Here is a 72,089-nt window from a genome sequence, read left to right on the forward strand (position 1 = left end):
TATGCCGATTCCCTGAAGCTTGTGAGAAAAGCAAACAGCTGATTGATTGACATATTTAATCTGCTGCATTTGCACAATCTATTAGTTATATTAAAAATGCAAAACAGACATTTTGCCCCTTTTCCTCGTATTTTATATGCACTATAAGCTGGAAACTTTTAAAACCCTATTTCTGCAGAGATTCAGATGGCAGGAAGATGGTCTGATAACATGTGTAGGCCTATCATCTTTGGTTCTTTTGGTTCAAATTTGGCTAAAGTCTGCCTGTCATGATCAGTTTAAAGGTGACCTGTAAAAGAAAACAGATTGTTCACTTTTGCTGCTGTATGGTGTATACACATGAGGTGAACGAGCTTTGAATTTCATATTTTTATTTTACCTGAGAAATATCAAATTTGTTCTACCTTTTGAGCTGGAGAACTCCTTGAAGGAGTAGAGAACAAGAATGGAATTTATTAGGACTCATTTGAAGGTATGGGGACTCTATTCCTTTCACCAAGTGAGTGTTTCTCCCAAATGTTTCTTAGTTGTAGTTAAATATGCTTTTAATTTAAAAAGGAAAAACAGGGAGGTTGTAACACTGTGTCTACCACCCCAGCACTTGCTTTTGGCCAGAGGGGTGTCTGCAGTGCCCTCCCCTATTTTCCCCTTCTTCCAGGCTTCTTAAACAAAACTTCGTTAGAGTTTCATTCATCCACTCACAGCCCTTCTTGGGGTCTGCTTATTTTTATTAAAGCAAAATTCCAAAAAGCAACCACAAAAACAATTCTTCCACCCAGCCTTAGGCTGGGTACAGCCCTCCTCTCTGAGCTGCAGCCTGAGCAGCTAGAGGAGATGCAAGTCCTGGCCTGCCTTCTTCTGAAGGAAAAAAAAAAACACCTTTCAGCTGGGTTTTCTTACCCGGCCCCATCTCTCTTCTTCAGGGACCACTACAGTATATCCTTTCTCCCTACAGCTTCACTCTAAAGTTCCCCTTCTTCCTCTGCCTGCTCTGAACTCCCTCTGATCCTTTGTAGCCTAGGTACAGCCCAGCCCCTTTAATTGGCTCAGCTGGGAGCACCTGCTCTGTCACAGGGGCACTGGACCTATTTCAACCTTGGGGGCCAGTCAACCTGTGACATAGGGCTAAAAAAACCTCAGTTACAATCATTTTCTTTCTTCTTTGCTCAGATTTCAGTCACCTACTAGTTTAAGGACAGGTTTCAGAGTAACAGCCTTGTTAGTCTGTATTCGCAAAAAGAACAGGAGTACTTGTGGCACCTTAGAGACTAACCAGTTTATTTGAGCATAAGCTTTCGTGAGCTACAGCTCACTTTGAAGTGTAGCTCACGAAAGCTTAGGCTCAAATAAACTGGTTAGTCTCTAAGGTGCCACAAGTACTCCTTTTCTTTCTACTAGTTTAAGTTTTCCAAGAAGTCTTGAGACAAATACAGGTAAGTCAATAATGGATATTTGTAATGCAGAAGGCAAGCAGAAAAAAATTCTTCCTAAAAAAACATGAAATATAGTACCATCTTAAGTACAGAGAATATTATTCTTGTCACCTGATTATATAATATAATTATAATTAATTATAATTTATATAAGCAAGAAAGGACACTGATCTCTATTTTATGTTTTAATTTGCAGGTCACTTTGCAGAGATGGACCAAACAGATTTTCTAATATATAGATGCTAAATATTAGAGGAACGCTCTCCCTAAATGCTTGTCCTTGAATGACAATGCAGTGTTACAACAATGGTTAGCTGGCATGTTTTTCAGGGGAATTCTGCATTCAATTCTCAGAATTTCTGTGTGAAATTAATTGGCTGGTCACCATGTTTAGGTGAATTATTTATTAATTATTATTATTTTATTATAATATTTTGTTATTTTTATATTGGGGTAGTGCCTAAGAGCCCCAATCACGGACATGAATGCCCCAATCTGGTGGCACTAGGACCCCTGGTAGTGCCTCTCCTTCCCACCACCATGTGGCCTTGGGGAAATCTGCAGTGGGGGAGCCAATTAGAGACTCCAGCTGGTAGCAGCAGCAGCTGCTGAAGTAGGGACCATCGGTTCTCTGGATATTTGGAGAACTTTCTACTGTTTTGCCTGGATTTTCTCTGCCCTGTGCCGATTGGCTGTTTTCGCCAACCTTCCCCCTCCCTCATCCTTGCACTCTCTTCACCAGAGCTTCATGCCACACCTGCCCCTCTTACCCTCCTCTCCCCTGCTTTGTTGCCCCACCCCCTATGACCCCATTTTCTTTCCATTCAGCTTATCCCTTCTGAACTACTCCCCACCGCTCAGAAATTATGGAACTAACACAATGTGCTGCCATTACATGGTTCCCTCTGCTTGTGTGTTCAACCCCTCCACCACCCTGTCTGTCATGTCATTGTAAGCATATCAGGGCAGGGACCGTGTACTGTAGAGTGCACGGTGGGGCTGCATTCTTGGCTGGCCTTTAGGCAGTAGCATAATAAACATGATGAAGGACCCCATTGTGCTAGGCACTGTACAAACATACAACAGCAAGATAGTTCCTGCCCAAAGAGCTTACAATCTACTTGCTTTGTTTGATTTTTGGTACTTTTATGCATTAACTGTATTGTGGGGAACATTGTCGGACTCTTTATTCTTAAGAAAAATCTCCAGAAGGGCCACTTCCATACCTTGAAATGAAGAAACGCAGCTGAGGAGCACTGCATCAGCAATTTTTAATCCAGACTTGAGGAAATGAACTTGTTGAAGGTGTTCCCTGTTCAGAGGTAGGTGGAGGAATCTAATATGATACTCTAGGTGAGTTTTTGAGTATTTGTAGCAAGGATATATATTTGTAGCAGAACCAGTAGATGCAGCCAAACATCAGATGCACCACTCTGTAACAGATGAACAAGGAGCACTATGTCAGATTCTCAACCACACTGGCTATCTTTGCTGCTACACCCACCCAATCATGGAATGCTAGGCCAGATTCTAATATTACTCCCCCCAGAGTAGCTGCATTGACTTCTGTAGAATTACTCCAGAAAATCCTCCATGGGTAAAGGAGAATTTTTAAGATCCAGGACTGAAGGAGCAAAAGAGTGGGGGGAAAGAGATGGGAAGAAGAAAAGGATAGAAGAACTGGGATAGGAGGGGAGGAAGGAATAAGAAGCATGGTAGGCAGGGAATGAGCATGGGCAGCTGTGGAGCTGGGATGGTAGAAGAAAGGCAGAATAAAATTGAAGTGTGACATCCAACTGCAAACATGGAAAGTCAGGCATTCCAGTTTCAATTGTGAATCTGATGTCAAGAGGTGGCTGCACAACACTGCTGGGCAGTGACTAATGGTGAATCCATTGCTTTTCAATATGCTGGTGGTGCCCAACTAGGTATGTTATTGAGGGAATATATACGTTTTCTAAAGCACCAGCTCTAGCTATAGCATTGCCTCCTGGGAGTAGTAGTTAGGTACTTTATACCTCTGTTCAGTTCTGTGGATTGTGCTCCTTGGCTGAACTACCTTTCTCATGCTGCACAGTGGTCTCACCTCTTCTTGAATCCTATGAAGCACTGCAGGCATGGGTGATGTAGGCTGGCTGGGGAGATTAGTCAGTAGAGGAAAAGGGGGTTATCAGGCACTGAAGCTAGAACTTCCACAGGGCTTTGTGGTAGCATTTCCAAATCAAAATTTTCAGTTTTCGGCCAAAGAACAAAATACTTTTGCTTTGTGAGTATACAGCTCTTTGACTTTTTTTTTTAAAGTCAGAATTTTCCATGGACAGCAGATAGTTTCTACAGAAAAATTAGTTTGGTTATAAACACAGGTGTTCGTTGGAAAAACAGTTTTGACAGAAAAGTTTTGGTTAACCCTATTTATCATCATCATCTTGTCTCCCAATTGCTTTGCTCCTGTGTTCAGCTTGTCTTTACTCTCATCTTTGCTGTGGCTGACAGGGAAGTCAAGCTTCCTCAGATTGCATGCTTTCAACAAGCTAGGATATGAGTTAATTTTACTTTGTCACTGTAGGCTGGGCACTCCACTTTGCTTCTGTGCAGCTCTGCATAGGAATAGATGTTACTTGCATGCATATTCACAGTTAGAGCAGTGAAACAGGAGGTGACCTTTGAAAGTTTATTCTAAAGTGAAAAGAAAAGGAGTACTTGTGGCACCTTAGAGACTAACCAATTTATTTGAGCATGAGCTTTCGTGAGCTACAGCTCACTTCATCAGATGTATACCGTGGAAACTGCAGCAGACTTTATATACACACAGAGAATATGAAACAATACCTCCTCCCACCCCACTGTCCTGCTGGTAATAGCTTATCTAAAGTGATCAACAGGTGGGCCATTTCCAGCACAAAGCCAGGTTTTCTCACCCTCCACCCCCCCCACAAATTCACTCTCCTGCTGGTGCTAGCCCATCCAAAGTGACAACTCTTTACATAATCAAGTCGGGCTATTTCCTGCATAGATCCAGGTTTTCTCACATCTCCCCCACCCCCATACACACACAAACTCACTCTCCTGCTGGTAATAGCTCATCTAAACTGACCACTCTCCAAGTTTAAATCCAAGTTAAACCAGAACATCTGGGGGGGGGGGGGTAGGAAAAAACAAGAGGAAACAGGCTACCTTGCATAATGACTTAGCCACTCCCAGTCTCTATTTAAGCCTAAATTAATAGTATCCAATTTGCAAATGAATTCCAATTCAGCAGTTTCTCGCTGGAGTCTGGATTTGAAGTTTTTTTGTTTTAAGATAGCGACCTTCATGTCTGTGATTGCGTGACCAGAGAGATTGAAGTGTTCTCCGACTGGTTTATGAATGTTATAATTCTTGACATCTGATTTGTGTCCATTTATTCTTTTACGTAGAGACTGTCCAGTTTGACCAATGTACATGGCAGAGGGGCATTGCTGGCACATGATGGCATATATCACATTGGTGGATGTGCAGGTGAATGAGCCTCTGATAGTGTGGCTGATGTTATTAGGCCCTGTGATGGTGTCCCCTGAATAGATATGTGGGCACAATTGGCAACGGGCTTTGTTGCAAGGATAAGTTCCTGGGTTAGTGGTTCTGTTGTGTGGTATATGGTTGTTGGTGAATATTTGCTTCAGGTTGCGGGGCTGTCTGTAGGCAAGGACTGGCCTGTCTCCCAAGACTTGTGAGAGTGTTGGGTCATCCTTTAGGATAGGTTGTAGATCCTTAATAATGCGTTGGAGGGGTTTTAGTTGGGGGCTGAAGGTGACCGCTAGTGGCGTTCTGTTATTTTCTTTGTTAGGCCTGTCCTGTAGTAGGTAACTTCTGGGAACTCTTCTGGCTCTATCAATCTGTTTCTTTACTTCTGCAGGTGGGTATTGTAGTTGTAAGAAAGCTTGACAGAGATCTTGTAGGTGTTTGTCTCTGTCTGAGGGGTTGGAGCAAATGCGGTTGTATCGCAGAGCTTGGCTGTAGACGATGGATCGTGTGGTGTGGTCAGGGTGAAAGCTGGAGGCATGCAGGTAGGAATAGCGGTCAGTAGGTTTCCGGTATAGGGTGGTGTTTATGTGGCCATTGTTTATTAGCACTGTAGTGTCCAGGAAGTGGATCTCTTGTGTGGACTGGACCAGGCTGAGGTTGGTGGTGGGATGGAAATTGTTGAAATCATGGTGGAATTCCTCAAGGGCTTCTTTTCCATGGGTCCAGATGATGAAGATGTCATCAATATAGCGCAAGTAGAGTAGGGGCTTTAGGGGACGAGAGCTGAGGAAGCGTTGTTCTAAATCAGCCATAAAAATGTTGGCATACTGTGGGGCCATGCGGGTACCCATAGCAGTGCCGCTGATCTGAAGGTATACGTTGTCCCCAAATGTAAAATAGTTATGGGTAAGGACAAAGTCACAAAGTTCAGCCACCAGGTTAGCCGTGACCACACCACACGATCCATCGTCTACAGCCAAGCTCTGCGATACAACCGCATTTGCTCCAACCCCTCAGACAGAGACAAACACCTACAAGATCTCTGTCAAGCTTTCTTACAACTACAATACCCACCTGCAGAAGTAAAGAAACAGATTGATAGAGCCAGAAGAGTTCCCAGAAGTTACCTACTACAGGACAGGCCTAACAAAGAAAATAACAGAACGCCACTAGCGGTCACCTTCAGCCCCCAACTAAAACCCCTCCAACGCATTATTAAGGATCTACAACCTATCCTAAAGGATGACCCAACACTCTCACAAGTCTTGGGAGACAGGCCAGTCCTTGCCTACAGACAGCCCCGCAACCTGAAGCAAATACTCACCAACAACCACATACCACACAACAGAACCACTAACCCAGGAACTTATCCTTGCAACAAAGCCCGTTGCCAATTGTGCCCACATATCTATTCAGGGGACACCATCACAGGGCCTAATAACATCAGCCACACTATCAGAGGCTCGTTCACCTGCACATCCACCAATGTGATATATGCCATCATGTGCCAGCAATGCCCCTCTGCCATGTACATTGGTCAAACTGGACAGTCTCTACGTAAAAGAATAAATGGACACAAATCAGATGTCAAGAATTCTAACATTCATAAACCAGTCGGAGAACACTTCAATCTCTCTGGTCACGCAATCACAGACATGAAGGTCGCTATCTTAAAACAAAAAAACTTCAAATCCAGACTCCAGCGAGAAACTGCTGAATTGGAATTCATTTGCAAATTGGATACTATTAATTTAGGCTTAAATAGAGACTGGGAGTGGCTAAGTCATTATGCAAGGTAGCCTGTTTCCTCTTGTTTTTTCCTACCCCCCCCCCCCCAGATGTTCTGGTTTAACTTGGATTTAAACTTGGAGAGTGGTCAGTTTAGATGAGCTATTACCAGCAGGAGAGTGAGTTTGTGTGTGTATGGGGGTGGGGGAGATGTGAGAAAACCTGGATCTATGCAGGAAATAGCCCGACTTGATTATGTAAAGAGTTGTCACTTTGGATGGGCTAGCACCAGCAGGAGAGTGAATTTGTGGGGGGGGGGGGGTGGAGGGTGAGAAAACCTGGCTTTGTGCTGGAAATGGCCCACCTGTTGATCACTTTAGATAAGCTATTACCAGCAGGACAGTGGGGTGGGAGGAGGTATTGTTTCATATTCTCTGTGTGTATATAAAGTCTGCTGCAGTTTCCACGGTATACATCTGATGAAGTGAGCTGTAGCTCACGAAAGCTCATGCTCAAATAAATTGGTTAGTCTCTAAGGTGCCACAAGTACTCCTTTTCTTTTTGCGAATACAGACTAACACGGCTGTTCCTCTGAAACCTATTCTAAAGTGAGCACTGCTGTGATTAACATAGTGATATAATTTCATGTCCTTGGCTATATGTTCCAAACCAGTGTACAGTGTATTCTTTCTAATTTGCTAATTGGTTTGGTAGGTGTCTGAATAAAATATCTCCATTGTACTGCCTGGTGACTTTAATAGCAATTTTTTTTATTACCATGTAGGAGATGTGGAAGATATGGAACTGATTCTAAAAGACAGACTGATCTCTTGTACGCTGTTGTAAATTTGGAGTAGCTCCAATGAGTAATGCATCAGAATTTTGCCCTAAATAGCTATAGAGGCAAGGCTCTTAGCCATGTGTGGAAAACGAGTACCTTATATTACTTGTCAAGATCTCTTTAGACAGTTAGGGATTGATTCTAATCTCTTACTGTTTCTTTGTGGACGAAACTCCATTAACGTCAAGAGACCTGTGACTTCTTCACTGTTTCAGAGTAGCAGCCGTGTTAGTCTGTATTTGCAAAAAGAAAAGGAGTACTTGTGGCACCTTAGAGACTAACCAATTTATCTGAGCATAAGCTTTCGTGAGCTACAGCTCACTTCATCGGATGCATACTGTGGAAAGTATGCATCCGATGAAGTGAGCTGTAGCTCACGAAAGCTTATGCTCAGATAAATTGGTTAGTTTCTAACGTGCCACAAGTACTCCTTTTCTTTCTTCACTGTGTTACTCTTCAGATTTATGCTGGTGTGACTCCACTGAAACCAATTGGAGTAGTTTAGTGGAGAATCAGAGCCAGATGCAATTGCTTCCAATTAATGTGTGTAAGAGCAGAATTAGATCCTTAAAGAGAAGTATTATTGGGCTCCAAAGGGAGTGGTATTCTGCTTCATCACCCAGAGATGCAGAGGCAGGTACCTATTAGATTAACCAAGGATGCTGAATTTTCCCTAGAGAAAATACTATATAAGTAAAATTCATATTTGTCCTATCTCCCTAAAGATTACTTTCTGTTTTATCATGTTACTCTAAAATAAACTTTGTTTGTGTCAAAAATAGCCCATGTATGGTAATGCCTCCATTTCTAGTAAAAAAAATCCTGTAGTCTCTGTTACAGTCATAGAATCATCGAACCATGGGATTAGAAGGGACTGCAAGAGTCATCTAGTCTAACTCCCTGCCAAAATGCAGGATTTGTTTTGTCTAAACCATCCAAGACAGACGGCTACCCAGCGAATTCGTGAAAAGTTCCAGTGAAAGAGCTTCCATGACTTACCTAGGCACTTTGTTCCATTGTCCTACTGTTCTTTCAGTTAGGAAGTTTTTCCTGAGGTGTAATCTAAATCTGCTATGTTGTAGTTTGAACTCATTGCCTCTTGTCCTGCCCTCTATGGCAAGAGAGAACAATTTTACTCCATCTTTTTTATGTCAGCCTTTCAAGTATTTGAAAACCAATATCATGTCCGCCCTTAATCTCCTCTTTTCCAAACTAAACATACCCAGTTTCTTCAGCCTTTGCTCACATGGCTTGCATTCCATTCCTTTGATCATCTTTGTTGCTTGCCTCTGGATCCTTTCCAGTTTGTCTACATCCTCTCTATATAGCAGTGACCAAAACTGGACACGGTATTCCAGCTGAGGCCTAACCAGCACTGAGTAGAGTGGTACTAGCACTTCCTATGACTTGCATGCCATGCACCTGTTAATGCAACCCAAAACTTCATTTGCTTTTCTTGCTTCAGCATCACATTGTTGACTCATGTTGAGTTTGTAATCCACCACAGCTCACAAATCCTTCAACGGGTGTCTTTGGGCTTCTGCTGGAGGAAACAGTAGCCACAGATATCTGAACAATAGATACTGTTGCCTTGTTCCAAAATCTAGTGGCCAAGAGAACCCTTAGCAACAAGATGAAAAATTTCAACTGGAATTTCTGTTAGGATTTTTGCTCTCTTCCCATTTCCCCATCAAGGATTGAAATCTGAAGACTGGACAAATAGTTCTAACCATCATAAGAACAGTCTGTATTAATTGAGTCTACACACCACCGACCAAACCTCAAAAACAAGGAAATGAAAAGAAAAGGCAGCTTAAAGTATGTGCCTTCTCCTCGTCCATGTGGAGACAGATTTAACTAATAGCACAACCATCATAATGCACATACAAGATAATATAACCAGGGCTGGCCCTAGAATACAGACAGCTGCAGCGGCACAGGAGCCAGCAAACAGAGCTGTAAACAGGGGAGTTTGAGTGGGAGTTCTGTTGGAGGAGAAGTGGGTGGTGGTGTTTTGGTGTGGTTTGTGTTTCCCAGATTAACAGGGTTTAGGTGGCAAGGCTATGACAGATACAGAGGCAGCAGTGGGAGTGACCCATGTAGCGGAAGACACAATGAAGATGACTGGTTGTGGAAGCTGCGGTATGTACATGATCCTGGAGGGGGCACCTGGTAAGAGTTTTGTCTGTATGAAATGCTGTCTGATAGAGCTGATGGAGGAAAAGATCCGAGGTTTGGAGATGCAGGTGGAAAGTCTGGTTGAGGTTAGGAAGGGGTTTGAGCAGATTATGTAGGAAAGACATGAGATATCTGAAGGGAAAAGCTCAGACTTGCAGATGGAAGCAGGACTGGGGAATTCTGAGGGGAGACTGGGTGAGGAAAGTGGTCAGTGGAAGCATGTGATTAAAAGAACCAGGCAGAGGAAAAGACGGGCTAGTGAAGGAGAAATAGAGCTCAAGAATAGGTTTCCAGAGTTGGAAAATGAAGAAGGGGCTCAGCAGGTAGTCACTGAAGGCGGAAGGGCAAGGAAGAAGAGAAGAGCGGCTAGTCCTATAGGAAAAGGGGAAGAGTTAATGGAGATTACACCAAATATGAGCCCCAGGAGGATACAGGATGGGTTGAAGAGGATTACAAGGGAGAATAGGAATGGAAAGAACTTGCAGCCAGAAGGAACAGGGGATAGACTGGAGAATAGCACTGTCACTAGGAAAAGGCAGGTCTATGTGATCGGGGACTCTTTACTGAGAAGAATAGACAGGACTGTAACCAGAGGTGATCCAGAGAATAGAAGGGTATGCTGTCTTCCAGGTGCTAAGATACGAGATGTAGACCTGAGGTTGAAAAGGATTCTAAAGGGAGCAGGAAAGAATCCCCTAACTATCCTTCATGTGGGAACAAATGATACGGCTAGATTCTCGCTGGAAAGTATTAAGGGAGACTATGCTAGGCTGGGGAAGACGCTTAAGGAAATTGAGGCTCAGGTGATCTTTAGTGCGATTCTGCCTGTTCCTAGAGAAGGGCAACAAAGGTGTGACAAGATTATGACTATCAACAGATGGCTTAGGCAGTGGTGCTATAAGGAGGGCTTTGGGATGTATGGCCACTGGGAGGCATTCATGGATAGAGGACAGTTCTCTCGGGATGGACTTCATCTGAGTAGGGAAGGAAATAGACTTCTAGGATGGAGGCTGGCACAACTGATTAAGAGAGCTTTAAACTAGGAATTTGGGGGAGATGGTTGGGAGATGTCCAGGTAATCTCCACACCGGAATTTAGCATTGAGAGGAAAGAAAAATGAAGTAAGAGTGAATACAGCCATGGGTAGGAGGAAGGGCAGTGTAGATACAAGTCCAATAGGTTATACTGGCAGTAAAATGACCATGCCTAATAGGGTACAGAATGTGAGTGAGGCCAAACAGCAAAAATTAAGATGTTTGTACACTAATGTGAGGAGCCTAGGTAACAAAATGGAGGAACTAGAGCCACTGGTGCAGGAAGTGAAACCAGATATTATAGGGATAACAGAAACATGGTGGAATAGTAGTCATGACTGGACTACAGGTATTGAAGGGTATGTGCTGTTTAGGAAAGACTGAAATAAAGGTAAAGGTGGTGGAGTAGCATTGTATATCAATGATGAGATAGAATGTAAAGAAATAAGAAGCGATGAAATGGATATGACTGAGTCCGTCTGGGCAAAAATTAAATTGGGGAAGAAAACTATTAGAGCCACCCCTGGGATAGTGTTTGGGGTGTGCTATAGACCACCGGGATCCAATTTGGATATGGATTTTTAATGTTTTTAATAAAGTAAATACTAATGGAAACTGTGTGATCATGGGAGACTTTAACTTCCCAGATATAGACTGGAGGACGAGTGCTTGTAATAATAATAGGGCTCAGATTTTCCTAGATGCGATAGCTGATGGATTCCTTCATCAAGTAGTTGCTGAACTGACTAGAGGGGATGCCATTTTAGATTGGTTTTGGTGAGTAGTGAGGACCTCACAGAAGAAATGGTTGTAGGGGATAATCTTGGCTCAAGTGATCATGAGCTAATTCAGTTCAAACTGAATGGAAGGATTAATAAAAATAAATCTGCAACTAGGGTTTTTGATTTCAAAAGGGCTGACTTTCACAAATTAAGAAAATTAGTTCGGGAAGTGGATTGGACTGAAGAATTTATGGATCTAAAGGTAGAGGAGGCCTGGGATTATTTTAAATCAAAGCTGCAGAAGCTATTGGAAGCCTGCATCCCAAGAAAGGGGAAAAAATTCATAGGCAGGAGTTGTAGACCAAGCTGGATGAGCAAGCATCTCAGGGAGATGATTAAGAAAAAGCAGAAAGCATACAGGGAGTGGAAAAAGGGAGGGATCAGCAAGGAAAGCTACCTTATTGAGGTCAGAACATGTAGGGATAAAGTGAGACAGGCTAAAAGTCAAGTAGAGTTGGACCTTGAAAAGGGAATTAAAACCAATAGTAAAAGGTTCTATAGTCATATAAATAAGAAGAAAACAAAGAAAGAAGAAGCGGGACCGCTAAACACTGAGGATGGAGTGGAGGTCAAGGATAATCTAGGCATGGCCCAATATCTAAACAAATACTTTGCCTCAGTCTTTAATAAGACTAAAGAGGACCTTAGGGATAATGGTAGCATGACAAATGGGAATGAGGATATGGAGGCAGACATTACTATATCTGAGGTAGAAGCGAAACTCAAACAGCTTAATGGGACTAAATCGGAGGGCCCAGATAATCTTCATCCAAGAATATTAAAGGAATTGGCACATGAAATTGCAAGCCCATTAGCAAGAATTTTTAATGAATCTGTAAACTCAAGAGTTGTACCGTATGATTGGAGAATTGCTAACATAGTTCCTATTTTTAAGAAAGGGAAAAAAAGTAATCCGGGTAATTATAGGCCTGTTAGTTTGACATCTATGCAAGGTCTTGGAAAGTATGCAAGGTCTTGGAAAATATTTTGCAGGAGAAGGTAGTTAAGGACATTGAAGTCAATGGTAAATGGGACAAAATACAACATGATTTTACAAAAGGTAGATCGTGCCAAACCAACCTGATCTCCTTCTTTGAGAAAGTAACAGATTTTTTAGACAAAGGAAACACAGTGGATCTAATTTACCTAGATTTTAGTAAGGCGTTTGATACCGTGCAACATGGGGAATTATTAGTTAAATTGGATAAGATGGGGATCAATAGGAAAATTGAAAGGTGGATAAGGAATTGGTTAAAGGGGAGACTACAACGGGTCCTACTGAAAGGTGAACTGTCAGGCTGGAGGGAGGTTACCAGTGGAGTTCCTCAAGGATCTGTTTTGGGACCAATCTTATTTAATCTTTTTATTACTGACCTTGGCACAAAAAGTGGGAGTGTGCTAATTAAGTTTGCGGATGATACAAAGCTGGGAGGTATTGCCAATTTAGAGAAGGACAGGGATACGCTACAGGAGGATCTGGATGACCTTGTAAACTGGAGTAATAGTAATAGGATGAAATTTAATAGTGAGAAGTGTAAGGTCATGCATTTAGGGATTAATAACAAGAATTTTAGTTATAAGCTAGGGACGCATCAATTAGAAGTAACAGAGGAGGAAAAGGACCTTGGAGTATTGGTTGATCATAGGATGACTATGAGCCGCCAATGTGATATGGCCGTGAAAAAAGCCAATGTGGTCTTGGGATGCATCAGGAGAGGTATTTCCAGTAGAGATAAGGAGGTTTTAGTACCATTATACAAGGCACTGGTGAGACCTCACCTGGAATACTGTGTGCAGTTCTGGTCTCCCATGTTTAAGAGGGATGAATTCAAACTGGAACAGGTACAGAGAAGGGCTATTAGGATGATCCGAGTAATGGAAAACTTGTCTTATGAAAGGAGATTCAAGGAACTTGGCTTGTTTTGCCTAAACTAAAAGAAGGTTGAGGGGAGATATGATTGCTCTCTATAAATATATCAGAGGGATAAATACTGGAGAGGGAGAGGAATTATTTAAGCTCAGTACCAATGTGGACACAAGAACAAATGGATATAAACTGGCCACCAGGAAATTTAGACTAGAAATTAGACGAAGGTTTCTAACCATCAGAGGAGTGAAGTTTTGGAATAGCCTTCCAAGGGAAGCAGTGGGGGGCAAAAGATCTATCCGGCTTTAAGATTAAACTCGATAAGTTTATGGAGGAGATGGTATGATGGGATAACATGGTTTTGGTAATTAAATATTCATGGTAAATAGGCCCAATGGCCTGTGATGGGCTATTAGATGGGGTGGGATCCGAGTTACCCAGGAAAGAATTTTCTGTAATATCTGGCTGATTAATCTTGCCCATATGCTCAGGGTTTAGCTGATGACCATATTTGGAGTCGGGAAGGAATTTTCCTCCAGGGCAGATTGGAAGAGGCCCTGGAGGTTTTTCGCCTTCCTCTGTAGCATGGATCACGGGTCACTTGCTGGAGGATTCTCTGCTCCTTGAAGTCTTTAAACTATGATTTGAGGACTTCAATAGCACAGATATAGGTGTGAGGTTTTTTGCAGGAGTGGTGGGTGAAATTCTGTGGCCTGCGTTGTGCAGGAGGTCAGACTAGATGATCATGATGGTCCCTTCTGACCTAAATATCTATGAATCTATAAATAAATGGTGCCCCTCCTTCATTTGTTAAACTTTTGAATAGCTTATTATTTGCATTTGTAGCCCATTTCATGACTTTGGTACACGATTTGCATGCATGATTTATCCCTGTCAAGAAGACGAAAAATGTGCACGTTAGGATCTGTAAATCTGTATTTATTCATGCCATGTATAAGCAAATTTAAAAACAATGGTTTCTTTTAAGCTTATAGAAACTTTTTAATTTTAAGAATAACTGAAATGTAGTGACATCAAGAAACTGAAGTGTGCACCAACATTGGGCGGACCAGTATTAAATAGCGTTACAGTAGGTACAGCCTTTGAATGTTAACCCTAGTCCTTCAGTTCAAAAAGTCACTTTTCTCGCCATTGCCCTCATGAACTGAAGCACACTGTCAGAGAGATCCAAAGACTGGCCAATGACATTTTCAAGTGATAAAATAGCAAGTGATGTCAGTCTCTCATCGGCCATCATCGATCAAAAATATGTTTTAATAAGTCTGAGCTTCGAAAAGCTGTGCTCATCACTCGTGACTGTGACCAGCAGTATGAGCAATATCCTCAAAGCTATCCACACATTATGAAAAGTGTCTTTCAGATCTGCATCAAGGAGAACTTGGAGCGGAGAGTGCTTTCCATGTTGCAAAATGTGATGGATGTTGTTCAGTTCAGCATAGAGGTCTTTATCATTGACATCCAAACATTCCCTGTGTATCAGCGTCTGGTGAAGGTCCGTACAATTGTTAAAGGGTATTGTCCTGTCTGCCAGCAGCTTATTAAGATCATACAAAACCCTCCAGGTCTTTTTGTTGTGCTTCATTTGTCCAAACCTTTTTTTGATGGACACTCGAGCAGTGTCAATGAGTGAGCAAAAAACCCCTTCCTCTTGAATTTTTCTTCCAAGATTCCAATCACCACCTCTGCCCTTCTAACCAAAAAGAAAAGGAGGATTCGTGGCACCTTAGAGACTAACAAATTTATTTGAGCATAAGCTTTCGTGAGCTACAGCTCACTTCATCAAATGCATTCAGTGGAAACCAAACTGTCTCTTCTTCCCATAAATAAGGGTTTCCTTGAAGACAGGCTCAACTCATATGTTTCCTGCCATTTATTTGGCAGCAGTGATGGCATCTTCAAATCCGTTGTCTCTGTGGGCCACAATGAAATCAAGACAGCTTTGCATCAAAGTAGTAGCAATCATGATGTCCAGCAACTGAGTTTGTAATGCCTTACTTACAACATTTACTTGGAACAGGATATGCCAAACCACAACTAAAACCAGAAATTTGAAGTCAGTGATCTGGTTTGCCATGCTTTGCCATCCTTGTGTAGGATTCCGACCTTGGCTTTACTCGACTGCACAAGTTCCATCAGGGCTTCGTAAACATCAGTTACTTGGTACCTCATTAGCCTTACGCTGTCAGTGCAGCTCTCCCAGCAAGTGTCACTTAGCAGCTTCAGGTTAAGATTTGTAACACTATCCGTGAGAATCTTCTACCTGATAATTGACACTGAAAACAGGATTGGATTCAGTGCAAGGTTGCCTGGACATGACTGTTTCTTCCCTTCATGTTCGCACTGGGCCATGGCAGTCCTGAAGCTTTATTTTATTCTCATTCAAAACATTCATATACCTGAAACATTTTACTTCAAACATTCTATTTTCCCTTTTATCGCTAACAACAGAAACAGCACCCAAGGCAGTCACTTGGGTCCCCTGCCCCTAAATCCGGTCTTGACTACAACTTTAAACCCAAACTTTAAAGAGACAGTGTGGGTGAGTTAATATCTTTTATTGCATCAGCTTCTTCCGGTGAAAGAGGTGAGTTTTTGAGCTTACACAGAGCTTGTATCTTTCACCAACAGAAGTTGGTTTAATAAAGTTACCTCACCCAATTTGTCTCTCTAATAATATTTTGGGACCAACCCACCTTGTCTCTCTAATATCCTGGGATCAGCGACCATAACACTGCAAACAAACGTTCAACACACCTTTAAACTTCCGTTCTTCAGAGATAGAGAGCAGAGTTATCCTGGGTGATCTAAGGTATTTTAGGAATTTGCTTCAAGTGATCCCCATCCCCCTGTCCCCAGTCTTACTTTGCATAGGACACTGAGAAAGCTAGGGTTAGCCCTGAATCAACACCCACCACATGAGCTATATTGAGGGAAATCAGAAAAAGCTACCTGCAGTCTGAAGGGTCAGTCAAGGAATCTGTCATTCTACATTTGGTATTGAAAATAAGAAATATTTTGCGTTTTACATTCATGTAGTTGTTACAGAAATGCTCACTGCCAAATTACAAGCGACTTGTGAGAAGTGTTGGGAGCCAGCGCAGCAGCAGTGCTCCTGGGATCATGGCTTTTGTGGGAAACTGCAGACAGATGTCCACTTTGTCGTGAGCAGTGCTAGGGGAGTTCCAGGAGGAGGATGTTTTTAGTACTAAGATTTTATTGCTAACATGGGGATCAACCATGCTATACGGACTGAAGGCTGCAGCCCCCAGGTTTAGCTGTGCTGTCTTAAATGTTCATTGTCCTAATTGTTTTGCTGGGCTAAACAAGAGCACGCTCTTGATGTTCCATTAACATTTTGGTATTGCATTTGTAAGCCTTGTGGTCTGAAACTCTAGAGGGAAGGAGCTCTCTGCTACAGTCTGTTGGTGAACTGGAGGAAGAGACAATGAGTCAGACCTCATTTGCATGTTTGCTACCCACCATCCCAGTATGAACACCGTGGTCATCTTGTTTAAACTCAGATTAAGTTTTGACTGCGGGGGCAATGCAATATTGTTGTACTTACTGTGTGACAAAAGGTCAACAGAAATGTACTTAATATGCCCTAGTGAGGGGTCACCATAACCATAACCAAAGCTTTAGTCTTGTACCACTCCATAATTGAGCTTGAACACAAGCCAGACAGAGGGGCAGCGGGATTCTACCTTATGGCAAGGAGGATATCTATGATGGCAGAGACTCTGCTCAAGGGTCTTATATGCCATTTATACATCTTCTCCAATGCTGTGAAGTAGTAGCACCAGCTTTTCAGAGAAGCTGCATAGGATAGCAACAGAGCTGAGTGAACTCTACTGAGATTCTTCCATACCAGCATCAACAAAGCTGAAATCATTACAGCTAAGTTAGGTGATGGAGCATCAGGACTGGACACAGACAGGTGAAGAGGTGATGGCATGGCAAGAGATGTGGCTGTTCACTGAAGCCGTAGAGAACATCAACAGAACTTTGGTAAGGGCACTACCTGAGTGCACTCAACTGGACTCTGGGACTTCACTAACCATTGAAAACAAACATGAGTGGAGTGTGACAGAGGGAAGGGAGAAAGTAGAATATTAAAGGTACATTTGTTCATCAGACACTGACACTGGTAAGTGGGAAACTGAGGTGAAAGCCTACTGCCAGAGATACTGTGGAGATGGGTATTTGTTGTTTATGTAAATATATTGCTGATCTATTGTTGCTGTGTTTTGCCAAATCAGTGCTGTGTTGTCTTTCTCCATAATGCAGATTTCCTTATTTCATACACAGACTCCCTGCTTGTGAGAGGGGAAATGCTGCTTGTTAAGGGTCACAAGAAGGGTATTTTATTTTTTCTCAGGTTTCAGGATGGAGTCTTGTGATGGTAGTAGTGTATAAATCTTAAGAGGAATCCCAAGATATTGAAGCTGGCCGTTTTGTTTGCCAACACCCCCTGCTGAAGGCTTACACAATTAACACGAAGCTCCTTTTTTGGATCAAGGACAAAAATCCCCCACCCTCCTTTATTTCTTCCCAGCCTTTGATTCTCCAGTCCAGCTGCTAGCATTGTTTTGAGCTACACAGCATGACGCTAAAAAGGATAGCTAGGAATCCCCATCTCATAGGGAATATGCTAGTGGCATGATGGTGGTAGGATGGGGGTGTTTCTTGCTAGTGTAACGATTCCCAAGGGGGTATTACAAGCTGGTGGATGTTAAAACAGCTGGGATCCCAGAATTTGTGCAGAGGTATGGTTTGTCTCCCAGCTAGCCTTGGGATTGATGGGGAGGAGGACAGAAAAATGACGTAGGACAGGTCTACACTACAAACTAGAGCCCTGAGCAGGACTAGTGTAGAGCCCTGCAGCAGGACTGGGATCCTGCGAGTCCCGCAGGACCCACTGCCAGAAGAGTGGGAGTCAGGGATTTCCCTACGCCGCCCAGTGGTCAACTAGTTACATTACAGTGTTGCCAATTTAATCATTGGTTGGAAACTTGAATTGAAACTGAAACATTAATACACACTTTAAAAGCACATACGGTATATGATAAAATACTTATACCAGAAAAAGTATAATAGGTTTGAAAAGTATGAACAAAAGACTACCTTCCTCACACAGCTGTTGTTTTTTAATGACAATGTCGGTGCATTCTTTTCAGCAATGTTGGCCAACCTAATAATTTCAAATTAGGTGTTGTAAGCAAGATCTCAATGAGCTCTCCCGACAGCTAGCACTGAGCTGGGAGGTGAGGGAGAAAAAGGACCAGACTGTATTTACATGAACTCACCTATGTTAGGGGGCTTATTCCTTCAACCACTTACTTCCCTGGTCCTTCTTGCATGAACAGAGAGCAACAATACCCGAAGTCCAAAGGTGCAAACAATTCGATGTTTATTGGGGTGAACTTCCAGCAAGCATGATTCCAGTTTCCTTCCTTAGTATCCTCCTTCCCAGCTCTGACACCACAGAGCCTTACACCTGTGTCCCTGTTCCCATTCCTACCCTTAGCCAAACATGATTCCAACTTCCTTACTCCCATTCCCTGTTCCCATTTCCCCCTTTAGCAACACATGATTCCAATTTTCTTACCCCCATTCCCTGTTCCTATCTCCCTCCCCCCCACACACACCAACCCCCTCCCACCCACCCCCACCTCCTCATTGACTACAGATTATATAGTAAAACTTGAGTTCTGCTTAGCTATACCTTAACCAATCATTTTCCTGAAATTTAACTAACCAATCCTAACATGATTATGTAACCAATTATTAATATTGTAACATGATTATGTAACCAATTATAGCCCACCACCTTAATTAGTTTACACCCAGCAAAATTAATTATACAGCAGACAGGAACAATCACAGAACCAGAGAGATTATACAGACAAACAATAGCAAAGTGGGAACTATAATGACAAAACAATACAGAAGTGAGGATTTCACATCCCAGCTATTGATAAGTGAGTTCTTGCCAGACAGGATGCTATCAAACTAAGTTTCCTTTTACATTTTCTAGGCACTTCCCTTTCTCTGGAGGTGATAGGAATACAATCCTGTCCTGATAGTGCCTAACAGCCCAATAGCACCTTATTTCAATGTGACTAGTTTGGAATGTGATGATGTGACTGTTCGCTTCCCAGCTTATGGCTGCCTCTGCTGCTTAGCCAAAGACCTTAGCCTAAGAACGGGGCCTCAGACTGTCACAGTAAGAGAAGGCCCTTACACCAGCAGATAGTGATTTTGATTCTTTCTTTTATACCTCTATAATTAGCCAAGTGATAAGAATACACCTAAATTCTTAGAGTATAGGCCTTTACAGACAGGCCTGAATATCTGTATCCTAACACTCTACTCAGCCTAGGTGTCCAGCAGACAGAGCTATGTTGCCCAAGTGATCAATTTTGGCTGGTGTTGGGTTACAAATCACTGTAGTATTGAATGTGGGGAATCATAGAATCATAGAACTGGAAGGGACCTCGAGAGGTCATCTAGTCCAGTCCCTTGCACTCATGGCAGGACTAATTATCTAGACTATTCCTAACAGGTGTTTGTCTAGCCTGCTCTTAAAAATCTCCAATGATGGAGATTCCACATCCTCCCTAGGCAACTTATTGCAGTGCTTAACCACCCTGACAGGAAGTTTTTCCTAATGTCCAACCTAAACCACCCTTGCTGCAATTTAAGCCCATTGATTCTTGTCCTATCCTCAGAGGTTAAGAAAAATATTTTTTTCTTCCTCCTCCTTGTAATAAGCTTTTACATACTTGAAAACTATTATCATGTCGCCTCTCAGTCTTCTCTTCTCCAGACTAAACAAACCCAGTTTTTTCAATCTTCCTTCACAGGTCACGTTTTCTAGACCTTTAATCATTTTTGTTGCTCTTCTCTGGACTCTCTCCAATTTGTCCACATCCTTCCTGAAATGTGGCGCCCAGAACAGGACACAATACTCTAGTTGAGGCCTAATCAGAGCAGAGTAGAACGGAAGAACTACTTCTCGTGTCTTGCTTACAACACTCCTGCTAATACATCCCAGAATGATGTTCCCTTTTTTTGCAAAAGCGTTACACTGTTGACTCATATTTAGCTTGTGGTCCACTATGACCCCCAGATCCCTTTCTGCAGTACTCCTTCTGAGGCAGTCATTTCCCATTTTGTATGTGTGCAGCTGATCATTCCTTCTAAGTGTAGTACTTTGCATTTGTCCTTATGTGAATCCTATCCTCCAAAGCACTTGCAAGTCCTCCGAGCTTGGTATCGTCCGCAAAATTTATAAGTGTATTCTCTCTGCCATTATCTAAATCGTTGATGAAGATATTGAACAGAACTGGACCCAGAACTGATCCCTGCAGGATGCCACTCATTATGCCCTTCCAGCCTGACTGTGAACCACTGATGATTACTGTCTGGGAATGGTTTTCCAACAAGTTTTTCACCCACCTTATAGTAACTCCATCTATGTTGTATTTCCCTAGTTTATTTATGAGAAGGTCATGTGGGACAGTGTCAAAAGCTTTACTAAAATCAAGATATACCACATCCACTGCTTCCACCATATCCAAAAGGTTTGTTACCCTGTCAAAGAATTACCATAATAATTATAATATATATGTTTCCAACTCCAATATATCTTATTTTGAGATGGGGCAACCAGAACTGCATGCAGTATTTAAGATGTAAGCATACCATGGATTTATGTAGTAAAAGTGGAGGAGCTTGGTTTGCCAGACCAATCAGCAAAGTCAGTGCTGACAAACTATGTGAAAAGGCTGCAAAACATCAATCCTCTGGATTGCATTGACATGCAGAAATCCTTCTAAGCAGTCATTGTCAAAGCCAATTTTAGAAGTACTTAATGAGGCTGTTAAAAATGCTGAGACACAACACAGTTTATGCAAACAAACATGGCTGTCACATCATACTTTCTATTTAAGCAAGAGATACCACACACTATAAACTGGGGGCCAATGTTAAGTGCAGTGTCATTTGTTAATCCTGAAGTTGGACATTGGTTGTGACCAAAACCAGCAAATGCTCACTATCTTCCTGCAAAAAACTCAGCTGACTGGTTAGAAGCATGCAGTGCAACAGTGAAAGATTGAGCAGTTGAAAAAGTGAAGAACTCTCACAGCATTCAGAAAGTGTGCATACATAGCTGATGAATGCACCAATGCAAATGGGTGTCAAGTATTAAGTCATTGCATATATTATCTTGATGTCAGTGGTAGGCTAGTAGATGAATTTCTAGATATTCAGATTATAGAAGACACATTGGCTGCATCTCTGACAACCCACATCTTAGAGGAATTAAATGCTTGTAAATTGAACCCCAACATGATGGCTGCTTGTGCATTTGATGGAGCTGCAAATCTCTCTGGAAGACATAGTGAAGTACAAGCTTTGCTCAGAGAAAAGTGTAAACCTAGTCTCTGCCATACATACGGTAGAAGCCATCTACTCCAACTAGCACTAGTATGAGTTTCAGAATCTTCAAAGGATATTTAAAAAGCCATAAATGTAATGTCTTTGTTATACTCTATTTTTCTGCAAGAATCCAAAAGGACTGAACATCTTGGAAAACACAGAAGAAACTGGGACGGAAGTTAAAATTAGTTCAACCTGGGAAAACTTTTGCTACTAAGTTCAGAGAAGACAACCACCATTTTCTCATGTAAGTCTACTGATGAAACCACTTGGGTCATTGAACAATGCCATCCAGGCATCTGCTAAAACACCAGTAGATCTCTGTCCAGCAATAGAAGCTACACTTGGATCAATTAGAGAGAGATCCATTGAAAACATACTGGAAGATGCAAAGACTTCAGTTCTGAAGTTGACTAATTAAGGCACTTATATTGACTATGTAAGTGAAGAGGACAAGAAGTGTTTGTTAAGCCAGCTGAAAAAGTAAAGAACACAGACTTGAGTCTTACAATTCTAAAACAGCAACTTCTGGATTCTACTCAGTCTCCACATAGCTTTTACAGAGGCCTGTCTTATAAAACACCAACAGTTGAATGGAGTGATGGGATTGCCATGCGATCTGGACAGAATAGAGAATTTGAACATAGAGTGGACTATAGTACGACGAACAAAGATTTGACTTCAACTTATTTTTTATCATCATTAGTGGTTCGACCTAATCTTTGTGCTGTTTCCTTGGATGAAAAAAGTAGGAATTCATTTCTTTCTACTCCCAGTCATGACAGCTACAGTCAGCGTTCTTTTTCCTCCTTGAATAGAATGTTGTGTTCTGAAAGAAGTCGCCTTCTGCCTGATCATGAGCATATCATGATGGACTGGAAGTACTGGACACACGAAAAACCACCAAAGATGAATGCACTGCATTCGAGAACTTCATTAACAGAATTGTGCAAAATTACAACAAGAAGCCTAGAAGGATGGAGATATAATGCTTCATAGTAGGCTTGTGTAGCCAACTTTAATTTGTGTGGTGATTTTAAAACATGAATTAAATCTAATAAATGTTTTTCAGTTTACTATGGTACCACATAGCCCTCCTTCCCCCTCACGGTCTCACCCCTCATTCATCCTCCCCCCCATATAATTGAACACTCCCCCTAATTTCAATTCCTGGGGAAAATACTGGCAGGTGTGGGTGGGAGTAGGATTAAAAAAAGTCCTGTGCAGGGCTCTACTACAAACTTACATTGGTATAACTACATCACTCAGGGGTATGAAAAATCCACACCCCTGAGTGACGCAGTCATGTAGACCTAACCCCCGGTGTAGACAGTGCTCTGTTCATGGGAGGGGTTCGCCCATCACCATAGCTACTGCTTCTCATGGAGGTAGATTAACTACACTGAGGGGAGAAGCTCTCCTGTCACCGTTGTAGTGCTTCAGTGAAGATGCTACAGTGGCACAGATGCACCGGTGCATTTAAGTGTAGACCTGCCCTTAGTCTTTGCCTCTTTCCTGCTCTACCCTTCTCAGACTCAAGAATGATGCTATGTTGGTGGTGGTTGTATTAGGACTAATCCCTGAAGGCTGCACAAGGTCTAAATATCTTTTTTAGCAGACTCCTTTCTTCCTCCACTGCTACATCTCATTTGTTGCATGAGCTGACGATTGGTAAAGACACTTATAATTAGTTCAAACCTTAATTAATATGACACACAGAGAGACTTGATAACATGCTCCCCAGACCTGGAGCAAATCTTTGGCAGAGGTTATTAATGGGATTCAGTTGTGCCCCTCTCAGGTAGAACAGAATATTTATTTGTGACAGACTGTGATGATAAGTGACAGAAAATTGGATGTGTGTAAACTGAATAAATGCACTTGGTAGAGATATTATAAGAGGACTTGGTAGCCCTGCCTATAAAGTTGTTTTAAACTTCCCATTATAAGACCTGCTTCTCAGTTGTTTATAACTTTGCCAAACTAACCCCTCAGGCTGAAGATTTATCATGCTAGGTGTCTGCCTCAAGTTAAAGGGGTTTTTTAATGCTTCAGCTAAACTAGTTTAGCCATTTTCAAGAACAAGATTAGGGAAAATATATTGTTTTGCCCATGTTTAAAATGTTCTTAGTTATTTTGTTGAGCAGCACTGGCATGTCACTGCTTGTGAGTGACCCCCTGGTGATAGGGATGTGCCTCTTGTTCCCATGAAAATTCATCCTATTTATAAGCCTTAGAAAAATATTTGCAAATGCTCTGTAGGGACATGCTATAATTTGTCAGCTAAATCTGCAGAAGATTCATTTGGTACTAGGTGTGCTCCAGCCCAGGCTTCAGGGGCTCAACAGGATATCCTCCTGGCAGCAAGGGCAATTGTGCTGCTAGAAATAAGCAGGGAGGCTGTCCCTCCTGTACTCTCCATGCTGGTGCCCAGGTGCAGAATTGCTCACATCTTCAACTGAAGTTGATCGGAGCTGTGATTTAGACATATACAGTGCTATGAAATGCTAAGTACTCTGGAAAATCAGGACCTAAGGATCTTAAACTGGGCACCCAAAATTGGTGGACGCTTTTCACAGCTTTGGCCTTAATCTCTTGAGCCCAGGTTTTTGAAGATTTTGAGATGTTGCTGTGTTTAGTGTTGGAATGCCTAACTGACTTGAGTACAAATCTCATTTTCAAAAGGGATTTGGGCAGTCAGATGTCTAAATTGTACGGACTGTTAATGAGATTTAGGCTCCTAAGTGCCTAAACCCCTTTTGAAAATGAGATTTGTGCTCCTAAACCAGTTTGCCATTGCAGTGCTGATGCAGCAACCCCTCAGTAACTTCACAGTCGGGGCCTCTGGGCCTCAGTTCTTCATGTGTACAATGGGAATGATAATAGCCCCTGACTGCACATGGGTGTTGTGAAGATAAATTAATTTGTTGGTGAAGCACTTAGATAATGTGGTAAGAGTCTTATAGAAACCCCAGGAGGAAATGAATAGTTTTTGTGGTCAGTGCAGTGTTTGGATTTTTTGCATTACATAAGGCAGATGGGTCACACCTTGAATGAGGAAAATAAAAAGAAATTTTGAATAACTACCCTCTCAGTCCTGTGGAAAAGATAGTCAATTATCATATGCACAAGGCGGGTGAATTAAGGTTGCACAGGCAACCCTAAGTCTAGCATTTGCTAACTTTTGAGTGCATGACTTTGCTATGTTATTGTTATTTGAATGCAGTGTTTTGGATGTACTATGCATATGGGACTGGACACAGGACATGATACCAGCACTGCACAACAGGCCATGTGTTCCCCAAACCACAGGACAGAGTCCTTCCACAGTTAAATTAAATGAAACTGACATGGGTATGTAACAACACATTTCAATCATTGCTGTTCAAACTCCTTGCCACAGTCACAGACCATTAAACAGGACGGGTAAAGATCTGAGCACACCCTTTGGAGCTGACACATCACCTGAATATGCTGAACAAAAATACTGTGTGTGAATGATGTATTTATTATTTGTATTATAGTAACACCTAAAGCCCCAAGTAAGTACAACAGTCCTGAGCCTAAGTGCCATACATACATAGGCAGACACTTAGAGAAATTTAATTTTAAATCTTAGCCCAAATGATAATATTGGATTAGCCTTAATTTTCTGCAGTGATGGCTCAGACAGGACTTGACTCAAAGGTCTTGGAAAGGAAAAGCTTTTAAAATGTCCTTTGAAACATCAATGCCCTGGCACTTCGCTTGACAACCTTTTGCCATGCACTCCTTAACAACCAAAGGTCCAGTGACCAGATTATGCTTCTAATTCGTCAGCTACACACATAAAGTCAATGAACAGAAAGAACACCATATCACTAAAGTGACTAATCACGCAGTGGTTGTAATGCCGAATACATGTAGCAAGTGCAAGCAATCCTTAGACTGAAAATTGTTATGAAATGTTAATTCGACAATAACAAATAGTAAACGAATGTTGTGAAAGTGAGTCTGTCTGTGAACTTATTGTAGGTAGGAAAAAAAGCCAAAGGTCATCAAGGTTTTGGGTTTTTTTGTTTTTTGGCCAAGAATAGTTTGCCCAACTCTGTTGGAACCTTTTCAATAACCTTTTATTGCTTAAAAATTAAAATATAAAAAAGGGAGGGGTTTTGAGTATGTGGTGGGTAAGTTGCCTTCTTTCAGTTTCTCATGCAGACAATATTTTTATTCCTGCCATTCAGTGGCATTCATGATTTCACAATTTATTTATTTTTCTCTATAACAGGATACCAAATCTGCAAAAAGGCATGCAGCTAGGCTAAAGATTTTGGAAAGAACAATTATGGAGTCCAGGACAAAATAGCAATGAACATCTGGGATAAGAGACGGTAGACAAAAAGGGACTGAGGTACAGATCAGTACACTGCTGGGTGGGTGTTTTGGAACATAATTGATATTATGTAATGTCTGCAGCTAAGACGTTACAATTCCTGACTTTGAATAAGATGTTTTTGAGAGGTAACTAGATTACGATGGCTGAGGGACAGCACAGGGACGTGCCTGCTAATGTTTGATTTTTTTTCTTAAGTGATTCTGTTTCCTCTCAAAAAATCACCCCAAGAACCTTACTCCAGTTGAAAGATAGTACACAAGTAAAGTTTTTGCTAATGTGAAATAAGTTGTAGAAGATAAAGACCGGGACATATCTGCTGGCAGAAGATACCTTTAGCTGGCCAGTGGGCCAATCTCTCATCTACTGCCGTCTAGCTGGAACACTGTAAGATATACACTATGCAACCAGAGCAACACATCTTACTACTGCATTAAATGTGTCTAGAATGTCTATATACAGGAATAACGTCACGTACATTTACCAGAAGCAAGGCCATACAAGTTTACTGCAGAAACATAAATTATTACAGAGCAATTAGGATGGTTTGGGAGTTAGCCTGGGCCTTAGAAGACCCAGGTTCAACTCTCTGTTCTGCCACAGATCAGTAATGTTGGGCAAGTTCCTTAACTTCTGAATGTCTCAGTTCATCATCTGCAACTTATAAATAGGAGGAGTGCTTGAACAGCTCCTAAGGGATTTGACCTTCTCAGTCAGTTGAGAACATTTGAGAGGAGGAAGAGATTGTGTGTGGGAGTGGGGAGCTAATGAGCTGAGCTGATGAAGCTCTGCACCCACCCTAATGCAGCCCAGTGCCTAATAGGAATGACTGACCCTTTAATTCACAAGTAGGGATGTTCTTGAACCTCCTGTATTATGTCTCCCAATTCTACATACAGTAGTTCATACATTTATCAAGTGCAATGATTAAATTTACTGGTCTCCCATTTCTGCTAGCTATCTACCTCCATATGTCTCCCTCACTAGTTGTTACACACACACAAACTATGTTAAGAGAAAATTAATGTTGCATAGTTAAGCACTCAAAAGTTAGTATGTGATCATATATTTAAAAGACTACCATGTACACAAAAGGGCTGAATTAAGGGTGCATGGACAACCTTAATTCTGATGTTTACTAACTTTTGAGCTCTTGACTTTGCCTCTGTAATGTTCTTTTAATATAGTTTTGTGTGCATGTGTGTAATTTGTGTGTAGTTAAGGGTGGCCAGGCAAGGACCTCTGATGTGAATGTATGTAAATACACAATATGTAAATAGTATTACTCAAAATACTAAATTTTCTTCCCAAACCTCCATCCAAACAAATGTGATCACATGAATGTTTGTGGAAAAGCAAACAATGGCTCAGCCAGATCTAATCATAACATTTCAATATCTCAATTAGCTTCAAATGAATATAACTGATGTACCCTATTATTCATTGTCTTACATATTCAGTACATCTCTGCCCTGTACTTGAAATGGCTGGTTTACATTTTCATGTAACATGGTGTTTCTTTTTAGCATAATTGCATTCACATCAGAATGCAAAGGAGGGGTAGTAAGTCACTCAAATGTTCTGATACTGTTCCATTTCACATCAGTAAATGAAGACTTAGTAGTAGTGTTAACATTTTGTTACCCATCTCTTATTTTCAAATCTTACCCCATCAATCCTACAAGCATGGATACCATCCACAAGTACATTATTATAAGGCTGACAATATCCAATTTTCAGAAAATTGGCATTTTATTCAGCTATTAAGTATAGTTTTTTTTTCCATTGTCTTGTCATGTGAATATGTTATACAGCTAAAGCTAGCTAGTGAGAGAGATTATAACAAGGGTATGCTGCAAAAAAGTATGGTCTTGTGGTCAAAGCACTGAACTGGGATTCAGAAGCTCTACATTCTGTTCCCTGCTCCGCCACAGACTTGCTATGTGATCCTGGACAAGTCACTTAAGGTATATCTACACTTCAGCTGGAGTGTAATTTCCAGCTTGGGTAGACATACCTGTGCTAGCTCTGATTTGAGCTAGCAGGCTAAAACAAAGCAGTATAACCGTGGCAGTGTGAGCCACCTGAGTATGTATCTAGAGTGATATTATAGTCAGGGCAGTTAGCCCGTCCTGCTGCTTGCCCTGCCGTGGCAGAACTAGCTCAGATAGTATGCATCCGATGAAGTGAGCTGTAGCTCACGAAAGCTTATGCTCAAATAAATTGGTTAGTCTCTAAGGTGCCACAAGTACTCCTTTTCTTTTTGCGAATACAGACTAACACGGCTGCTACTCTGAAACCTAGTGCAGGTATGTCTATGCAAGCTGGAAGTTACTCCTCCAGCTCCAGTGTAGACAAACTCTTTGTCTCTCTATGCCTCAGTTACCCGGCTGTAAAAAGAGATTAATACTCCCTTTCCCCCACCCTTTGTGTCACTTGTCTATTTATGTTGTAAGCTCTTTGGGGCAGAGGCTATCTCTTGTTTATTTGTACAGTACATAGAACAAGGAGTCCCACTCTGGGCTGGAGTCTTTAGCTGCTACCACAATACAAATGTTACAGCAGATGACAGAACGAGGAGTAATGGTCTCAAGTTGCAGTGGGGGAGGTTTAGATTGGATATTAGGAAAAACTTTTTCACTAAGAGGGTGGTGAAACACTGGAATGCGTTACCTAGGGAGGTGGTAGAATCTCCTTCCTTAGAGGTTTTTAAGGTCAGGCTTGACAAAGCCCTGGCTGGGATGATTTAACTGGGAATTGGTCCTGCTTTGAGCAGGGGGTTGGACTAGATGACCTTCTGGGGTCCCTTCCAACCCTGATATTCTATGATTCTATGATTCTATGAAATAATAATATTGTGAGCTAGATTTACTGGTTTGCTCTGGTGATCCATTTGCATTACTGGAACAGCACAAAGCAGTGTGAATGTACCAGTGAATCTGGCCTTTTATTTCTACCTCTTTTCCTTAAAAATAATGTTAATTCAGTAACAATTAAAGTTCGATATTGCTATGTATCAGACTGATTTCTGTGTAGTAGGTTTCAGAGTAGTAGTATTTGTGATCATTCAAAATACTGACCCTGGAAATCTTTGTTTTTTGCCCCCGGATATCCATATAAGTCAGATAGAGACTTACATTTATCACTGCAGTTATATCGTGAAGTACAGAATTTACACGAATGCTAGACCCTTCCTATTTAATTGTCTGGCAATTTTTTTAGTTTTTTCTTTATGTCTAACTGATTATACTCGTGTGTCTAGTAGGATGAATTCTTTAATAAGCCACTTGAAGTGCTTGCTTTAGCAAATTTTTCTGGCATTTCTTCTGGGAAGAAAATTGCTGTAACAAAACTATTTTTTACTTAATTTCCTCTGCAGTCACTGTGGATGTAGGACAGTTCTAAAAACTCCTTAAGAAAGCCTAGAGATAAGTGATTTATTTCTCTAATATATAGTGATGGGGCAAGGCCAGATGGCTACAGTAAAGTTGTGGGAGACAGATATATTAGCCACAGGCTAAACAAATCCCTGTTACCAGGATAAGCAAGTGGCAGCTGCTCCAGGTCAATTAAGACACCTGGGGCCAATTAAGATCTTTCCAGAAGGCAGGGAAGACAGCTAGGTTGATTGGAACACCTGAAGCCAATCAGGGGCTGGCTGAAACTAGTTAAAAGCGTCCCAGTTAGGTGGGTGTGCGTGTCAGGAGCTGTAGGAGGAAGCTGTGTTGTTGGATAAAATGAGCAGTACAAACCAAAACAGACAGAAGAAAGGAGGCCCTGAGGTAAGGGTGAAGGAGATATTGAGGAAGTGGGGGGCTGCTGTGGGGAAGTGGCCCAGGGAATTCATAGAATCATAGAATATCAGGGTTGGAAGGGACCTCAGGAGATCATCTAGTCCAACCCCCTGCTCAAAGCAGGACCAATTCCTAACTAAATCATCCCAGCCAGGGCTTTGTCAAGCCTGACCTTAAAAACCTCAAAGGAAGGATAATTCCACCACCTCCCTAGGTAACCCATTCCAATGCTTCACCATCCTCCTAGTGAAAAAGTTTTTCCTAATATCCAACCTAAATCTCCCCTACTGCAACTTGAGACCATTACTCCTTGTTCTGTCATCTGCTACCACTAAGAACAGTCTAGTATGTGTCCTGTTTCCAAAAGGTCAGCTGATACTATTAGGGTCCCTGGGCTGGAGCCCGAAGTAGAAGGCGGGCCTGGGCTCCCCTCTTCCCCCACTGAATTAATCAGTGAGACTGGAAGACAACAGAGACTGTGCAAGGGAGAGTAGCCTCTCCTCACCTCCCTTGCTGGCTTATGATGAAAATGGCTCAGTAGGCTGTGACCCTTGCTCCTAGAGAGAGAAGGGCTACATGGAGGGTCACAGTGAGCCTCTGAGGCTAGCAAAATATGCCTTATGTTTATTACAGGCTGGCTTCTGTTAGGAGACCGTACACAATTGCTATAACCTTGAAGGAGTTGCAGAAATATGTGCAAGGTACTCCTTGTGCATGGATGGTGTACAGGGCAGGCAGAATCATGGTCCACCACCTACTCCTTTCTCTTTGGGGGTCAATTTTCAGCCCCAGCAGAACCCAGCAGAAACTTTCTGTGCTGCTTCAAGACCAAGCGTAATGATTATCCATGGTCCTTGGGTAGAGTAAGTTACAGGAGGCAGGTCCCTTACGTGCTCCTTTTCCCTGTGCATCCGTACAAGGGCCAGGGAGAATCTGACCTTATAATAGCTGTCCTTTTTTCTTCCCCCAAGAAGGACTGTATCATCTGAGAATCTGGGAAGATGCCTATGTAAAGCCTGCTTACACTCAAAAGAGTAAAATGCTGTTGTACTTTCACTGCCACAGAAATAGAAAGTGAAAACCCAAATGGTTTAAAAAAATGGAAAGTGGTCTCGCTACTCTGAGGGCTTATTTCAAAAGTCTGAAATGAAAACCACAACAAAATGGGAAATCCTGTGAGCATAGGGAGGAGTTGAACTCCTCCTGATTTAAGTGGGTGCATTTGGAAAGAACTGGTTTGGAAAACTGCACAGGTAATCTCTAACTAGAATTAGATGAAAAAGCCATATAATGGAAATAAATTTGGAAGTTATTTTATGAAAACTGAGGAAATTATGTAAAAAACTTGGAGAAGTATCAGCTATCATTGACCAATAAACAGCACTGTATATGAAAGAGACTAGGACTTAACCAGTTAGTGACTGGCACAGCTAGAAAATGAATCAGGAAATCAGACATTACACTGGACAATAAGTCTGAAAAAACTAGAACTGAAGTGAGAACTGAAGTGACTCTGATATTCCCAAAACATTTAGTGGAGAGACAAGAAGACCTAGGAAAGAGAATGCAGAAATATTGTGGAATTGCTGGAGTGTCAGAGACCATATAATCTGGGAGCATAAATCTGTCTTCAATGCAAAGATCTTACTGAATTGTTTAGCTGTATTACAGTAGTGCTGTGTATGAAAATTCCTACCAAGTCTTACCACCTGTGTCTCTGTCTGTCTTTGAAACTACATCTGTCACACCTGACAGAGAAGATAGTAGTGTTTTCTGTCCTCTAAAACCCTATTTGTACAGCATGAAGTGATTCCTTCTGCTTGACTGGAAAACTTTGAAGCAGTAAGTAGAAAATGAAACCCTTGAACTAAAGGCAATTAATATTTTAGTTTCATCATTTTTGTTCTGATTTTAATCAGTCTTGTATTTGTTAACCTCATTTCTGTTAACCTAGAGAACAGAATAAGTCAGTATTACTCCAGTGCTTTGACACAGTGCTCCTGTAAATAAGCAGACAGCTAGGGGAATTGAATATGCCTCTTGAAGGGCTCACCAGCTTGAAAAATCCTTAATGAGATTTAAAAAAAACCAACCCTGTAAGGAAGAAAAACCATCATTAGTCATGGAAACCTAGCCATTTAGGGGTAATTGTCATTTACTTAAGCAATAATACTGTTGCATAGTTATGAGACAATATCCCATTTCCTATATGGACAAACTATGAGACTGAAGTTCATGTAATTCATTCCAATGAATGAAATAGAATTTCCATCAGTAAAATAGTATCACTGTGATCACTCATATGCAGCAAGTCTTTAAACATACCTAAAGTAAATGAACCCCCAGACTGTAAGCTTCATCCAAGAAATGACTGACTGAATTAAGAAGAAAGTGAGACTATAGGTCGCTGTTGTAATATCACTTTTGTCCAATGATCAGTGCTGAACACTGTAGCTGGAGTCCTGGTGGGCATTTTGATTGGTCATAGAATCATAGAATCATAGAATATCAGGGTTGGAAGGGACCTCAGGAGGTCATCTAGTCCAACCCCCTGCTCAAAGCAGGACCATTCCCCAATTAAATCAACCCAGCCAGGGCTTTGTCAAGCCTGACCTTAAAAACTTCTAAGGAAGGAGATTCCACCACCTCCCTAGGCAACGCATTCCAGTGTTTCACCACCCCCCTAGTGAAAAAGTTTTTCCTAATATCCAACCTAAACCTCCCCCACTGCAACTTGAGACCATTACTCCTTGTCCTGTCCTCTTCCACCACTGAGAATAGTCTAGAACCATCCTCTCTGGAACCACCTCTCAGGTAGTTGAAAGCAGCTATCAAATCCCCCCTCATTCTTCTCTTCCGCAGACTAAACAATCCCAGTTCCCTCAGCCTCTCCTCATAAGTCATGTGTTCCAGACCCCTAATCATTTTTGTTGCCCTTCGCTGGACTCTTTCCAATTTATCCACATCCTTCTTGTAGTGTGGGGCCCAAAACTGGACACAGTACTCCAGATGAGGCCTCACCAATGTCGAATAGAGGGGGACGATCACGTCCCTCAATCTGCTCGCTATGCCCCTACTTATACATCCCAAAATGCCATTGGCCTTCTTGGCAACAAGGGCACACTCCTCCCACTTTAGTATCATCCGCAAATTTGCTGAGAGTGCAATCCACACCATCCTCCAGATCATTTATGAAGATATTGAACAAAACCGGCCACAGGACCGACCCCTGGGGCACTCCACTTGACACCGGCTGCCAACTAGACATGGAGCCATTGATCACTACCCGTTGAGCCCGACAATCTAGCCAACTTTCTACCCACCTTATAGTGCATTCATCCAGCCCATACTTCTTTAACTTGCTGACAAGAATACTGTGGGAGACCGTGTCAAAAGTATCCATTTAAATTCAGGGTAAGATTTACTGCTGTGTACTAGTAGGTATCCAACACAAAATGTATGCACCATTTAAGTCCTTGGATCTAGGTAGGTTTTTGTGCTAGCCCTCTGCATAATGGTAAATTTCACCCATAGTAAAAATGACGCTAACAATTTATTTATTGTTCTCTGTAAACCCCCCTGGAACTATTAACTGATGTCACTAAAAAAGGAACTAGACTCATGTTGACAGTCACCTCTGCCTCTTGTCTTGTACACACTGAAGTTGTAGCTCTGTTGGTCCATTAGAGAGACAAGGTAGGTGAGGTAATATCTTTTATTGGACCAACTTCTGTTGGGGAGAGAAAGAGTTTCGAGTCACACAGAGTTCTTCTTCAGGTCTGGGAAAGGTACTCCAAGCATCACAGATAAATGCAAGATACTTTGTGAAAAGAGTTGACCTCCGGGTGATAGGGTGTTTTTGTCTTTTATCATTTTCTTGTGAGAGTTCATTCAAAAGTGTGGTGATTGTCTGGTTTCACACACAGTTGTTACTGGGGCATTTAGTGCACTGGATGAAGTACCTCACATGTTGTGATAGGTATGTGGAGGACCCATGGATCTTGAAAGGTGTGTTGTGGGGGTTGTTGATCATTGTGGTAGTGGAGATATGTCTGCATGTTTTGCATCTGTTGTTTTGGCAGGGTCTGGTACTTCTGATGATGAACTTGGAGAGGTTGGGTGGGGGGTTGTTTGAAGGCCAAAAGTAGGGGTTCAGGAAAGATTTCTTTCAGGATGGTATCTCCACTGCATATGGGTTATAGTAATTTGCTGACACCCCATATGGGTTCCAGTGTGAGGTAGTAGGGGATAAGTGGGGTGTGCAATCAGAGGGGGGTTTATTTCTGTATTGAAGCAGGCTCTCTCAAGGTATTTGGGGGGCTGGGATAAACCATGGCACCAGTTCTCACCACATGGATGCTACAAGCACCCGAACATTATCAATTTGTCAAAACTACCACTCACTGGAGCTGAATTATCTGTACCCTCTAAGGGACTAAACTTCTGCCAAACCACAGAATATGATACCATACTAACATGTGGACAACTAAAAGAATTCTTCCACCATCTCTCCCTCAAATAATTCTTTCACAATAATGATGGCACCACTCATAATTACCATTTCTCCACTGACAATCATAATAAAAAAGAATCATCTGACTATACACCACAGAGCAGATGAAACCATGCTCTTGATCATTACCACATGTGGTATATCTCATCCAGTGCACTAAACGTCCCAATAACAACTATGTGAGTGAAACCAATCACTATGCTCTGGAATGAACTCTCAGAGGAAAATGATAAAAGACAAAAACACCATATCACCTGGGAGTGAACACTTTCCACAAAGTGATCACTCTATATCTGACCTATCAGTTCCTCTTCCTCAGAGAAAACCTTCACAACACCTTTAAAAGATGAGCCTGGGAGCTTAAATTCATAACTCTAATAGACACTAAAAATCGTGGCCTGAACGGACACACTGGATTTATAGCTTATTACAACAATTCATAACCCTCTAAGTCCCCGTTTTTTGTGTCATGACTGCAGAGGTGTTAACAGGCCAGTTTACTTTGAATGGTCCCTTAGCATAAGTAATTAGCACATATCCTAAACAGTCTGTACCATCTTGTATTTATCTGTGGTGCTCCAACTACTTTCTCAGAAGTAAGAGCTCTGTGTAGCTCGAAAGCTTCTCTGTCACTCTGGACCAGCAGTTGGTCCAGTAAAAGATATTACCACACCCACCTTGTTGTCTTGCTAACTTTCTCACTGTATACCAGGAAGCCCAAAGAAAGGCACGGTTTCCCAGGATGTCTAGAATAGTGTTTCCTGAAGTCATCAGGTGATGCCATTTTACCAGATTAAAACCTCTACAGAACTAACCAGTGAATGCCACCTCCATTCAACTGTGTGAACAATGAGAAAAGTGTTTGTCCCAGCTCAAGCTCCATGATAGGTTAGAGTAGGAGGTCCGCAGCAACACTGCCCCAGCACAGAGGTCCTTCAAGTCATATTCCATTAAAGGATTGAACACCTGCTACTCCTGTTGAAACCAATAAGAGCGGCAGATGCTTCCTTTTATGGATCAGCCATTATATTCTCGAACCTTGAGTACCAGTCACAAAAGCCTGAAATACAAGTACTATTACATTTACCACTGGCTGAGGACCACTGCTTTAGAAAATGGTCCCATTGGGATTGTCTCTGGATTTCACTTCTAGCTCCAGATTATCCCTCATCAGGAATCATTTGCGATGTACTCCTCTTAAATGGTTGCTCTGTCTTGTATTCAATACTGTTCCTTGTCTGAGGAACCCTTTTCCAAAGCAATACATTCCGACAGACACTTAAAAAAGCACCATGTATTCACTCTCAGCTCAGCTCTGTCATCTCTTCCCTCTTAACTTCTAAATTACTTCCTGTCATCTTAGTTGTTGAAAACTTTTACTTTGAGATACAGCTCATCTCATAATTCTCTCTTGTAAAATGAAGAAAAAAGTTCATGAATTCTTCATTAAACATGAATTACACACCATATGCATTATAAATAAAAGAAGGCTAAAGAAGTGAACAACAAACAATAACAAGAAGGGTGTTGCAAACAGAAAAACAGCAAGAAGAGAGCTCATGAAAAAAGGTGGAAAGCAGACTAATACAGGGAATTTAGATGTGAAAAGCCTAGGAAATAGGATTTGGAATGGTAAAAGCCTTAGTATTCATTTAGTTTTCATACACAACAAGGGCAAAAAGTTTCCTCATTGTGCAAAACAATTATATTAAAAAGCAATTATGTCAAATAACCCTCTGTATGCTGAAATTTAACAGATTAGGAAAAAACACATTGGTGTAAGGTCAGTGAAGATGCAGTAGAGACAGCAATTTGCAAGTATGCAAACTTTTAAAAGAAATTGCCTATAAATTTTTATTGCTATTTATCAAAGATTTAAAATCTCATGGACAATTTATTCACCTAATTTTATATGGTATAGTACTTGCAGTAGCCAGCTCCCTGCTGGGTTGACATGTCAGTGCTCCAAGTGACAGAAGTAAAATGAGCTTTTTTTGTGTTTGTTTTTAAATCGAAAATCCATCATCGAACTATGAACAATTAAATGGCATGCATGTTGTCATAGTCATTAGTCATGCTGATTGTATCTAGGATACTTAAAAAAACAAAGATAAAAACACTGTTCCACTGTAAAGAGTGTTTTAATAATTTTCAGCATATTTAGTATAAAAAACAAAAAACAAAAATAAAATAAAATAGAAAGATAGAAAATAGACTGTCCAGCAAAGCACTCTAAGAAGATAAGCAGTTCCACTGAGTCCAGTGAGACTGAACTACTCATGTGGTTAAAGTTAGGCTTGTGCATAAGATCTCCCTGTATAGAGGCATAACCTTCTAAAATGGATTGTGACAGGAAACTTGAGTTCTGTTAATTTATAATTCATGGCAAAAGAATATTGATGAGAGGTTTACCTCCAATCAAATACTCCTTTGTGGCAATACTGATGCAGCTCCCCCCCCCCCAATATGATAATGAACTCTAAAATATGGTATTTGACAAGCAGGTCAACTGTGGGTGGGTGGGGACTTTTCTGGCTACAGCATTGGGGAAGCTGTGTCAGGGAAGATCTCAAAATGCTCAGAAAAGACTAATTTCCAAATAAGTATGATTTTTATTTATTTGTTTGTAACTAAGCTGAGAATGCTTTTATAGCTTAGTCTGTGAAAAATGTAAATCTAGACGTGTAATGCAAACCATTTTTACTACTATCTTCTATTTTCAAACTTCCGTGGTAAGACAATTGTATGAAGGTGGCCCTACAACAGCAGACAGCCCCAAAGAGACAAGAATTTTTCAACCTCTATACAGAGGTGCCAGAGTGGAGACAGTTTCTGGATTCTAACCTTCCTCTCCACCCATTTCTGGTTTTCATCAGACAGGACAAAGACAACATTGTCCTCTCCCATTCAGATGTATTGCAAAGGGTTGTGGCTGGCTAATGTGGGACTAACATGGGGAAGAAACAAATGTGTAGTTGGTAGAGATATCCATTGGCTTGCCAGATCTTCAGTCACCATGATGCTCTGCCTTTTGTAGAGACCAAACAGACAGCCCATTGATATCAGGGTGCCACCTTTGTGACCTGTTTCTGCAGAGAAGAACAACGTCTCTGAATTCTGTTGCTTTGACCCTATACATTTCAAAAACACTCTGGTGCTTATAGTCCAGTGTGCAGCTGAGGTCTGGAAAATTCTAATGTCTGAGGACAGTTAGCTATATTGCTGGGTAATGTTTTAAGCATCAGAAGGGAAGCAGAGAAACCAGAATGTGTTAATTACCCACAAGGGAAGTTGGAGTGGGCCTTGAATAACCACAGGCTGGATTGAAGAAATGGTAGGCTCAGCAGGCAGACAAAGGAATAATTAAATTAAGTTAGAGTATATACAGGTGTAGGTAGGGTTCGGAAAAGTAATAAAAGTGATGTTTAGAGAGTAGACAAAGCTGTAGATTAACACCACACAATCTGGCAAAGAATAGAACAGGAACCCATGAAGGAAAAGAATAGTTAAAAAAAACAGGATGAGAATTGAAGCAGAGTAAAGATCCATTTCAACCAGAGGCTGAGATATAAGATAAGTGGAGAGGCAGATTTGAGGAGGCATATGCATAAAAATGGTATTTGAAACCATGTAAACAGGAACAATTCGATTGGGACAGGATGTATAGGGAAGGGAGAAGAGGGCTCTGAAGGACCCACTCATAGAGAATGAGAGAGGGCATGAGGAAGATCCGATGAAGAGATCTTGAAGGAGCAATTGGATAGGCAGATAGAGAACCATGACAGCCCAGTGAGGATAAGATGTCAATGAGAAGTGATGGATTGTGTTTAAAGATGCAGAGAGGTCAAGGAAGCTAATGGTATGTGTCTGCACTGCATTTCTGAGAGAGCCTCCCAATGTAGGTAAGCTGCAACTCCAAGGCACTGTCTGCACAGCTATTTTTAGAGTGCTGCTGCAAACCCCACGGGCCCAAATCTGTTGACCTGGGCTGGGAGGCTCACTCCACAATGCTGTGTAGATGTACTCTAAGATGGAGAGTAGTCACTGAGGCTTGGGTAGGAAACAGATACTGGAAATATTGGTGAGAGCAGTGTCAGTGGAGTGGCGGAGGTCGAAGCCAGATCAGAGGCAGAGTCGGAGGAACGGCTCCAATTAAAAATGAGATCATTCAGTTAAGACTCTATTATCACAAATCAGGCATCACTGTCCTTTCCAAAGTTCAGTCAAAGGGGGTGTATGTGTGTGTATATGAAATCATCATTCACTGTGGTAGAAGGTATAACCAATGTTATATTTGCAGTGCTGTTCATCTCTTTTTTTTACATGCTCTTAAAATTTAGAGCAAGTCCCAAGCTGAAATAGTGCTCCAAGGGGAACAGTACAAAATCAGCCACTATGAAAATAACTTGAGCAATGCTAATAAGTACTAGTTACAATTATGTTAATGAAGCTTGAAGAGGAACTTTACATCTCTGAAGTCCCCTAAAAGTCCCCTATTAAATGCTTGTGCAACGCTATTGGAATCAATGTACCTAGACACTGGAGTTGGCTGAAGTGATTAATATGAAATGAGAACTGACCCAAAATTCAAGCTGAAATTAAGGTCCAGAAGTTCAGAGCACTTCTATCTTTCAAATTTCCATGCCTGTGCACTTCTTGATTTTAGCAAAGACTATACACACACACATACCAGAATATTGCTAGGAAAGTTGTTCTCCCAATATGTTCATCCTGATTAAAATCAGGGCATACTTGAAATTTTACATCTAGAAAGTCTTGGGAGATTTACAGTTGTGTTTATAATTAAGAGGGTTGGATAAATTCAGATCATCCAGGCTTTTAATATGACAGCAAGGGTTAAATGACCAGAAAACAACCTGTAAAGACTTATTAAAAAGTATTGAAATTGTAAACAGGGCCATGCCTTGTAGGTAGATAGCAAAGTCAAGTAAATAAACTAAAGTCCTTGAAATGTAGGCCTGTATTGTTAGGGGATTAAGGATATAGTTAATTTTATTTGTTTGTGTTTACTTATATCTTGTTAGAAGTTTAACAGTGTGATTTAATTAGCTTGGAGATGCTAAACTTCAGTTCCTCTCTGCGATGTTTCATTACTATATTTTATTGATTCAGAGATGAAAAGGGAATATTAACATTTAAATGAAATTTGTGAGGTAATTCTATCATTGTCTTTATTTCTCTTTGAAATGTTTAGTAAACTACGTATGAAACATTTGAATGGTTAATTATTTTATGCTAATCAATGCAAATAGTTATCAGTGTATGCCTAGGAAATAGGAATTTACTTCAAACCAGCAATGTGCATTACCTAGCCTTCATCCAAGGAATACCTGCTGTGATCATTTGCTGACAAGAGGCTAATCAGCTGAGCTTCAGCTAAAAAGGAAGCTTCAGTCCTGATCCTGTTTTATCTCAGATCTGCTTAAACTTTGTCAGGAGAAGTTCAAATCACAAGACTGAGGTCTCCAGGCCTACCCTAGATTATCCCTGCAAATTCTCATAGAAGAATTGGGACAGACTCTGCATGTGTACTGCCTATTGGGCTATAACCTATTGAACTAATTCTGGAAGGACTTTTACAAATCAGCAGTCTCACCATCTCTGCTATGAAATTGACCTAAGAACTTTATTCATATCTGTATGTATAGTGAATTTTTAACCACAGAAATCTATCTTTTCTTGTTTAATAAAGCTTAGATTTCGTTAATAAGAATTAGCTGTAAGCATGTATTTGGGTGAGATCTGAAATATTCATTAACCTGGTAGGGAATGTGTCTAATCTCTTAGGATTGGTAGAACTTTAGATATGGTGAATAAAGTTTTAAATAACTCTCATTAAATAAACTTGGCTGTCTGGGTGGGAGCCAAAGACTGGATTGCTTTAAGAGAACTGTATTTTAGCTTCTTGGTAATCAATAAGTTATTACAAAAGCTGTTTTGTAACTGGCTTGGTGAATCTAATTATATTATAAACCACAAGTTTGGGAGATTGTCTGCTCTGTTCTTTGCAGTTTGCCCTGATTGAGCATTCCCAGTTTGGCCCCTCCAGCGTCCATGGTCATACTTTCCTTTTGGATTCTTATCTGAACCATGTTGCTAGATGTGAATTTCAGGGCTCTCTGGAACCGTGGTTTTGATTCAAGCCTATAAATATATATTTATTTAATAAATCAACATGCTGGCATTCACACTTCTGACTTTTGGATCCAAAATAGCATTTATTTGAGTATTAAAAAATTAAATGATCATTTTTGAGTTTTAATATTTAAAAAAAAAATCACCACCTAATCTGAATGCTGCTTTGAAATACACACACAAATCTTGTTGTCTGAGAAGAAAGTAACATGCATTTTTGAAAGGTCAGAATTATGTCTAGAACATGGCAATCATGAGAGAGTCTATGCACAGCTGTCATTCAAATCACTCCTTTCATTTGATATCCCAGGAAAAATCTCAGATTTTTTTTTGTTAGCATCACCTACTCTCACTTGTCCTGTATAATGTGGCTAGTAATGACTGAGTATACTAATATTAAATAGCTGAAATAGACCCTTTGTGGAAATACCACCTACCACTAATAAAATATGACTGGTAGTTAAACATCCTTAATGTATTTCAAAATGTCAATTATACCTCCACCAATATGTGTAAACTATTAAGCTAGAGGAAACAAATCTTACTAAAATTTGTGGACGAGAACAAGGTTTTTAAAATGTAATCCAAAAATATCATTCTAGAAAGACTCAGAATATTATACAGGAAAGTGTTTAGGTGTCACCACTGCCCTCTGATGGAGGGCATGTCAGACCTGCTCAAGTGTTAGATTATCTTGCGCTCTAGTGTCTGACCTACCAAATTGACAGCAGCTGGGGCATCCAAAAGACCTGAACCCATAAAGTTAGGGAACCAAAGCTGCATTGCACACGTGCAATCAAACTGACATTTCTGGTTCAACAACAGTGCTTCCACAAGAGTCTCTTCCTCTGTCTAAGAAAAGTGAGTCAGACAAAATTCATTGGGTTTATTTCACTCTCACAACCACAGAAGCACTTAGTCAAATATTGTGCAGGAAAATAAATATACATTTTCTTAATGGCTGGTTTTCTAATTATAACTGTAGCGGTATGATGGATGTTTTTACACCCCCAAAAATCTATTTCTGCCTGCAGTATTTTGGCTACCAACCCTCATCAATCTGAGTAGGAGATTACAATATGAGTGGTCACATGATTGCAGCATTGAAAGACTAATGAAAATGAGGAGTAGTACTGTTTCTCATTGCTGCTATAATTTATTGTAAGAATGGCATGTAGTGGAATTATACCACACAAAATGAATCTGACTTCCAAGGACAATGACCTAAGCTCACCAGTTATTATTCATCATGTTTATTATATTAGTTCCTAAGGGCGACCAAGTATGAGGCCCCATTGTGCTAGGCACAATACAAACAGAGTAGTAGACAGTCCCTATACTGAAGGCTTACAATCTAAATAGAGAGGGGATGCTCAAGGGGAAGGAGATGGGTGGGCAAGGCAGGAGAGAAGTTGATAAGAGTGGAAGATATAGAGAAGCTGAGGTGAAGACACTGTGGGAGGAAAACACTCTTCATTCTTCTGTGCTTCTGTTTGCTCATTTCAACTATCCCAATATTACTGTCCAATTTTCTCCTTAGATCTGAAGGGCAGATCTCGACGCTGATGTACTCCTTTCCCTACATGTGGTCCATGCAGGCAGGAAGAGCAGAATCCTGGAGTTGAGATTAACCATGCAAATCTGATCAAACATTGTCCTTAATATGTGGAGGAAGGGAGTGGAATGTCCAAACACAGCGTATTGTTCAGGGTCAAAGTAGTGCAACATCCCAGGTTCTAGCTGCTTTTCCTGTTTTGCCAAATGTTTTCGGTTGTTAAAGTTTTGATATCTGAGATCCCCCACAAAAGTGCTGGGGGCTGGTGGGGGAAGCCCTAGCACTGGGCACCCTGCTGCAGCCCTGGGACTGGAGAAGCTCTCTATCTGCCACAGCCTCAGGGCTGGGGGAGTCTCACTCCCTGCTGCAGCCAGGCGCCATGGTTGGGGGACAGAGCTTCTCCAGTCTGGGGAGTGGCAGAAAGTAGTAAATGGGTTGTGGGGCCACAATGGAGCGGTGGAATGGGTGGGGGGGACCCTGGGTGAAACAGGGATGGGGACCCAGGGAAGGGGAAGGCGCCATGGTTGGGGGACCGAGCTTCTCCAGTCTGGGGAGTGGCAGAAAGTAGTAAATGGGTTGTGGGGCCACAATGGAGCGGTGGAATGGGGGGGGGACCCTGGGTGAAACAGGGACGGGGACCCAGGGAAGGGGAAGAATGGGGTTGAGCCGTGGGCAGGGCTGGGGGTAGAAGGGGTAAGGAGGGCCTTCCACTTGCTCTGGCCCAGGAAACCTTCATCTGCCTCTGTGTTGGACTTTCTGGTTTCTTTCCTTTTTTGTCAAGAGTCTCAGATATCGAAACTTATCTAAAGTGATCTAAAGTGATCACTGTCCTTACAATGTGTATGATAATGAAGGTGGGCCATTTCCAGCACAAATCCAGGGTTTAACAAGAACGTCTGAGGAAGGAGGGGTGGGGTGCAGGAAAAAACAAGGGGAAATTGTAAGGAGAGTGATCACTTTAGATAAGCTATTACCAACAGGAGAGTGGGTTTGTTGGGGGTGGGGGGGTGGGGAGAAAACCTGGATTTGTGCTGGAAATGGCCCAATTTAATTATCATACACATTGTAAAGAGAGTGATCACTTTAGATAAGCTATTACCAGCAGGAGAGTGGGGTGGGGGGGGGGAGAGAAAACCTTTTGTAGTGGTAAACATCCATTTTTTCATGGTTTGTATGTATAAGAACATCTTTTGTATTTTCCACAGTATGCATCCGATGAAGTGAGCTCACGAAAGTATGAAAGTAGCTCACGAAAGCTTATGATCAAATAAATTGGTTAGTCTCTAAGGTTCCACAAGTACTCCTTTTCTTTTTGTGAATACAGACTAACATGGCTGTTACTCTGAAACCTTCTAAATGGTGTGCTTGACAGTTTCCTCACTTATAGGTCTGCAACCCACCATTTGAAGTATAAGTGCTATGCAGCATTATTCTCTTACACTTGCAAATCTTATCACTTCTTGCAGATGTGCCTAGTTTAACATTATAGCTTCCATTTGTCTTTTTAAATAAAAGTAGAAAGGTTACCTGAAGTTCACCTCAGAGTTTCTTTAGCAGTTTGGTCTGAGCTCACATTAATAACCATATTACCTGCATGGATCCAAATCAGAATCGGCATATTCAATTAAAATATAGCCCCATCTTCTGAACTGAAACCCAGCCTCCTCTTTCAGTTGTCACATCCAGTCCCCTCTTCTTAGCATGAGATTCATTGAAATAATCCTTTTCCACTTCCTTCCAAAAATAAGGGACCAAATACTCCTTCTTTTCTGCTTTTGCAAAAAGTAGAGGAGGATCTATGTTGTGGGGCAGAGGAGGAGATTAATCCATGTGAAACTCTCCTGTTCTCCCCTCCCCACAACTGTCCCACCACCCATGTCCTTCCATAAAGCAAATCCTTCCCCAGTGGGTAGTTTGGGGACTGAAACCAACCTTGGAGCTCATATGAACAAGATTTCTTGAAGAGCTGTTCTGCCACATGACCAAGGGGGCAAGGAGGCATTGGCATAGTTGTAAGTGGTTGTTGCCTCTGGTGGAGTTTTCCTGTGATCCATGGGTTTGGTCGTGTGAACCCGCTACTACTTCTCAGGTAAGTATGAAGGAGAGTTGGGGCAAATTCCACCTCCTCACAAGCTAATTTGGTGAAAACTCTGCCTCCTCATACTTACAGAATTTATTTTTCCCTTTGCTGTTATAGCCATGATATAGGACTGTTAAATGTTTAATATTTCATATTCTTGATTTTATAAAAAGCTTTTACAGCTAAATGGGAAGACTGTCACCTCATCATTGTAATGTACAGGATGCATCCACTTAATCCTGCTGGTGCCAAAAACATACTTTTCCTGGCAGGCTCCTTGAATTAGATGGAATCTTGAGTTAGATAACAGAAATGAAGGGGTTGGTATCACTATTTTCATCAGCATCACCATTCAGTGCCACTTCTACAGTATGAAAGAGACAAGCCTGGAAGGAAAACAAAGAGGTTTCTTAATTGCTCTAATGAATCAACTTTAGTGCATTCTCAGTAAAGCCACTGGCAAGTGCCATGTGTAGCAGATAGATTAGCAACAACATATGAACATACAGAAATGGATTCTTCACTGTCTTGCACTTTGGATAGTCACTTTCATGGGTGACAATTGGCTGTAAAACATTTATCTGTGCTGGTAGCATTTTACACCCACTTTGTGTACGTGTAACTACTGTACATTGTACAAGGCGCTGTAGAATCAGGTCACGGCATCTGGCACACTGAAGCTGAATCATCAGTTGCTCATCTGAGGAATGAAGTGGAAGGGATGCTTGTCACTCCATGGTGGCACACAAACAATCCTTCAGTATACAGCCCTTACAAATTGGGTAGAGAAGCTTGGAAATTTCTCAGATGTAGCTGTACACCTCTACTGTTGGGCAGGTCGCAATGCTTCAGCTTGTGGTATTTACTCTAAGTACAAGTAAAGGACAGCAATGGCTGCTACTGTCAACAACAATACATTAAATGGTCTTCAGGTGGCAGTTACAAAACTTCTAATCATGGAGCATTTCTTCAGGTTGAGACTGGCAGTGATTAAAATGAACCTCAGCCGAATTTACATATTCTTTTTCACTAAAATGCTGTTAGCATTATTTTGTTTTTCCTGCTATTCTTGATGATCCATAAGTGAGGGCACTATGTCTATTAATCTTTAATCTGTTTTGAGATTTGAAGTAGTTTGGGAAAGAGTGCATAACTGCACATACTTTCATGAGATTTACTCTTCTGGAAAGAATAAGAAGACATGACCTGCTGCAGATTGATTGGCACATCCTTTAGGTGATCTCTGTCTGCACTACAGTGGAAGAGGGAACGGTTTCAATGAGATTTGACTTATATTTGCATAGTGCCTTTCCTCCTGCCACATTTCAATGTGAGTCACATTGTATTTGCAAACAAAAAAAACTTTGGGATTGTCTTCAGTGCAGTCTTAGCTCAAGCTATAACTTACATTTTGCCCCTAAACAGTCTTGTCAGCCCATACCAGTCTCTGTTTATATTAAGTGGTGCTTTAAGCTAAAGCAAACGAGCCTTGGGGGTGAGGGGGGCAGGTTGTCTCTCGAATGCTGATGAAACTGGAGCTAGTAATTGGTGGGGATGCAGCTACAGGTTAACATAACTCTTCAGCTACTCATCCAATCATTCTGTGTAGCTCCAGTGTTTTTTCAGTGTGGTTGCTCTCACTTGATTTAGGCAAGCTCAAGTGGAGTAACTAAAGTGAACAGTTGCAGTGAAGACAAGCCCAAAGGGTGAAGGGTTGGAAGTGTAATTAGAGTTCAGCTAACATCCCAAAGCATTATTTTCTTACAAAAATAAATGTAAAAAAATCTCAGCCTTGTTCCCTACTGCCATACATTTTTTTCTTCACCCATTATCACGTACCTGACAGGTTTCAGAGGAACAGCCGTGTTAGTCTGTATTCGCAAAAAGAAAAGGAGTACTTGTGGCACCTTAGAGACTAACCAATTTATTTGAGCATGAGCTGTAGCTCACGAAAGCTCATGCTCAAATAAATTGGTTAGTCTCTAAGGTGCCACAAGTACTCCTTTTCCTATCACGTACCTGTTAACTCTATCATTCTATTCTCCTAATCATGTACATGTATTACATCACTTGGAATTATACGTGCTCTCCTGGAATAGTAGACTAAATGCCTTCATTCTACTTTTTCTGCTCCTAACACAGTTGCTTCTCCTACAGAGATGTGAAACTGCAATGGGAGTAAGAGGGAGTGAGGTAGCTGTCTGCAGGAGAGTTGAAGCCTGGAGCAGGCTTGGTAAATGAGCTAACCAAAGACATCTGGTGCAGGGAGGAAACCACAAGCAGCTGTCTCCTTAGAGCCGAAGCAATTGTTTGGAAGAGTTGACTCTGGGAAGCCTACCTCATGGACAGCATTGTTTTAGCAATATTTTAAAATTCTCTCAGCAGCCATACAAGCCTGGGTCTGTTGGTTCAACCCCAAACCATTGCAGAGGCCATAGAGACAATGGGGAGATTTTGGAAGCAGAAGTTGCAAGTGTTTGGAGCTGGGGCTGGTTTCAGAGCCCCCACCCCTGAAGTCATTCAAGGCTTGTTGGAGCTGGGCCTGGTTTTGGAAGCCGTGGAGCCAAGAGGCACCTGCAGGGATTAACCCTTATCTCCCTGGGACTCTCTAGGGCCCAGTGCTCAAAGTCTCCAGACCCCAAGGAAGCTTTCAGTAACCAGTCAAAAGGTCTCAATCAAATGTTATCGCTGTGGGCTACCGGGATACATGAAGCGAGTGTACCCCATGCTGGAGTGTGACTATCTTGGGTGTCACATTGTCCGACGGGGGTAAGACCTCAATCCCACTGCAGAAGGAGGCCATAAAACCTTTCCTGGTTCCCCATCAAGATAAGATCACACCAGGTAGAATGGTTAATGGACCCAAGAAGACGACTCCCTGGAAGGGACTTCCCAAAGGGCTCCCTATCAACCTTCACCCATGAGAGATGGTGACTCTGTCCACCCTGGACTACTATCCTCTTGATGATCATCACTACCCAGCATGAGGATTAGATCCTTCGAGAACGTATTAGCCAGGTAGCTGCAATCAATGAGGAAGGCACTGTGAGGTTGCACCCCATAATGCTTTATAGAAGTATGCTTATGAGTGTAAACATGACATAACTGGAATATGTTTTATGCCATGTAACATATCTCTGCAAGGGTTATGATCTACTGAATATATTCATCCTGTTTGTATGCATGTATTTTGTGTTCGAAGTTATGAATATTGGATATGCACTTGTTTGATTTTAAGTAGCCTCAGTGAAGCAGTTGGTCAGCTTCTTGAGAAAAGACTATTCTCAGTAAGTACCCAATCAAGAAACACTTAAGCTAACAATTAACTTTGAGAAATGCCAATCCACATCTGAGCTTCCCTGGGAATGTGGCGTCAGCCTGTAAGGAACTGAGTCATGCATGGACATGTGACTTGTCCGTGTGACTCCAAAACTCCATCTTGGAGCTGGATTCTGCACAGGAGAGGGGAAGGGGTTTCCACCCATGAGAGAGATATAAGCCCCTGGGGAAACCCCTCCATTTGGTCTTCAGTTGGCACAAAACATAGCCTCTCCACCCCAAGGAGATGGCTGAAAGAAACTAGAACAAAGGACAGTAACTACAGGGGTGTGAGTGATTGCTGGACCCAGACTAGGCGGAAGTCTAATCTGTAAAAGAGGCTTATTGGAACATCTCTGAGGGTGAGATTTACCTGCATTTAGCTTTTTCCTGTATCAGGCTTAGACTTGCATGTTTTATTTTATTTTGTTTGGTAATTTACTTTGTTCTGTCTGTTATTAATTGGAACCACTTAAATACTACTTTTTGTATTTAATAAAATAACTTTTTACTTATCAATTAATCAAGTATTAAGTAAGTATTAATAGCTGGGGGGGGGGCAAACAGCTGTGCATATCTCTCTGTCAGTGTTAAAGAGGGCAAACAATTTATGGGTTTACCCTGTATATGCTTTATACAGGGTAAAACAAATGTATTTGGGGTTTGGACCCCATTGGGATCTGGGTATCTGAGGGCTGGAGACAGGAACACTTCTTAAGCTGTTTTCAGTTAAGCCTGCAGCTTGTGCGGGACGTGGTTCAGACTTGGATCTGTGTTTGCAGCAGGCAAGCGTGTCTGGCTCAAACAAGGCAATGTACTGACGTCCCAAGCTGGCAGGAAAAATGGGCTCAGAAGTAGTCTAGGCACATCAGGTGGCAATCCCAAAGGGATTTCTGTGATCTAACCTGTCACAGGCACACTGGGACACTCCACTCAACAATTTCCCTATTTTGAGTTACGAAATGACATTTCATATTGGATGGAGAAATATACTCATGCAGAAGAGCCCAGAATCTATCTCCTGGTTCCCAAACCCACTCGATGAGAAATGTTGAGACTAGCACACTCCTTCCGAATGGCTGCACATCTATGTAAGGCAAAGATGCTTGAAAGGCTACTGGCCTGGTTCTTTTGGCACGGCATATTTTGAGAAGTAGCAGATTTTTGTCTATCTTGCCCATTGCCAGAAGGTAGCACCTAAGGGATGCACTTCCTTAATTCCCGTCCCCTCTATTTGAAAGGGTGGTCCTCATTGGGGATGGGTTGTCCATTCAACAGAGAAGGCTATTAGACACTCTGGTGCAGAGATACCAAGATGTATTTTCCCCATTTCCAGGACAAACCTCACTCGTGATTCACCAGTTTCATATAAAATAAGGGCTCCAGCCCAGTCAAAAGTTCTGTCCCATCCGGGAGTGGTTGAGGTCACAGTTAATACAAAGAGGTCCCAGACATGTGTGACTGGTAGGATCACAGAAACCCCCTTTGGGCTGCCAACTGATGTGCCAAGACTACTTCTGCCCCTGCTTTCCCTGCCAGCTTGGGACTTCAGAACCCTGCCTGGCTGTGCCAGACACGCTTGCATGCTACAAACACAGACCCAGGTCTGACCAACGTCCCACAAACTGCAGGCTTAACTGAAAAGAGCTTAAGAAGTGTACCTGTCTCCAACACTCAGATACCCAACTCCCAATGGGGTCCAAACCCCAAATAAATCTGTTTTACCCTGTATAAAGCTTATACAGGGTAAACCCATAAATTTTTCGCCCTCTATAACACTGATAGAGATATGCACAGCTGTTTGCCCCCTCCCCTCGGGTATTAATACATACTCTGGGTTAATTAATAAGTCAAAAGTGATTTTACTAAATACGAAACCATAGGATTTAAGTGGTTCGAAGTAATAACAGACAGAGCAAAGTGAAGTACCCAACAAAATATTATTTCTATGCTATACATTTCTCCTGCCTAAGAGCAGTACATCTTCATCTGTTCCCATGCCGTTATCTTTCCTGCCCCAAAGAGTGTGTTGTACCGGTAGTTCTTTTCCTTCACTAGCATTTTCATCCATGTCCACTTTCTGCTGTGAATATTTCTTGTCAGCTTCTGCATAGGATATTTATGGATAGTTTTAATTTTCTGTATCTCTCTAGCTTGTTTTGCTGCCACGCACCATTTGTATGCTGCACTGTGCCTATCTCCACAATTGTTGCAGTTTAGGTCTGTTCCTTCCATACAGTTTTCATACAAGCATTCTCCTCCACATTTACCACCCTTTGTTTTTCCCTTATAGACAGCCACCACATGCCCAAACCTTTGTCATTTATCACATCTCAAAGGGGCCTGGATATATGGTTTATCCCAGAATAGTTAATATCCTATTTTAACCCTAACGGATAGCATCTCACCTTTAAATGTTACTCGGACAGCTGTGGAAGATTTGTGTTCTCCCCCTCTCCCGCTAATCAGTCTCTTAGCAGACAGCACTTGGTCCTCACCTATACCCCTGTTAATTTTAATCCTTAGTCATCCCTAATGGAACCCCATATATTATCCCTTTTGCTTCAGTCATAAATTTAGGTCACTTGCAAATTACATTATTTGCCTGAAAATTGTAGTTTTAAGAAGTTTCTCAGCCTGTTCCTTAAGTGTACATTTTACTAATAAATCTCCACCATGTATTCTTTTAGCTCTTAATATCTCTGATTTTTGCCTAGTCCATTCTGCTATTTTTCAAGGGATTAACATCTATCTTTACATCTCCAGCTAGTGATTTGGCAATTATAAGATATCAGTCCTTTTCCTTATTCTTTTTTCCATCCTTGTGTGCTCCCTCTCCTTCAGATACAGATATTTCTGTTCTTTTTTTATTCTTTTTAATCTGAAGCCATTCCTCATTCCTTGCTGCTTCTTCCTTACTTTCAAACATAACTTCCAACCTCTTCCTCTATTTCCCACTCTATTCAGCCCGCCAAGCCACCGCTGAGTTCCGAGACCCAGCTTCAGCCTCTCCGAGCCTGCATAGCCTGGCCTGCTCAGCCAGTCCCCTTTTGCTTTAAATGTTCTGTCTTCTTAATCACCACCCTGCCCCTCCCATCTGGACTTTATCTGTAATTAACGTGCAGCCAGATAGCATAACTGACCTCTCAGGCCCATAGTAACCTCTTCACCATCTGTTTAGGGGGTACTCCCCAACATCTTTGTGCTATCGATGAGTAGCCATTAATGCACTTTCCATGAAGGTAAACTTATTTTCTCTCTAACTATTTTTATTCAAAGTTTAATGCTTTGGTTCTAGCCAGCCTACCTCCTGGAAGTTTTGGAAGACATTAAAAACTGAAAAGTTTGCACTCAGCAATAATCATATCTTGGAATGTCTTGAATTGTAGCTTTGTTTGCTATGGAACTGAAAATGCCATTTTTCTGCTCCCGCATATCATTATATTTCAGCTGATATCACTTGAATCAAAGCCACATGCAGCTGATAAAGGTATATATGTCTCTTGTGAGAGATGGCAGGCACTATTGCCATTGTCTCTGATTCTGCTGCTTTCAGCTGGCTAAAGTTGGCTGCAGATCATAAGCTTATGACAAACAGTAAATGAAAAATAAATTAATATCATGAGTTATACTTTGGTGTCACTGATGAAGCATAGCAGAAGCATTCAAAGTGCTCATATTTCTTTTCTATTTTCCCCTTATGATTGAATATTTATGACCACAAAGGTCAAGAGATTAGCAATACTGGAAGGTAAAATCTTGTATTTGTTCACAAAACTCTGTGGGTATATGTGTGGTGCATTCAACAGCAAGTGATTTCAACCCATTGTGCAGATAATTTCAGCTTTTATCTGAAGAGACTTCTAGTAATAGCTGATCTCAGCAAAGTGTGTTTCTATATATTTGGGAGTAAGGGGAGTGGGTTTTTCTTCTGTGTTGTAGAGGACTGTACTAGATAGCTTGGATTTAGAAGTCCAAATGAGTTTGATCTGTAGTAAATAACATGGAACTCTTTTACATACATGGCCTCACTGCACAGGTGAAAGGCCGGTGTTTGAAGTTCAGAAATAGCCAGTCATTTAAAGTCTATTGCTTTGTATTGAAAAGTTTCATCTTTTAAAGGTCAAAACCAACACCTTGAATTGTGTCCTGAAACAAATTGGAAGCCTTTGGAGACTAGCATGCATGTGTAATAAGTAGATCCATGGGGACAGCACTAACTGAAGTGATCATATGATCTTCAAATATAGTCCCCAGCAAAGTGGATTGCAGTGATCTAATTTGGAGTCTAAAAGGCACTGGTGACTAGGGAGTGGTCTGTATCTTTAAGGAATGCCACAAACTTCCAGCCACATGATGGGGGAGGGGAGGAAAACATTTTGGCTAATGCTACTTTCTTGACCATCCAGAAGCTGTCAAGGCTCTAACATGATTTCCAATGTTAACCTTAGTAACAAGAGGCAGCCAAACATTATACTGTTACTTCTGTTGTCTCCTCTAGTGCTTCCTCCAACTTGCAAGATATCACCTTATGTGTTTTATGGATTGAGCTTCACCCCGCTAACTATCTTCTCATCTGAAGTCTGGCAGACACTGAAGAAACTGACAGGTTATTTTATTTGAATGTATGTCTACAATGCAATCACAGGGTGTGACTGCAGCCTGTGTAGACCTACCAGAGGAGTGAAGCTGCAGCAGTGTGGCTACCTGAATGAAGTAATTACCCAGGATTCTGGCCAAGCTTGTATGGCCTATGCTGAAGCATGTGTTGCCATATCTTCACTGCTACCAGCAGTGAGCTAGCTAGATAAAAGCTAGCTGAATTACATCTCCACAAACTGCACAATTATACCCTCTGATTTACCGCATAGACATACCCTTAGTCTGAGATGCAGACAAAGGTCTGGTCCTGATTATTATATTTCACATGGACCCCAACACCTGTTACTAGCTCCCTTAATTGACTCACTATACATTGAACAGGAGGGGAGGAAGGACAATTTAATACAGTAAACCACAGAGCTCTTACAGCAGAAGGGAGATTGCCTAATAATACTGGTTATAGTGCCTAGAGACAGTCCATTGTAACTCCATCTGTCCTTGCTACAGTTTGCAGTCATGACAGAAAAACCCTGTGACCACCAGTATCAAGGGCAACTGACTAATCTAAAATAAGTTTTATCTTTGTCCGTTGCCAGAAAATCATATTCTTCTTGATCCCTAATAGTCTTGAGGAACTGAGAAGATTCTAGCTATTGCTACAGCTTCTCCCAGAAAAGAAAGTTCAGGGAGTGGATGCTGAAGTCTGTCAAGGGCAAGACTTGATTTTTTTTTTTTTAACAGGGGCTTAACAGCCAAAGCTGGGAGGCACCAACATTCTTAACCAATAACGGACTGAATGCTTCACTATAAGCTTTTGTATATCAACAAAGTAATAGGTTCAAATAAAATGTTAAAGCCTGAAAATCCTTGAGCATCTATAGAGAGCCTCAATGAGCACAATGTGTTGATTTTCAATCAGAGAAAACTCCATACTTACGTTCTCCCATCACAGCTTGGCTTACATTGAATGCATAGTAGAGAAAGAGAGCCTGGAGCACTAGGCCTGGTGCAAAATTTGAGGCCTGAACCAGAGGCTGTAAATTACAGTTAGGCCATGTATTAAAGTAAATGTTTACACGTTTTCTGTTTGGTATATGAACTTGGCAAAGCTGTTGCTCGTGTACTAGGCATTAAATATGTATGTAAAATGTTGGGGTCCTTTGCCTTAATATTTTGTGTGGCCTAAGGGATGGCAAAGACTTTTGCTGCAGACTGAGTCATTGGCAGCAGTAATAGCATTCTTCAGCACTTAACTACAGAATGGATCAGCCAAGTGTGAATCCAAGAAATTTTCTCTACATTAGGCGTTGACCTTACTGGTAATATTGCATGCAGGATAAACTGTTGAGCATGCTATTTGAATTACCCCTTTAACAATCAGCAAAATCTAGGATAATAGTACTTTTCATTTAACTAGGTATTATATCTGGGTCAGTGGAACTGGAATCAGGGGGCCCATGTGCCTGGTGGGACTGTTGTTGATGGGTCATCAGTGGATCAGAAAATATGGGAAGTTAGGCTGGAAGAAATTCAGACACTTGGACAGAGCAGTCCTGTGAATTAAACAGATATTGCTTTTCTTGTGGCAGATGCAAAGCCCTGTATACATTTTAACTTAATACTTGCAACATTCCAATAGGAAAGAGAACTATTATATCAATTGCATAAATAAGGCATAGACAGACAGGTTAATGGATAAAAGCTATAAAGTGAGTGAATGGAAGAAATAAACTTCAGGGGGTTAAACTTCAAGTGGCCTGTTTTAACTGATAAAGAACTTTGTGCAATGTCTTCCTTCCCTCTAGATGAGAATTCTGGATTTTCCAGTTTTCTTGGATAGTGGAATGAATCCTAATAGCTAAATTTTACCCTCAGCTACCTGTTGAAGCCAATCCTATAGCATTGGTGAGCTGAGGGCAAAATTGGAAGAGAAAGCAACAAACTATGTAGGATTATTTGACATAGATGACCATTATCTTCATCTGACTATGCCAAATGCTTAGGGATAACTGTGGGGTATTTTCCATATGACTCAGCTGTACTTTTTATTTCTTCTCATTTCCTATTGAGCTGTTCTGTTAGGCATTTACAAGGCACCATAAAGCCAGTGTTCTATTATAAAGATTTCCCAGTAGATGCATCCATATGTTTTAAAGTACTTTCTGCTTCCCTTACATCCCTTCTGATTTATCAGCTTCTATTGATGTAGAGCTCTCCTGTTGGCTTTCCTGACTTGTCACTTCTAGATTCAGTTCCTCAGAGTGCACTATGTGCTCCCAGAAATAACAGAGAAAAACTTTTCTTTTCAGTTGGTTTGAGTAACATGAACTACACCATCTGCTCTTACAGATATTAAGATCTCATTCAGTACTAACATGAAAACCAGCACGTACCGGCAGCAAACATTGTATCTTGCAGTTTTATACTTCAAAAGAGCAGATTATTACCGTGTTTTTAGAATGAAATTTGCAAACTTGCCTGAGGGATTTGGACACTCAATTCCAGTTAACATGAATGAGAACGTGACTTCCAGATCCCCCAAGGCTGAGATTTTCAAAGCTACCTAATGCTTTCAGCAGTGTTGGACGGATCTAGGCAAAAACATGCAAGAAAATATGTTTCAACTACTTAATTTTAAATTCAGTTTATTTAATGAGCTCTATAATATGCAGAAGTGATGGAGGGAAACTCTTGGTAGTTGTTTACCGTTTGTCTGGAACCTATGTCAGGAAGACTGTGAGGAGTCAAACATTGGAGGCAACAAGACATAACTAAATCCTCCATGTGGCCCAGATCCTCCTCTTACTAGTATATATGCCATGTGCCTCAAGTGTCACATGTCCAGGATTCATCACTGAATTTGGTCCACTGGTTGGATCATTAGCTTTCCCAGCCTGGGCCAGGTACTGACGGGGAGTGTGACATGAATGCAGATCCTCAAAGTATTTAGATGCCTAACTTCCATTGAAAATAGGCACCTAAAAATGTTTTAAGATCTGGACCAAAGTGATCTGAAGAGGGTAGTGTTTAGATGAAGATCTAGAGTAGGACAGAGTTTGGGATTTGTATCTGGGGATGCGTCACAGCAAGGTCCACTTGAGTTGAGGTCTACTGAAGCTATCAGTGTCTTAGTCTTGCTTTTCAGATGTTGCTGAGACGGGATCTTCAGCTGAAGCCACCTTTGGAAATATCCCAGCTGCTTGTTCATCCCACCTCTATTTGGTGAATTTCATATCACACAGCAAGGCTTTTTTGTTCAATTAGTTGTTTAAACTTTCTTGCTTTTTATTTCTGTTTTATGTTTTGGTTGCTTATCCTTGGATAAGTGAGCTTTTATCAAGGGCTGGGACTGTTTGAGTTTTAAACTCTGCATGTGTTTAATTATTGTACAGTATCTAGTTACAATGGCTCTGAGCAACATATAAGATAGTGAGCATAACTGTTGCAACCCGAGAATTTTTTTTTCTTTGACTCACTTTGAGCTAGTGAATATGGATGGTGAGGTTACTAGCCCATATAGGGAAGCCAAGGAGGATAGACAGATCTTATAATGAAATGTTACATGGGGAAGGAGCTCTTTCTCTGGATTGTGTACAGAAGGTATGAAGTGGTATGTTGACAATAACAGGAAGTTGGAAAAGGATGAAGGGTCAACTCTCTGGTCTGTGTATGCAAGTAAGAGGCAAGGTGTACATGTCTCTCACCTATAATTGGATGATGAACTGGAAGATGGTCTGTGCTCAGGTATGCATGCCATATATGGTGAGCGTTGTTCCTCAGGGTTATGACTAATATTGGATACGTATATTTGGCAGGGTGCATTGGTGTAAGCAAGTTTCTGGTCTATGTATTGAGTACAGCTGGAGAATTATTGCAAAACAAGTGTTCATAAATATTTTAGTTCATTATGAATGAAGATCCAGATCAATTTTATCTTGTTCATGCCACTTTGTGTGTGTGTGTATGGTTATTGTGAGTTTGGGGGCTTTTTAGTTTTTTGCAGGGAAAAGTGTTTAGTTACCTAAATATTTGGCGAGTGGCTGTTTTTCATAGGATCACCATGTGAAAAAGAATACTTTTGGATGAATAAGAGTCTTTTATTTCTCTATTAGTTGTTTGCTCTTTGCCATTTGTTTGTCATTCTCCTGTTTTAATTTAAGAGTTTCACTCCAATCAGGAAACAAACAATATGAAATCTGCAAATAATGAGGCACATGTGGTCAACATTAGTGAACATCTCCCAGACTGAAACTTACTCCCAATAATTATTCAGTGAATAATTACACATATCAAGTACCTTGCAGAAATTGTGATTAGACTATGAACTGCAAGCAGAATAAAGGTCTCTAATTCATAATTAATGGTTTGACCATGTCTAACATTGAGATTGAGCCTTGATAAAGGGTAGAAATGACTTTTTTTTAACTTAACTACAAATTCCTTCCAATGTCTGATCTTTTTTATAACTACACTATTCTCATCATGTTTCGATTTTTATGGCTGTTCATTTACTGACTTGCTTCTATCTTAAAGTTTTCTCTAAGAATTTATTTTTAAATATTGCTGAAACACTAGGGGGCTTGGGACTCTGTCAGAGGAAAACTTTCATTTTACTTTCAGTTTGAGTCAGAGCAGCTGTCACTCTGTCAGAATCAGCACCTCCCTTTGAAACTGCCACAGCTCAGGAGGAAACCAAGCTGCTTGAAGGAGAGAATTTCAAACATTAATTTTTTTCCCTCCTGATTGGAACCAGCTTTTAAAGTCTTCAAAACTTTACTCCAAGCAGGGGGAAAAAATGTTGTCTGTTTGAAATTTTCTTTTATATTTATTTCTTCTCTAGCTATGCAACAACTTCAAAAGGGCACTGTTGCTGTGACTGACATCCAATGGAATTCAGATTAGAAATAAAATGGATGCTCCTATTGACTGGAGTCACTACAAGTTCTTTTACAGGATGATTCACAATTTAATGAGAGGGTGGAGGAAACAGCAAAAAATGAAAGCCTTAAGATTTTTCTTTTTACATAAGAACATAAGAACGGCCATATTGGGTCAGACCAAAGGTCCATCTAGCCCAGTATCCTGTCTTCCGACAATGGCCAATGCCAGGTAGTTCAGAGGGAATGAACTCAAGTGATCCATTCCCTGTTGCTCATTCCCAGCTTCTGGCAAACAGAGGCTCAGGACACCATCCCTGACCATCCTGGCTAATAGCCATTGGTGGACCTATCCTCCATGAATTTATCTAGTTCTTTTTTGAACCCTGTTATAGTCTTGGCCTTCACAACATACTCTGGCAAAGAGTTCCACAGGTTGACTGTGCGTTGTGTGAAGAAATACTTCCCTTTGTTTGTTTTAAACTTGCTGTCAATTAATTTCATTTGGTGACCCCAAGTTCTTGTGTTATGAGAAAGAGTGAATAATAACTATTTACTTTTTCCACTCCAGTCATTATTTTATAGACCTCAATCATACCCCCCCTTTGTCGTCTCTTTTCCAAGCTAAAAAGTCCCAGTCATATTAATCTCTCCTCATTTGGAAGCTGTTCCATACCCCTAATCATTTTTGTTGCCCTCTTCTGTACCTTTTCCAATTTCAGTATATGTATTTGTGATGGGATGACCAGATCTACACACAGTATTCAAGATGTGGGTGTACCATGGATTTAAATAGAGGCAATATGATATTTTCTCCCGTATTATCTATTCCTTTCCTAATGATTCCCAACATTCTGTTCGCTTTTTTGGCTGCTGCTGCACATTGAGTGGATGTTTTCAGAGAACTAGGCACAATGACTTCAAGATCTCTTTCTTGAATGGTAACAGCTAATTTAGATCACATAATTTTACATGTTTAATTGGGATTATGTTTTCCAAGGGGCATTACTTTGCATTTATCAACACTAAATTTCATCTGCCATTTTGTTGCCCAGTCACCTGCTTTTGTGAGATCCCTTTGTAACTCTTTGATTTCTGCTTTGCACTTAACTATCTCAAGTAGTTTTGTATCATCTGCAAATTTTGCCACCTCACTATTCACCCCTTTCCCAGATCATTTATGAATATGTTGAACAGTACTGGTTCCAGTACAGACCCCTGGGGGACAGCACAATTTACTTCTCTTCATTCTGAAAATTGACCATTTATTCCTATCCATTGTTTCCTTTCTTTTAACCAGCTACTGATCCATGAGATGACCTTCCCTCTTATCCCATTACAGTTTACTTTGCTTAAGAGCCTTTGGTGAGGGACCTTGTCAAAGGCTTTCTGAAAATCTAAGTACAATATATCCACTGTATCACCTTTGTCCACATGCTTGTTGACACCCTCAAAGAATTCTAGTGGATTGGTGAGTCATGGTTTTCCTTTACAAAGGGATTTGTTGTAACTTTTCTTGAACCTCTTAGTTGAAAGAGTTAGATATAGCTAATGAGAACTGACAAATGAACTATTACGTATTAACTGCTTGATTTCTGTATGATCTAACTGGAATATGGGGGGAAATAGATGTTACTTCCCTGCTTACTAGCTAAGTCACTCCAAAGCAAAGCCATTCCAGTGGATCACCAACAGGTTCCCATTTAGCACAGCAGTTGCAGCCACAAAGGTCAGTTCACTGGTTACTCCTGTGGGAATTCTGAGCTACTGTCCATGTGCAGAATTCATGTCCCCCAGAAATTCCCCCCCCCACACAGAATAATAGATTATGATGCAGAAGAAGAGGGAAGCCATGAAAGGTGTCACGTGCCCTTCCCCGACAGTGGTTCCAAATGGGCATGTCGGTTCCGCTGTCAGAAGCAGTCTGATTAGACATAAATCACCATCCAAGGCTGTGGGGACAGAGCTGGGCATGTGTACGAGACTCTGTCCCTTTTGTTCACTATTACAGTGTGCCTGGCCCTGGGGTGTTTCTGGAGTAGTTGTGAGGGAAGACCCGGCCCTTGCGTTGTGTCAGTTTTGGGTGCAGCCTCACCACCAAGACTGTGTCTGAGGTGGGAGGGCTGCAGGGTGATTCCTCATCTCTGTGCAGTCAGTGACCTGTGCTCCCCACTGTGCTAGGGTTTCTGGGGAGTGGGGCAGGCAAGGAAAGGGTAACTTGGCATAGGAGGGGGGCCAGGAGCCTGAAGGGGGAAGAGCTGAAGAAGGGTTGAGGGGTAGGAGCAGCTAAGTCAGTCTTGGGGTCCATTTGCCCTCAGAGAAGCAGGGCGCGCCCTCACCTTACCCTGGGAAGAGACTCAGGACAGACCCCAATAAGCTAATGCATTCTCTTCAACTGACTAATCTGCTCTCTGCCTTCTCCCCATCTCTCCTACGTTTGGGTAACATAGGCCTTAGTCCTGCAGTGAGGATCCATGTGGGTGCCGAGGTTTTTTTTAACTCTCTACTCCTGGGGGAATTTTTGTTGTTGTCTGTATTGTTACAGACATACTTGCTGATAGGTATTTTGAAATAAATTACCAAAATAATTGACACAGGCATGATTATATTGTGTTATTTGATAAATAAAGTATGCAGAATTTTAAAATATTGCATGCAGAATTTTTAATTTTTTGGCACAGAATTCCCCCAGGTGTAACAGTTAGAAAATATGTACTTGGTTATAAGAATATTCAGGGTTTTCCTGTTTTATTGTATGTAGAGGTGAGCAAACATGGTGTGGAATTTTCCATGAATGTTAGTTTGAAATTTTAAATAACTTTGCCCTTACAGTTTGCTTTCCACAAATATTTTAGAGAATGAACTTATTGGTATCACTGTTTGGTAGAAAAGCAAATTTGAAGGATATTTGTGGAAAGTACATTTTTAGGCCTTAATCCTGCAATCAGATGTGTGTAGAGTAATCCTTGTGCACATGTAACGCCTCTTGGAGTTTCACTGGGTTGAGCTCAGGTGCTAGAATCTCTCCACATAGATTAAGTTACAGGAGTAGAACCCTAACTTGTAATCAGGACTATTAACTTCAGAAATATGATTCTAGGGATTATGCTCATCTGAGGCTCATTCATGCAAGGTGCTGAGCACTCTGCCCCTGCTCCAACAAAGCATTTAAAACAAGTAATTAATTCCATTGAAATCAAGGGGGCTGGACAGGGGCCAGAATGCTCAGTAACTTGCAGGATTGACTCCAATGAGAACATGAACAGACAAGCTAGTTTAACAGATTCCCAGATACATCAGGGAAGTTGTCAATTAAAAGTAAATGACTCAGAAAGCTTTTGATTATTATGGGAAAGGCATACATGGGTTTTGTTGATTTGGAGAAAGGCAATGCACTATCTTCCTCATCTTCCTCTGCAATCACTTGTAATTTTTTGTGTGGCGGTCCTTCCAACATTGCTCTTCCATTCTGGTTTGTGTCTCAGTGGGGTGGTGACATCTGGGTCTTCAGATCACCTGCATCAATCATCAATTTTGTTTCTACCCTTGACTCCACAGTTTGTTTTTTCATAAATGTATTTATTTTCCTATATTATGGCAGTAGTCATCCAGCATGCACAGCATCTGTCTGCAAACCAATGAGATTCAGAAGTCAACTCTCTTAACTTCCCTCAATATATTTACTACTCAGGTTTGAAACAGCTGCTTTTACAGCTAACAACTCATGCACAACTTCTAAAGCCTGTTACATGTAATTTCACTCTCTGTATTTGATTAAATTTCTCTTGCAGTTGACATTTCTAACTTACTGTTGCACAGTCATACATTTACTAAAAAAATGTACTCACTCCTAGAAAGGACAAATTTACACCAGGTTAGTTTATCTTTAAATTAGCCTGAAAAGCCTTAATACTTTGTTCTATGAACCACAAATTTAGGGTTGCCATCTCTCAAGCAAAGATAAGGACAGATTTGAAAAACTGAAGTGCAGAACATTACATTTGGTTAGATGTTTCTTATTGCTAGCAAACTTCAAGAAGTATATCCACTAATGTGATTAAACTGTTTCAAAGAACTGAACATTATGTATGCTCTGTTGAGGTGAATTTGATATTTTTAATTGTTTTCAATACACTCAATAAGTATCCAAACAAAAGTAATAAATGAAAACCATTAAATTTATAGTCTATAACTGACAACACAAATTTAAACACATGTTTAATGAAATGAGGTTTTTGCTTTTCTTGGAATTCAGGCTATACTTAATTTATATAGGCAAGAACCTCAGATTATGAAGGGAGTATCCTTAAACTGACTTTTGGACCCCTTTGACTATGAAATAATTTGCTTTTAGTATTAAGTTGTAGAAGTCACAACCAGCTGTGGGTTGGGGTCACTTTTACAGAGTTCTGAATTCAAAAATGTCATATATCTCCTCTTGCTCTAATCATGAATAATGTGTTTGACTAATCCCTAATACTCCCTTTCCAGTTGCTTGTTGCAATGGATGGCACAAGTTCCCTCAGCATTTCTCCATCAATTCTCAGCTGGCTCTTTGGTAAATGTTGCAGAGGTGAAGATCAGTTCAAGTTGAGACCAATTTAGGCATAACAGCCTGAATGGATGAGGCAGGCCACTGAAGCTATCCTAAATAATCTATGAGCATAAAATGATGGGTGAATTTTATCACTTCACAAGTAGAGATGCAATCAGTGAGGTCATCTTGTGCTGTGAGGCCAGTGTCTTAGGGTGGGATTACCCCTGGGAGAATTCTGCACCAAAAAATTAAAATTCTGTGAACAATATTTTAAAATTCTGCATATTTTATTTGTCATAATATAATCACACAAGTTTCAACTAATTTTGGTCATTTATTTCAAAATACCTGTCAGCAAGAATGTCTGTAACAATACAGACAACAAAAAGATTCAGGAATTTTTTTTGAGAAATAGATTCCTTACTGGGCATGTTAATACAGAACTATGAGTAATAATTCATTTAAACTACAATACAAAACCATATTTCCTGCACCACTCAGAAGCAGTGCAAAGACTTGGGGGAGTCAGGGGTAATGGAGGAGCTGAGGGAGAGGGAAATAAATTGCTGGGAAGGAGCCTGGGTGTGAAATTGGAGCATTGTTGATTATGGGTGGGAAAAGTATGGAACAGGGTTTTTGCGGGGCGGGGGGAGGAATTATTAGGGAGCTTCCCCCATGCAGGCCCTGGCTGACCCCTAGCCTCTACCATTCAGTCAGGTACATCTGCCCCGTCCCCATGTGTTCCTGCACCTCCTGGTGTCCTTGCACCCTCTGTCCATATGTGTCCCTCCACCCCGACTCAGACACCCACTCCCCCATCTCCATGTGGCCCAGCATCCCCTTCCCCTGTCCCTATGTGGCTCTGTACCCCCTCCCTATCCCCATCCCCATGTGGCTATGTGACCCCACCCAGCCACCCCGTCCCCATGTGTCTCTGTGCCCCCCCCCCCAGCAACCCTCTGTCCCTAAGTAGTTCTGCATCCCTTCCCCCATCACCATGTAGCCCTGCACCTCCCTCCCTCTGTGGCCCTGTGCTTCCACTCCTATTCAGCCTCTGCCCTGGTCTGTGCTCCCCCACTGGCCCTGAAGAGCCCCTGTCTGACCCCCCAGCACCCCACACTGTCTGTCTTCCCATAGCCCCTGTCTCCTGACCTGGTCTGACAGTCGCTGCAAAGAAGGCAGGCTCTTTCTCTTCTGTAGCTGGCTGGGAGCTGCTGCTGTGTTCTATTGCCACAGCGCCCTCTGGTGGGAAAAATGCGGAACTGCAGAAGTTATTTTGAGCTGGAGGTGCTGCTGTTCTTGCACCACAGCACCCTCTAGTGGGCAAAATGCAGAACTGCAGCAACATTTCAGCAGAAGCTTTTTTTTGCACAAAAAAATAAAAATGTGCATGGCTCATTAATTATGCATGCATGCAATAACACAAAATTCTCCTAGGATGAGGTGGGATCCATGAAGAGGCTTAGGCATTTCAATGCTGAGTGTCACAGCACCTAGAAAATCACAGGAACAGTACTGCAATCCATAAAGCCCAAGTTAGGCATCTAGGCTCACTATATATTGTACAGGGAGAGACAGGCACCTTAGACTGGGATCCACCAAGTCAGCACACTAAGTGGGGAACTGCCTAAGATAGCCAATGGGAGATGCCAACCAGAGGGATGTGGACAAAGCCCCTCTCTTTTCTTAGATTTAGGCACCTATGTCTAGGCTACGAGAAGGCATGAACCAGGGTGCTCCGCTGCTTAAGATGCTTGCAGGGCCTGAAACAAAATAGCTGGGGGGTGAGGGGTGGAGCAGGGCAGACTTGATCAAGGGCTCTCCCACATGCTGTGTGAGTACACTAACCACAGGGCTAAAGGTTATAAGGGAGGTTCTTCCCCTGCTCACCACCACCCCAGGTGGTGGTGTGTGAATTTGGCTGAGAGCCCTGATCTAGTAGGTATGTTCAGAGGCTGCCTATCAGATTTGGCCCCTGCATGTGATTTAGGCAGCTGAAAATCCATCTTTCCCAGTTTGTAAATAGCTCTGGGGCTTAGGCATCCAGACACCTAGACTGAGGCTACACTGCATGTGCCCAAGGGGGAAAAACATAGAAACTTAGGTGCAGGTGAGTTTGGACACCCACAGAGCTAGGTGGCAGCTGAGCAGAGGTTTTATGGATCACAGTGGCATGGGTATCTAAAAACAGGACTTAGGTAGATCCCACCCTTAGTTCAGAATCCTCCTGAGAGGGGAGGAGACAGGAAAGGGAGACAATATGTTAGCTGGCCCAACTGGGAAAGCTTTATCAGGATGGGCTCAGCATGGACAGGCTTCTCTGTTTACTGTTCCTTAAGAGCATACAATCTCATGGAAAGAGTGGAATAGTGTCCTACTGACAACCATCTCTTCCAGTTATTTTGGACTGTTGGAATAGACATTACATCCATGTGGAATTCTTTCCCTCATACTAGAATTTCTGCTTTTGTGCCAAAAACCTCACATTAAATAAGTTTATTCTCAGTGTATTCCTCAGAGAACTGTTAATAACACTAAGGAGGCTAAACACATTTTTGAATTGAAAAAATACACATTTCCACCTGCTTTCTGATGAAAACTTGTTGATTGCAAGGAGGAACTTAATAATGCAAAAAGGAAAAGTATGTTGCAGAGAGGAGGAAGAAAATTCAAGAGGTTTTTTTGTGGGTTTTTGGCGCTATTAATTTGCTTGGGTAGTATGTGTTTGGGCAGTTTTAAATTATTTAGCACTATATCCTGCCTTCATTCCATTTATGGAACTTCTGTGACAGTCACTGGGAGAGGATATGGCCTTTATGGTAACAAGATCAGTTCTTTTCATGGAATATTGCCTGAGAGATGAGAAGAAATGGTATTTCACTATAGGAGGAAAATCTTCTACAAAAGTTTTACTGACATTGAAGCAGTGTGGTTTATCTGGTTTAGTGATTAGAGTGGAGGGTTTTGTTCCCTACTTTCCCCACAAACTTTGCTGAATGACCTTGGCAAATTGTACTTCCTCTCGTTTGCCTCAGTTTCCTTATCTGTGAAGGAGTGATAGCGTTTACCCACATTCTGTAAAGTGCTAGTGTTACAAATGTATTGAAAACATCAGTACTAATAACTATGGAGGTAAGTGAATCAACCCAGAATTTGGCCCAAAGACAGAACTACGCAAATGTTTTCCTAAGTCCCTCCTCTTCACTTCATCCCACCAAATTTTTCCATGGCTCAACGTCATCATTCATTTTATATTCTAATATAGGACCAGATTTTTTCCCATCCTTATTGAGAACCAGAGACACTTTACTCCTTAGGTGGTCTCATTCATGTAATTGGAACTACTCCTGGTGTAAGGGACTACTCAACAGGAGTAATGGTGATAGAATCCGGCAAACTCCTGGGGACAGGAAACTTTTCTTCTAGTAATTGCCTGTAATGCTACGGACACCTATGGCAATATATAAATAATGGTCAAAACTGGAGAGTAGTGCACTGTGCATGTGGCCAGTGCTTATGAAGGCTGAGCCATGGCTCCAGCGCCTGTGGTTGTCTTGCACTCCGTGGGCTACTATGAAGCTGAGCAGTTCCATTGCTCAAGAGGTTTCCTTCAGCCCTCTTGCACCTCATGTGCTCCGGCATAGTCTGGTCCCATGTGTTTGAATCAGTGTTATCCCATTTTACTTTTGCAAACTTTTATTTTGCAACAATGTGATTCACTGGAGTGCTCTGCAGTCCTCTTTTAAATGCCATCTTTCAGATTCAAACAGGAAAGATTATTTTTTCACACCATCCCTTTGCATTTATTATCTGGTTTTCTTTTTACTAATAGCCCATCATATTTCTTTGTTCCCTCAGTCCTGTTTTTACTTATTAACTGCTGAGGAGTGACTGCACTTCTCTTATCTGCTGTACTTAGAGTCCTGGAAGATGTCATACCCTATTAACCATTGCAGCTAGCTACACCTAATTTGTGTGTCAAGTCACTTTCTACTCCTTTAACCTTCCCTTCATTGTACCAGTTTTGGCTGATACAGAACTCTCCCTATTTACTTCTCTGTCACTGCCATTGCTATAGACTAGGCTCCCTTCCCATCAGTGTACTCTGCTACCAAAGATGACAGGCTGGAATGTAATTTGCATGAATTGCTTTCAAGATCTGCTAATAAACATGACAGTCTGCCTAGCTGCTGTCACAGGTACCATATTAATACTCTTCCCATTAACATCACAAACTGACAGTGAAACACAAACACCAAAGAGGGGCCAAGGCCATTGTGGAAGAACTGCATTGCTCCTATTCGCCATCAATGCCTCTTGGCTAGACTGGGTTATTAGGAATTAAAATGAATTATTTCAGGAATTTTCTGGGCCTCTCTTTGTGGGTCAAAGTTGTTGATTCCCAAATGTGTTATCCTCCGAGAGGACAGAAAAATGGGACTTGTCAACATGGAGACTTAGTCCACAGCAAAGGTGTGAATCTACAGCATACCAGCCTGCCGCACACTAGCTGGCCATCTGGACCCTGCTACTAAAAGCTCTGTAGTGTGCTTTTGACATGCTGTTGTTGAAGTAACTTAATAAGAAAACAGGCCACTTAGGCCCTGAGTACATACAAATGTACCAATATTGTGTCAATTTGACCTCAACAGCGTTTTGAATAAGTTTAGTTAGCCCAAGTTTTCCCTTGTGTGGACATTCTTATTTCAGTTTAACAGTGGCTTATTTCATTTTAGTTTGGAATCTGTTTAAGCTAAATTTCAGTAAGCCTGGTTTAAACTGAAATGAGAATGTCCATGCAGGGCTAAGCACTGGTTTAACTGAATTTGTTTAAAATACAGTTGAAGACGAACATTCTCATGTAGGCAAGACGTAAGCGTTCACACAGACTTTTGTGGTGGTTTACTAAATCAATTTAAAATTACACCTCAAGTTAACTAGTGTATCCTACACATAGACATATTCTAAAGTCCCATCCTCACTAGGAGTGAGGTACTTGACTCTCTGAGTCCGTTGAGTTCCTAAGAAGTCTTTTATAACCTTCTACTTCTAATACACCAGTGCAGAAGAGGGTGAAACCAGCAGTGTAAGGTGCTGTGGACAGGAATAGGGAGAAGATAGAGAAACACAATAGTTAAATTCAAGGATTTTAAAAAAAGAAAAAAATAAGTAACATTTTTCCTCCTCTTGCTCTCTTTTATTACTGTAAATCTTTCATGTGCAGACTCTACAGTATGTTTACACTCCCCCAGGCGTTTTACTGATGTCTCTTTTAAATGCAGAATTCTTTTTGTTGGAGTCTTCACCTTCAACTGCGCACCATTATGCCACTTTTAGCTGAGCCTTGAAGTCCTAGAATTTGTTATTCGTGGCCCTTGAGGCCCACTTATTGAAACATTTGAATGGGTAGAAGTCATGTGACCTAGTGGATGGAGTAGGAAACTGGGAGACTTTGTTTCAGCATCTGTCACTGATTTGTTGTATAGCCTCAATCGTGTCACATAACTGAGGCTCAGTGCCTCAGTTTGCCCATACATAAAAATGAGGATCAGCTAACTGAGCTCTCCTATTTTGTAACTGTTATATTAATGAGGAAGATGCCTTTCAACCCTCAGAGCATGGGATCTGACATTTCAGACCTACAAAGTGGTTGAAAGCTGCTGGGGGTAGTGGTGATACAAATTAAATGATTCCTGTGAAAAGTATACTTTATAAAGTTCCATAACTCCATCCCAACCACCTCAATGACAAATTTAAAATCACAAGAAAGAGTACATCCTACTCATCATGCAGGATTTGTCATCGCTGAAAGGAATAACTCAAGTTGGGAGTCATAGCTACAGTATCTGTAAGTATAGTGACCTGAATTTGTGGAGAGAAGCTTATAGCCTTCAGCAGTAGAGAGAAAACTGCAATACACAGTACAGGAGCAGGTACATGAGAGCAGAAATGCAGATGGACAGGAGAAAGGAGAAATCATAAAACAATGTCAGCACCAAAGTACAACTGCAAGCAATCTGCCCTTGGATGTTCCATACAGTAAAGGGGGCAGTAAATCTTGTAGCTTTTCATGATGCAAACGAAAGTCTCCATCTAGAAATCCTGAATTTGTTCTGTATGCTAAGCAGTTTCCCTTGAAAAAATGATATTTTTAGGAAAACACTGGTAGAAAAGCCAGAATTACTTTCTGTCTCAGATGAGGTCATGCATAAGTTGATTCCAAATTATTCCTTATTTACATGTTGTTGTCCATTTTCTTATGTAAGCCAGAATAAACCTGTCAGACAAGAAGAAAATATATAACATTATTTTAGTGTGTTTCTCTTGAACGCACACTGTATCTTTAATTCCTTATGACATTCAAAATAGCCTGAGGAAAAACACAAATGGAGATAAATATTAACATTCAAAAGACAAATAACCAATTTGCCCTTCCTTCTCCTCTGCATTCCATATAGTAAGCATGCTGGCCTTGGTCATTAGTAGAAGTCCACTATATCCCAACCAGCTGAGCATTTACCCCTCTTTAACTCCATTTGTCTGTTTGATATATTCCTTGTACTCAATGAGGTGCTGAAGGTAGATTTTGGTGGCTCCCAGGAACTCCTTGTTTAAAATTTTCCATCAAACGGAAGGGATGATGAGTGACTCTTCTGCTTCTGTTAGAGTTCACCTCTTCTCTGGGTACTGCCTGTCTCCTTAATAACTTATCTCTGGGTCTCACCGAGGTTTTCAGTATATAGAAGAGCTACAGTTGCATCCCAGTTTTTGGCCGTTGGAATACATTTTTCACAGGGGTGATGTCCCTGGATCTCCAATTCATTGTATTCAAATTACACAAGATGAATACAGTGCTATACTGTCAATATTTTTTTCAGAAACAAAAATTAACGAACACTTTTAGCAAGTGGCCTTTCTTGTTATGGCATTAAATAATGGTTTCAATTTAAAGGAATAGCTTCCCAGTCCTTTATCCCTTCTCTCCAGGTATATAAAAAAAGTCTCAATTTGGGGAACATCAACACCAATTTCTCAGAAAAACCCTTCTCTACTCCTGAAGATTCTGGAGTGCTTGTGTCATACATTCCCTATCTGAGGCTCCATTCAATAAGTGAGCTGTTGTGTACTGTACTAGCTTCAATCTGCAATTGGTTTTAAGGTTTGGCCCTGTGTAGAGCACATTGCAATAGTAACAAAAGCCTGGCTAATGGTGGCAAGGGACACATCCAAAAGGAAAGGCCACAGGAATATTAGTGTAGAGGTGTATAGCTTGTTCAGGAAGGACAAGCAGGGGGGAAAAGGAGGAGGTGTTGCATTATACATCAAGAATATATACACTTGTTCCGGGGTCCAGAAGGAGGTGAGAGGCAGACCAGTTGAAGTCTCTGGGTAAAGATAAAAGGTGTAACAAATAGAGGTGATGTCATGGTAAGGGGTCTACTAAAGCTCACCAAATCAGGAAGATGAAATGGATGAGGCATTTTTATACCACATAACAGAAATATCCAGAACACAAGACCTGGTAGTAATGCGGGATTTTAATTACCCAGGAATCTGTTTGAAAAGTAATACAGCAAAACACAAAATTTCCAATACGTTCTTAGAATATTTTGAGGACAATATTTTGTTTTAGAAAGTAGAGGAAGGAACCAGGGAGGCAGCCATTTTAGACTTGGTTCTGATCAACAGGGAGGAATTGGTAGCAAATCTGAAGGTGGAAGGCAATTTGGGTGAAAGTGATTGTGATATGATAGATTTAATGATTCGAAGGAAAGGAAGGAGTGAGAGTAGCAGAGTAAGGATAATGGACTTAAAAAAAGCAGACTTTAACAAACTCAGAGAACTGGTAGGTAAGGTCCCTCTGGAAGAAAATCTAAGGGGAAAAGGAGTCCAGGAGAGCTGGCAGTTTCTTAAAGAGGCAATGTTAAATGCATAACATCAAACTATCCTGATGTGAAGGAAAGACAGGAAGAATAGTAAGAGGCCAATATGTCTCCATCAGGAGCTCCTCAATTACCTTAAAATCAGAAGGGAATCCTACAGAAAGTGGAAATAAAAATAAGGACAAAAATATTAGTGGTGACCAGAAACTCAGTACAATTAATACTAACAAGGCAGAAGGAATGCAAGCCAAAATAGGGAAAGAATGGGTTAAAGAATATTTTGATAAGTTAGATGTATTCAAGTCAGCAGCGCCTGATGAAATTCATACTAGGGTACTTAATGAACTAGCTGAAGCAATCTTGGAACCATGAGTAATTATCTTTGAGAACTCATGGAGGATAGGTGAGGTCCCAGAGGACTGGAGAAGGGCAACAATCATATCTGTCTTTAAAAAGGGGAGCAAAGAGGAATGATTGGCATCAGCTTAACTTTGATACCTGAAAAGATATTGGAATAAATTATTAAACAATCATTTTGTAAGCACCTAGAGAATAATAGGGTTATAAGTAATAGCCAGCAGGGATTTGTCAAGAACAAACATGCCAAACCAGGGTTACTGGCCCAGTGGATGTGGGGTTATAGTAGACATAATATATCTTGATTTTAGTAAGGCTTTTCACACAGTCCCACATGAATCTTGACAAATTGGAGAATTGGTCTGAATTCTACCAGACAAAATTCAGCAAAGACAAGTGCAAAATACATCACTTAGGAAGGAAAAAATCCAATGCACAACTACAAAATGGGGAATAATGGGCTAGCTTGTAGTACAGCTGAAAAAATATCTGTGGCTTACAGTGGATCACAAATTGACTATGAGTCAACAAAGTGATGTCGTGAAAAAGGCAAATATAATTCTGTGGTGTATGAACAAGAGTATTTTATATAAGACATGGGAGGTAATTGCCCAACTCTACTCAGCACTGGTGAGGCCTCAGCTGGAGTACTATGTCTAGTTCTGGGTGCCGCACTTTAGGAAAGATGTTGGCAAATTGGAAAGTCCAGAGGACAGCAACAAAAATGATACAAACCTGACCTATGAGGAAAGGTTAAATAAAACACTGGGCACATTTAGTCTTGAGAAAAGGTGACTGGGGTGGGCTCTGAGAACAGTCCTCAAATGTGTTAAAAGCTGTTGTAAAGAAGACAGTGATCAATTATGCTTGTCCACAAAAGGTGGGACAAGACGCAAAGGGCTTAATCTTCATCCAGGAAGATTTAGGCTAGATATTAGGGAAACCTTTCTAACTAGAAGGGTAGTAAGTTCTGAAATAGGCTTCCAAGACGGGGGGAATGATAGCTCAGTAGTTTGAGCATTGGCCTGCTAAACCCAGGGTTGTGAGTTCAATCCTTGAGGAGGCCATTTAGGGATCTGGGGCAAAAATTGGGGCTTGGTCCTGCTTTGAGCAGGGGGTTGGACTACATGACCTCCTGAGGTCTCTTCCAAGCCTGACATTTTATGACAGGTTGTAGAATCCCCATCATTGAGGTTTTTAAGAACAGGCTGGACAAACACCTGTTGGGGTGGTCTAAGTTTACTTAGTCCTGCATCATGCAGAGAACTGGGTTTGATGACTTCTTGAGGTCCCTTCCAATCCTACATTCCTATGATTTGTAGCTAATCTGCAGTTTGGGAGTTAACTGTAATTTGGCAATGTAGTATGCAGTGGTCTGAGAGGATTCTGCCTCCAACAGTGAAGTTGTCATTGGAATGATGGCCCCAAGGAGCACACTAGAAACAAATACTTTTTATTTTTATTATCAATTTAATTAACCAAACAAAATCACAAACACTATGTTATAGCAAAGGAGATAGAGATAACACAGACTTGCATTACTCACATCATCCCCTGCAGGGAACCCTGAAGAAGGCAAACAGATGATGGGTTAAGTATCTGTAGGTGACCATCCTCGTCCTGTATCCCAGCATGTCCCATGGCACAAAGGCTGGGTAGTAGCTTTTATAACACCCATTTATGTCTTATGCATACATGTTATGCATATTCACGATAGGTTCAAACCTTTTTCTGTATCTGAACATCCATACCCCCACCTTTTGATGGGTTACTTCTGATGGGTCAGTTACCCGTCTACCTCATAATCATTAGCATTTCCATCAATTAGTTGCTATGTCATTACTGTGGTTTAAACTTGTGTCTAATACTGGTCCAGATTAAGCAACCCAATGCCCAGTAGTTCCCCTGCTTGTTCCCCCCACCCAGAAGTGATTTTACATAGGGAGCGGTTGCAAAAGGAAACTGAAGCCATATTTGGAGGAGAAGAAAGTGGATGAAGAAGGATAATTTAAGAACAAAGACACTAGCAACAGCAGCACAGTGAGGAAAACACAGATTCTAATGATCAAAGTGGAAAACTACGAAGGGTAATAAATAGACAATGTGAAATGAGTCTCCTCAGCATCTATAATTAGGGATGGCAATGGCAGTGGGAACACCCAGCCAGGATGATTCAGGCTGAGGCACACTGTTCCTATCTCTTGTGGATTAT

At 41.3% G+C, this 72,089-nt stretch overlaps 1 long non-coding RNA gene across 1 annotated transcript; it reads left to right on the forward strand.

The window, feature by feature from the left end:
- Positions 1-1,647: 1,647 nt before the first annotated feature.
- LOC142070830 (uncharacterized) lies at positions 1,648-47,015 on the forward strand. The gene is made up of 3 exons (XR_012666753.1): positions 1,648-1,742; positions 42,209-42,401; positions 46,461-47,015. It is a non-coding gene; the product is annotated as an uncharacterized LOC142070830 (long non-coding RNA).
- Positions 47,016-72,089: the final 25,074 nt, after the last annotated feature.

This window comes from Caretta caretta, chromosome 2, assembly GCF_965140235.1.
Source record: "Caretta caretta isolate rCarCar2 chromosome 2, rCarCar1.hap1, whole genome shotgun sequence".
NCBI lineage: Eukaryota > Metazoa > Chordata > Testudines > Cheloniidae > Caretta > Caretta caretta.